This window comes from Homo sapiens, chromosome 12 (assembly GCF_000001405.40).
Source record: "Homo sapiens chromosome 12, GRCh38.p14 Primary Assembly".
Lineage (NCBI taxonomy): Eukaryota > Metazoa > Chordata > Mammalia > Primates > Hominidae > Homo > Homo sapiens.
Window position 1 is genome coordinate 58,151,340 of NC_000012.12, and position 72,089 is coordinate 58,223,428.

Sequence of the window (72,089 nt, forward strand, 5' to 3'; positions counted from 1 at the left end):
GATGGGAAAAGAAGCTGATTGCTATCCACAGAATGGGCCATTCTATCCACTTGATTATGAAAATTCTCCTCTGCTGAGGTCACACTTGGGTGAGCATTCACATGGGTCACAGATATCTTTATATTTTTTATGCATTCAGAAAGGTGTATCCACGTACCTCTTCCCTCAAATCTTTGTGACCAGTTTTCCAATCACATTTTTTCTAAGTCTCTGACCATCCAGCCAAATCACTGGCTACAGACCACTAATTGGTATACAATTGCATATTAGTCCATTTATTGTAAGTTCAAGCTTACAGCAATTCACTGTCATTTCAAGCAAAGTGCACAACAAGGTGTACTGCCCAGATTTCTGCCCACTGGGAGGATTTCCCTTCACTACCATTCTTCAGGGGTATCCCAGAAAGTGGCTGTAGTGCTGTGGCTGTCCGCTTTTGAGCGGTGCCTGCATATCGTGCAGAACAATCTGTAAGATAGGACTGTCTTCTCTTTCTCTGTTAACTGATTGTAGGGAACCCCTTATGACGCCATAAGTGCAGGTGGGAGAGAGAGAGACAGGAGTGGGGACCATAAGCATTTAGGCCACTTTTTCATGCAACATTTTTGTGCCATTAAGGCTTGCTTGAGGCTGATCACTTATGTGCCATTTCCATTTGATGACTGAGTGTTCCTATGCATGCCTATTTTTATGGCTTGGTAGGTCAGATAATACTCAATTCATGATGGGCAGCTCAGGTCACATGGTAACTTGATGGCTCATGTCAAGTGTTCAGTCTCTACTCAGGCCCAGTAGCAGACCAAGGGCTGTTCCTTAGAAGGACAGTTGTTATCTATGGATGATGGTAGGGTCTTGCTCTAAAATTCTAAAAGCATGATCTGTGATTCACCTATAGGGCCCTTCCAAAGTCTCAAAATAACATCCCTATCTGCCACTGATTCTGCAAGCACCACTGGATCTGTAGATCATATGGCCTAAGTAGCACAGCAGCCTGCATAGAAGCCTAGACCTATTACAGAGTCTTTTCTTGTTCTGGGCTCTGCTCAAAACTAGCAGTTCTTTGGGTAATTTGGTTAAATGGGCCAGAGTAACACACCCAAGTGAGGGATATGTTGCCTCCAAAATCCAAAGATACCTACTAGGTGTTTTTCCTCTTTCTTGGTTGTAGGAGGGACCACGTGCAACAATTTATCCTTTACCTTAGAAGGGATATCGTGACATGCCTGACACCTCTGGACTCCTATAGAAATGTGACTGAGAGAGAAGGCCCATAAATTTTAGTTGGATTTATTTCCCACCTTATGACACACAAATGTCTTACCAATAAGTCTGGAATATTTGCTACTTATTTCTCACTAGGTCCAATCAGCATCATGTGATCAATGTAATGAACCAGTGTGATATCTTGTGGAAGAGAAAGTGATCAATATCCCTGTGAAGTAAATTATGACATGGGGCTGAAGAACTATATGCCCTTGAGGCAGGACAGTGAAGGTGTATTGCTGGGCTTGTCAGCTGAAAGCAAACTGCTTCCGGTAGGCTTTATGGACAAGAATGGAGAAAGGGCGTTTGCAAGACCAGTAGCTACATATCAGGTACCGGGGGATATGTTAATTTGCTCAAGCAATTAAACATCTGGTACAGCAGCTACAATTAGTGTCACCACCTGGTTAAGCTTACAATAATCCACTGACATTTTCAAGCACCTGTCTTCTCTACAAGTCAAATAGGAAAGTTGAATGGGGATGTGGTGGGAAACAACACCCCTGCAATTTTCAAGTCCTTGTAGTGGCATTAACCTCTGAAATCCCTCTAGGAATGTAGTATAGTATAATTTACTTTCTAGGTAGATGCAGTTCTAATGGCTTCCACTTGGCTTTTCTCATCATAATAGCACTCACTCTACAGGTCAAGAAATCAACGTGGGGATTCTTCCAGTGGCTCTGGCTATTTCAATTATGCATTCTGGAACTGGGGAAATAACCACAGGATGGGTTCAAGGATCCACTGAACCCACTGTGAGATGGACCTGAGCTAGAACTCTATTGACCACCTGACCCTTCACAAGCCTCTACTCTGACTGGTGGGCTTTTGAGTAAAGTTTTGAGTTTCCTGGAATTAGTGTCAGTTCAGAGCCAGTGTCCAGTAGTCCCCAAAAGGTCTGATTATTTCTTTTCCCCAAATGCACAGTCACCCAGGTAAAGGGTCCTATGTTCTTTTGGGAAAGGCTTGGAGAAAGATTAACAGAATAAATTTTTTGTAGTATTCTAAGGTCTTTCTTCAAGGGGCCTGGTGTCCTCTACCTTCAAGAGGTTCTGGGTCTGTAAACTGGCTCAAGTCTGAGAATTGATTGAGGGGCCCTGACACTCAGTTTTTATTATTTGAATTAGACTTCTATTCACTTAGCCTAGAAATTTTCTGCTAATACAGATCAAACGAGAATTTAGTAGAGTTCCTATCTACTTCACTTCTGGGAACACGATGATCAACTAGACAATGTCACATTCTGTGTGAATCAGACTATTCTGATTGCTGCTTCAACTCTGCTGTCCATTATGGTAACAACACTCACCTTGACTTGGTGGTTAAGTCCTGCCACTTAGCTCCGGCCACCCCAGGATATAATTACTGTATGCATTTAGTTTTCCAGATTTAGTGATTCCAGTTCCCACTGTAAGTTCTGTCCTACAGAGAAGAGTAATCACAGAGATCTTCGAAGATGTTGGGCTCCTCTCATAAATTTATTTCTCACAGTAGTGGTGAAAGTCATGTCTTCTGAATCCTCTGAGTATGGCTGAGTATATCTTAAATGATAGTTCTGCTATAACATTCCAGTCTGCCTAAGCTTTGAATCCCTTCCTCTATGTTAAACCAAGGCATGTCCAGCATTTCTAGTTTGCTCACTGTGGGCCATCTTCTGATCCATATTTCAGCCAACCAACCAAAATGTTAGCGCCATTTCTAGCCCTCAGAGGTCCAACATTAAATGTAGACTCTTTGCTTAGTGGGACCATATCAATAACTTTGGCCTGATATAACTTATGAAAGTTGTCATATTCAGAATGGATTCACTTATGTTACAAGACAAAATAAAACAAAACAAAATGAAATAAAAACAACTCTGACAAATAGCATGGAGAAGCCCATGAAGAGAAGGGTTCTCATGTACAAATGCCCAATAGCAAAAACTATCAAAAAGGCTCTGCGAAAAGTGCAACCTTGCACAAAGGCTACCATGACATTACACAAAAAATACTTCTATAAGAACATCTGTCCAGCCACTGCCTGCCCAACCTTGGACTGATGTTACCCCTTGTTATTGATCCTGGTAACCAAGTATAATCATATCAAAACACTTATGTAATCCTTTTCATTTTTCCTTTAAAAACCTTTGTCTTCCTTTACCTCCCTGAACACACACATAGTTTATTATGGCTCATGTATTCACATTGCAATGTTCTATTCCTGAATAAATATCATTTTCTTTTAGAGAGCCTTTCTCTGTTTGTTATTTCAGGTTGACAGTCTATTATGTTACTTTCACCATTATCCTACCCCCCTAATATCCATTCCCACACAAGTTCCCCAGATTTCTGCTCATATGAATTGGAAAACTCAAGTAGTTCTTTTGTAGTGTGGCAAACCTCCTCATGGGTCATACTGGTACCTCACCTTTAGGGACCTGCTTGAGTCTAGTTATAGGTCTAGAAGCAAAGGTGGGGTGGTGGGGGTGGGTCCTGAGGAGAATCAACATTGTCTTGCATTCTTCCATGGCAACTGCCCTGGGGGAAGCCATTACCATTTCCTCAGGCAATGAAGGGTTAATCCCCTCACATTGAGGTGGAAAGACTGATACAGTGGGGGAAGAGAGGCCAATACCACTGGAGTGGAGAGACCCTGCCACTGGGTGGGGGTGTGTGCTGCCACTGAGTTTGAGAAGGCCACTTCTGCTGGGAGTGGTGAGGCCAATTTCACTGGTAAAGACTCATCAGCATTTAGGAGCTCAATGTCTTCAGCTTCATCAGGTTCTTCCCACACATCCCCATCACAACTATAGATCCAGTTCCTTCCAAACCAATGCCCCCACTTTAACAGTAGTCACCCTGCAAGGATAGGAGTTTAACTGGCATTGCAATTCAGCCTATCACAGGATCAGGTTCTGCATTTGATTTTCAGCAATTTCAATCCTGTGTCTATAGGAGATAAGGGACTCCCTCACGGCACATATAGAAGGTCTTAGGTCATTTATACAGAGATCGACCTAGGAATTCAAATCCCTGAGCTCATCCTTTTCACTCACCATTTTGTCCAGCAACATTAGGAGCAATCAACCAACATCACTGTATTCATTAATTTTAAAAAAATGTTTAAAAATATATACAGGGTCACCTAGTTACTTGCTTCTTAAAAGTGGTTGATTAGAGTTTCCAATTGCAGATACTTTGCATGTTTTTATAAGCAGTTCACACTATGGACTATCAGTGCTCTCTTTACTACTGGAAATAGCATCATTAGCATCTTTAAATCTAAGCAGATTAGACAGCCAATTACAGAAATCCTAGAACTAACTTAGAAAACTCATCCTTAAAATTCTGTTTTTCTTGAACTATTCTCAGTACCACACTCTATATTAATCAGGGTTCTCCAGAGAAAAAGAACCAAAGGTTCTATATAGATTTATCGAAAGAGAAGTATTATGAGAGACTGACTCAAGTGATTATCGGGGCTGAGAAGTTCTGCAATTTACCACCTGCAAGCTGGAGGCCTAGGAAAGCCCGTGGTATACTTCCAATTCAAATCCCAAAGCCTGAGAACCCAAGGAGCCAGTGGTGTAAGTCCCAGTCCAAGTCCAAAGGCTCAAGAACTGGGGGAGACAATGGTGTAAGTCCCAGTCTGGGTCTGAAGGCCTGAGAAACAAGAGCACTGCTCTCTGAGGGCAGGAGAAGATGGATGTCCCAGTGAAGGAGATAGCAAATTCATCTTTCTTTGCTTTTTGTTCTATTCAGGTCCTTAACAGATAGGATGATGCCCAGCCTCATTGGTGAGGGTGATCTTTACTTACTCTACTGATTCAAATGTTAACCTCTTTTGGAAACACCCTCACAGATACACCAAGAAATAGTGTTCTACCAGCTGTCTGGACAATCCTTATCCCACTCAATTTGACACCTAAAATTAATCACCGCAGTGGTCTGTAGTTTTTATCAGGTTTGAAAAAATTTTGTCTACTATTTCTTCAAATTTTTTTTCCTCTAGCTTCTCCACTGAGGGATTCCACTTGAAACTTTCCCACAGCTCACTGATGCTGTGTTCATATTTTAAAATTCACTTTTCTCTCTGTGTTTGATTCTGGATAGTTTCTATTTAGTTGTTTTCAAGCTCACTAAACCTTTTCTTCTGTGATGTCTAATTTGCCATTAATTTCATCCAGTGCATTTTTCATCTCAGACATTGCAATACACATCTATAGACATTCAGTTTGAATCTTTTCAGATCTTCACTTCTCTACTTAACGTTTTGAACATATGGAATACAGTTATAATAACTTTTAAATGCCTTGTCAGCTAATTCTAACATATATGTCAATTTTGGCTTGGTTTTGATGGATTGTTCTTTTTCTTCATTTTTGGTTGTATTTTCCTAGTTCTTTTCCTGTCTGGTAATTTTTTTTCACGGGAAAGAAAATATTGTGACTTTTTCCTTGTTGGGTGCTGGATATCTTTTTATTCTTATTAATATTCTTGAGTTTTGTTTATTGGCAAAGTTAAGTTACTTGAAAACATTTGGTATTTTTTGGTCTTGCTTTTAAGGCTTGTTTTCAGGTATGGAGAAGTATTTAGTCTAGGGCTAACTATTCCACACTGTTGATGAAAGTCCCTTCTGTGTTACCCAGTGCCCTGAGAATCATAAGGTTTTTCTGTCTGGCTGGTAAAAATAGGCACCAATCCCACCATGTGTAAGTTCCAGACACAGTTACCTTTAATCCTTTCAGGTGATCTTTCCCTGGCAACCCAGGCAGTTTCTTCACACACATACAATGATCAGTACTCAGCTGAGTACTAGGGGGGGACCAATTGCAGATATCTGGAATTATGTCTCTCTGCATCACTCTCCCTTCCAATGCTCTGTCCCTCAAACTCCAGCTGCCTCAGTCTTCCCACATGTCTAGCTCTGTCTGCTTATTTAAGGGAGTCTGCTAGGCTCTGTTCAGATTCCCCATCCCAGTGCTGGGGCCTGGAAACTCTTTCAGGCAGTGAGTTGGAGCAATCATATGTTTCATCTCAATGTCTTCTTTCAGTGACCAGTGTCCTTTGTTGCCTTATGTCCCATGTCTTAAAAAATTTAATTCCACATTCTTGTCAATTTTTGGAGTTATTTTAAGTGGGAAGGTAAATCTGGTCTCTGCTATCTAATCTTGGCCAGCAGTTGGAGTCTCTGAGGAGTGTTTTAAAACATGGACTTTCTTCATTAGCCTTGTCACCAAACCTGAAGACTAAGTTACATGTAGCTCCTAAGTAGACCTTTTCTTCTCTCAACATAGTAATCCATTAATTTTTTACTTTTATCACTTGACATCTATGATTATTCTGATATTTTCCTGTCTTTATTAAATCAATTTGCTCTTTAGCAGGGGGCCAGTTGAGTGGATTCTACCTTTAATTGAAAAGATATTATTGTGGCCATTTTGAGAAGAAAAAAATTACTCTCTTTTTTGGAAGAACATCAATGTTTCACTTCCATTTAATATGTGGGATTGAAAATCTATTCAGTGTACTGTCCTGAGTTGAAAGAGTTCACCTGTCACTAGAGAGTGGGAAATTATCCACTGGTTTAACTGAGCTCCCAGTTTTTCTCACTTTGTCTTTCTTGAATATTTCCCTCCATTTCTGAGAAGATAAAATATTATTTTATCATACATTTGTTGTGACAGAATGACATAAAAGAAAAAGCATCAGAGTGGGACTCAGGAGAGCTGATTCCTATACCCAGTTTTGCCCATAATTAACCATTTAACCTTGGGCAAGCTAACAAACTTCTCTAAGTCTCACATTCTTAATCTGTAAAATAAGGTTGACCACTAATTTCTAACATTCTAGGACATATCAATGACTTTTGGGACCTATGGTTCAGAGTACAGATTTTTAAGAACACATACAAAAGAATAAGTCTTTTGACACACCATGAAGGTGAACTAATTCCTTGGATGAAGATGAATTAATTCCTTGGACGATGTGAAGATACCCACATGGTCAGCACCCTACTCAAGAGGCAAACAGGAAATTTGCCTCTTTCCAGGCAGTTTTTACTCCATTTCTCTTGAACTTTATACAAATGTAATCATACAGTGCATTTGCTTTTGGGCCTGGCTTTGTTCACTGAATGCAATCCTGCTGTTGTATGTATTAATAGTGCTTTCTTTTAAAAATTGCTGTTAGTGTTCCTTTGTGTGAACATACAATGATCTATTTACCTATTTACCAGTCTATCAGCTTTTGGGTTGTTTCTAGCTTTTGGCTATCATGGTTATGAACATTCTTTTGTGTATCTTTTGGTGGACATATGTACTCATTTCTCTTGGGTAAATACTCAGGGATGCAATTGCCAGGTCATAGGGAAGGTTCACGTTTGGCTTTAGTAAATGCTGGCCTGGGCCTGATTTGAGGTTTTAAGTAGCTTTGGCATTCTCATTTTCCAAGAAAAGAATCACTTTGAAGGAATCACAGAAGCAGAGGGTTAGAAAGTAAGACCTAAAGAAGAGAAGGACAGAGTGATTCTGTTTAGGCTTAATGTATGCTTGCTTGTTAGATGATGACAGGTGAGAGGTCTAGGTCAGATGGGTAGGAGGGATCGAACTTGTGGAAAGCATAGGCTTGGATCCCCAGAGAGAGCCCGGGACATAAGCAGGGGCTGTGGCAGTGCTGAGTGCATCTGAGAAGTCCTTGTATAAGTTGAGGGGTGTGACTGTGCGAGGACAGAGATGTGGGTGGATGCAGGGGATAGCCACACAGGCCCTGTTTAGTCTCCCAGGAGGAGAGTGATATGGTTTGGTTGTGTCCCCACCCAAATCTCATCTTGAATTGTAGCTCCCATAATTCCCACATGTTGTGGGAGGGACCCAGTGGAAGATAATTGAATCATGGGGCAGTTTTCCCCATACTATTCTCATGGTAGTGAATAAGTCTCACAAGATCTGATGGTTTTATAAGGGGTTTCCTCTTTCACTTGGCTCTCATTTTCTCTTGCCTGCCGCCACATAAGATGTGCTTTTGCCTTCTGCCATGATTGTGAGGCCTCCCATGCCATGTGCAATTGGCCACATGCGTCCATTAAACCTCTTTTTCTTTATAAATTACCCAGTCTCAAGTATGTCTTTATAAGCAGTGTGAAAATGGACTAACACAGAAAGATATGGGGAATGGAGTTCAAGTCAGAAACTGGAGCCACATTTCAGGGTCCACAGCCGGGAGGCTGCCTCACACAGAACAGCTGGCTGCTCTGAGTTCTGCCTTGGTTTTCTATGGGGTATAGAAGTTAGGCAGCTTTAATATGCAAAGGTGCAGGGTCTGTCCATCAGTATTTTTTGAAAGCCAAGGATGCTTAAAAGAAGAGGAAGAGAGATCACAGCACTCTCCACTAGCTGAGAACAGTGTGAAGGCAGCCATGTGCAAGCCAGGAAGAGAGCTCTCACCAAAACCTGACCATACTGGCAACCTCATTTCGGACTTGTAGCCTCCAGAGCTGTGAGATAACTTCTGTGGTTTAAGCCACGTAGTCTGTGGTACTTTGTTACAGCACTGCCAATGAACATAGTCAGGGCTGAGAACTGCTGAGATGAGTGTCAGTTGCATACTCTGAGAGACACAGGGTTTGGCATAGAACCTCCAAACTGGTTTGCCAAAGCTCTCCAATTTGTCCCAGGGATTTAAAAATATGCCCTGAGTTGGTTCTAGGTGTGCCAAGGTATTGAGTTTCCTCTTAACCCTGGAGGTGGCTGAATTGCCAGAGTAGTTATTAATAACGTCATAAATAATGTTCTCTGTTTATTTTCAGTGTATCAGACAAATGTTATCATTTTCTTTAGGTCCTATGAAAGTGAAAAAGGGTGGAAGAAGTGAGAGCACTCACCCCTGCTGCTGCTTAATGCGGAGCTTAGCCCTGTCACACAGGATTTCTAGCTGAGCACCAGGCCTGGTTATGTGTGTGTTGGCTGAGGTGGGGGAGTGAAGATCCCATTTCTATAATAAGAAGCCAGAAGAATAATTGTATTTAGACTTTGTACATTGGGTTGCTAAATGATGAGAGATGGGAAGTAGATGAAATTAGAAGTATCAGTCAGCTAAAAATGGTCAGCTTAGGTTAAGAAATGAGTTAGTCTTTCCAAACCATTTCTCCTTGATACTTGTATCAGACAAGTAGGCTTACAGATGATTGTAAATACAATTCATTAAGAAATTAGGTCTACAACTTATTATCTCTAAAAGAGATGCCAAGGAGTAAAATGACTAAAAAAATTGCTTGCATAATTCTCTCTGTTCTATGAATATCATTAAAATGGAGAGGAGGAATTCCCTAGGGAAAAATCCATCAGTTTTCAACCGTTACCAATAATGACAGTGCAGATTTCGTGACCTCTTCCTATCCATTCTCTTCCACCTGCCACTCTCAAAGAGAAAGCTCCAAGCAAGGATGGATTCCTGGGTGGTCTGGAGTTTGCACCTGGTGCGTCCAGGAGGCAGGTTACTCATCATGAAGGGAAGGATAGGAGCTCAGTGTGGAGAGGTTTTACGAAGAGAAAAATACCGTAGGTTCTTTCCCTCTCAGATTCGTGGCACGCAGTGGGAGAAATGCATGGGCAAACATGAGAAATGCATGGGCAAACATGAAAAATTGTTTTGGGAAATATTCTTAGGTAGAATATGCCTGGGACTAGAAAGAATTTTTTCTAAAGTGAGTCCTGAGAAACACTTGTTTCATTCTTCTCAGAATGTTAATAGGTGTTCTATGAAAAATATGTGTTTAAGATGGGTGCACAGTATTAGCCCTTTCCAAACTTGTTTAATACAGAACCATGTTCAGTGCTTCATGGAGTGCATGTTAAGAAACCATGTGTTAGAGACACATGAAAGTGGTGTAGACTTTAGATTGTTTTCTAGAACACTCCACTTAAAGCCTCTCAAACGCTAGCGGTGGAAAAGATCCGAGTTATTCCGAGTTACTCCAAGTTACCAGCCGCGAATTCTTATAGGTCTGCAGCAACTTCAGCTCTTCGCCCCCTCAGAAGAAAGAATTCAACTGAGGGGTATAAGGCAGGAGAGACCGAGGCAGGCTTCAGAGCAGGAGTGAAAGTTTATTGAAAAGCTTTAGAACAGTAACAAAAGGAAGGAAAGAAAAGAAGGAAAGTACAACTTGGAAGAGGGTCAAGCAGACGACTTGAGGAACCAAGTGCACAGTTTGACCTCTTGACTTGGGGTTTTATATATATTGGCATACTTCCGGGATCTTGCCTTACTTCTCACCTACTCCTGAGATCTTATTGGAAAGCTGCTGGTCAGTTTCAGGTGTTTTCTATCTAGTAGGAGCCTGCCTTTCCCTGGTGCCGGCTGTGAGCAATTATTATTTTAGAGAAACAGTTAACCACAGCCTGACCATCACCTGATTGTCATCCAACATTCCTGGCATGTGTGTGTGGGGAGCCCTCTCCTTTTCTGCAGATACCTGACTAGCTACCTACTGTAACAAAATCAGGACACAGGAAACTTCCTTTTCTTCCCAGTTTTCTTTTCTAATTTCTTTCTTCAAGTCCTTACCAAACAGAAGTTCTTTTTTTTTTTTTTTCTTATAGAGAAAAGGTTTTTCTCTGTCACCCAGGCTGGAGTGCAGTGGCAGGATCCTAGCTCAACTGCAATCTAGAACTCTTGGGCTAAAGTGATCCTCCTGCCTTAGCCTTCCAACTCTCTGGGACTATAGGCACATGCCACCATGCCTGGCTAAATTTTATTTTTTTTTCTTTTTGATAGAGACAGGGTCTTGCTCTGTTGCTTAGGCTGGTCTTGAACTCCTGCTTTGAAGCGATCCTCGAGTTTCGGCCTTCCAAAATGCTGGGATTACAGACTGAACCACCACACCTGCCCGTGAACACTTCTGAGCCAAGTCATTGTAATGTACCATGGCACTTAAAGATAAATAAGACAAGTTATTTGTTTGGTCTGGATCTCAGTTTATTCATTTGTGAAACAGGAAGATTGAATTATGATTACTATTGTCTCTCCCACATCTTTAATTCTACGCTTTTTTAATTTAAAAAGCATGATCCCTGATCCCAAGGTGATAACTGCCTTGGGGTACAAGCCTATTGCAAACGACATAACTAGCCAGCAATTGAAATGGCACATATCTGTGTGTCAAATTGTGTGGTGCAGATTAGAGGGGCTATACAAGTGCAGAGAGGGGAAACCAATGAGGCTGGTGCACTTCTAGCTCTCTGTTTTTTCTTGCTACATTAGGCACTCAATAGAGCCCCTAAAATAATGATTTAATGAGAATGCATTTGGCTATAGAGATTTAAAATGCATTTACTACATGGAAGGACTTGTTCTGTCTACTTAAGCTCCCTTAATAACATTGCAGAGGTTAGCTACAACGTGAGATTAATGAAAACATCTCTGTCGATGTAAGCATTTAATACTTATTGAAATAATCATTAGATTACTAATGCCTTTGCAGAACTTGAAGACTTGAACTAAAAAATGTTTCAGGCTGAAGGCACGAATAGGATCCTAGCATGTTAGAGCTAGAAGAGTCCTAAGGGATCATTTAAGTCTAGGGTCAGCAAACTTTTTCTGTAAAGGGCCAGATAGTAAATATTTTAGGCTTTGGGGGCCATTAGATCATGCTGCAACTATTCAACTCTGCTGTTGTAGCACAAAAGCAGCGTAGACAATATGTAAATAACTGGATGCGGCTGTGTTCCAATACAACTTTATGTACAAAAACAGGAGGCAGGCTGGATTTGGCTGGTGGGCTGCAGTTGTTGAACCTCGATGTGAATGCAATCCAGGTTAGTGAAGGGGGTTGATCAAGGTCACACAGAGCTATGGACTGAATTGTGTCTCCCAAAAAACCACGTTGAAGCCCTACCCCACAATGTGGCAGTATTTAGAGATAGGGCCTACCAAGAGGTAATTTAAGTTAAATGAAGGTGTAAGAGCAGAGCCCTGATATGATAGAATTGTGTAGTTAGAAGAAGAGACACCAGAGCACTCTTTGTCTCTTTCTGCCATGTGAGCACACGGTGAGAAGGTGGCCATCAACAATCCAGGAAGAGAGCCCTCCCCAGACTATGCTGGCACGCTGACCTCAGACTTCCAGCCTCCAGTACTGTGAAAAAATAAATTTCCGTTGTTTAAGCCACCCAGTCTATGGCATTTTGTTATGGCCACCTGAGCTAACACCCACAGCAAGTTAGGGGCAAAGTGAGCTCTGGCATCCAGATCTTCTGAAGGCATTTCAAACAGCATTGGGTGGGAAAAGAATGAGAATATTGGCTTACATTTAAAAAGGAAAGCATTTAATTTTTCCCATTTCACTTCTTAATACTTTGGCCCAATATATAGGTTAATAGATAATAGATCAAATAATTAGATCTTCATTTTGGAAAGCTGAAATGTTGAGTTGGATATAAAATAAAACCCTTTAGGAGATTAAGCAAGGGATAGATAAAAGTTGGGGACTTAGACCACATTTCTAACTTTGCCTCCATCTCCTTTGGGGACTTAATCTCTCTTTGGCTACTTCTGTTATCCATGTGCTTCTCATTTCCTGCCCTTTGCTACATGTCCGTCTTCATCTTTAAAGCTTCATGAGAGTAGAGTCACATTTTGTTTACATAAACTACAGTAAATGATATAAAGAAAAGGTACTGATATAATGAAGGTGTAAAATAGGGAAACCAAAGAAGGTTTTCCTAAGCAAGTGATGTTTGTGGCAAGATATATATAAAAAAGTGTTAATCAGGTGAAAGAAAGATGGGGAGTGGAGGGAAGAACATGGCCAGAGTCATGAGATGAAAGAAAGCAGATGCACTTGAGGAATTGGTAGGGGCCAGGAGGGCTGGAACACAGTTACACAAATGAGTCTGGAGAGAATGACAAGGGCCTGGCTACTTGGAACCTTGTAGACCAGATTTGGGGTTGTTCTAAGCATAATGAGAAGCCATTGCAGAGCTTTAAGCATCTTTAATGTAACTCAGGTTGCATGCAACATATTGTGGAGAACAAAAGTGATTGGAAGAAGGCCAGTTCAGAGATTCTTGCTGTATGATGGTGGTTTGAATCAGGGATCTCAGCGTTAGTTGAGATTGAGAGAAGAAAATGGAGTTGAGACACTTTGAGGAGAACTTGGTGAGGATTGGATACAGGGGTGAAAGAGTGCAAGGTGTAGATAATTCCCCAATACTTGGCTTGTGAAACTAGAGATGTAGGGTGTTTTTTCCGCAGGTTGGCAACACTAGAGGAGAACTGGGTTTCAGATAGGAGCAGGTGGGAGTGGGTTGTGGTTGAGTCTGAGGTACCCACAGAGATGCTGAGTAGGTAGTTGGGCAAATGGGCCTTTGTTAGGCTCTCCCTTAACCATAATTAAAATTTGTAGTATCTTCAAAGGGTAAAGAGAAAGCAGAAACATTTTCGGTGAAAAATGAGTACAGAAAAACTAATCCATGTGCCTCTGATTCATGATCCTGGGGAGCTGTGTCTGATAGAAAACCCCAGTGCTGGGGTTGGCTTGAAGTAAAATAATAGAGACCATGACTCTTCAATGCCCTCCTACTGAAGGAGAGATCATCCTTCTAAAATCTTATAAAATCTTATAGATCTAATGGTAGCTTCTTCAGGCTGTAATACTGCATCCTTTAGTATTTTCCTATTCACATTTAAAAGATCCAAACTTCCTTCTCACAAGATCTTGCATGATTTGGCCTCAGCCAACCTCCCTAATGTCATCTGGCACTCTTCTTCCTAGATTCCAGCTAGGCTGGCTTCCTCCTGGTTCCTCTCACAATCCGGACTTGCTTCTGCCTCAGGCCTTTTTAACTTGAAGCCCTCTTCCTGATGTGCTCCTCCCTTGCACTCTTTTTGGCAGCTTTGTGTGAGGTTTGTGCTTAAATCTCACTTCGTCAGTGGGACCTTCCCTGTTCACCCACTTTAAGTATTCAGCCCCATTCCATTCCATTCCATTACTTTCCTTTATTTTTACCAAAGGCCGTGGGAGCCCACCTTTTCCATCAGTGCACCCTGGATGTGAGACATGGAGTCAAAGGAGATTATTTTGGAGCTTTAAGATTTAATGACTGCCCTGTTGGATTTCAGACTTGCATGAGGCCTTTAGCGCCTTTGTTTTGGCCAGTTTCTCCCATGTGGAATGGGAGCATTTATCCAATGCCTGTACCCCCATTTGTATCTTGGAAGTAACTAACTTACTTTTGATTTTACGGGCTTCTAGGTGGAAGGGGCTTGCTCTGTCTCAGATGAGACTTTGGACTTGGACTTTTGGGTTAATGCTGGAAAGAGTTAAGACTTTGGGGGACTGTTGAAAAGGCATGAGATTTGGGAGGGGGCAGGGATGAAATGATATGGTTTGGCTCTGGGTCCCCACCCAAATCTTATCTTAAATTGTAATCCCCACATGTGGAGGGAGGTAGGTAACTGAATCATGGGGGTGGCTTCCCCCATGCTGTTCTCATGATAGTGAGTTCGTTCTCATGAGAGCTGATGGTTTTATAGGCATCTGGCATTTCCCCTGCTTTCAATTCTATCTCCTGCCACCATGTGAAGAAGGTCCTTGCTTCCCTTTCCTCCATGATTGTAAGTTTCCTGAGGCCTCAGCAGCCATGTGGAACTGTGAGTCAATTATACCTCTTTCCTTTATAAATTACCCAGTTTTGGGTATTGCTTTATAGCAGTGTGAGAATGAACTAATACAATTTTTTTATTGATCTTTTACCAGGTGAAATTGAGTTTGTATGTTTATTCATCTATTTCTCCCTATTGAATGAAAGTTTCATGAGAATGGGAACCGAGTCTGTCTTGTTCAGTGCCTTATCACCAGCACCTGTTCCAGTACCTGTTCAGTTGGAGGTGCTCATAAAGCTTTTGTTTAATGAATGAGGTTTCTATTAGGCACTGGGAAAACACAGATAAATATTGAGAGGAATGCTAAGCCTCGCAGGCTGCAAATGTCAGACAATGGGGAAATGTCGGTGCTTTGGAGAGGAGTAGGGTGTCGGGGACAATTTCTGGGCAGAGATGTTACCGGTGGAAGGCATGCTTAGTTATCAGTGGCAAATCCATACGGGTCTATAGCAACCTCAATTCTTGTCTCCTCAGAAGAAAGAATTCAACTGAGGGACATAAAGCAGAAAAAGAGACTGAAGCAAGTTTCAGAGCAGGAGTGAAAGTTTATTTAAAAAGGCCAAGTGGTCACCTTGAATAAAAGCATGATGTTTAACCATGATTCAGCACTTTACAGGCTGGCCTTTTTCCCGTGATTCTTCCCTTAGCATGGGCTGCTTGCATGCACAGTGCCCTCCTTACCCTTGGCAAGTGAACATGTACAATGTGTTTAGGAAGTTGTACACTTGCCCATCTGAGGCGTTCTTCCCTTTTCCGGTGAACTGCCCCTGGAAGGTCTAGTCTGCCATTTTGTCTCTTAATGCACATGCCCAGGAAGTTGCTTCTCACTGGCATCTGCATTCAATTAACATTTTAGTGCAACAGGTGTAGACCATCAGGAAATGGCCTCTTCCTGATGCTGGCTGCCAATTTATCACTTTTAGAGAGGCAATGTGATAATTGCAGAACCATCAGTCATTCCTAGTGGGTGGGAGAGCCCTCCTGCCCCACTTATACCTATCTGTGACAAAGATGCTGAGGACAAATAGTTCAAATAATCCCACGATTCAATACTCAGCATGTCATAGTCCTGGCCACTAGTTGACAAAAGCTTTCAACTCTATTAGGAAGTTTAGAGAAAACTCTCAATTTTATCATGGCATTCAAGAGGAAAATGGGATGGATTTTTTAAATATTTAAAGTAAACTTTGGGGAGAAAACCTGTAAGTGAAGGATTTTGAATTCAAAATGGACAATCTTACAAGGTTTCAGAAGATGACTTCATTTAAATAAGGATTCTGACTACATTACCAGGAGTTTTCTGCCCTTCGAAGAGGTCTGGAAATCTGTGTAAAGAATCCCACTTCCTTGGAAATCAGTGGTTTTACTGTCTGAATGACCACTATGTAGTTCTACGGTCCACATTCAAGCCTCACTCCAGTGAAGCTCACTGTCATGTGTTGTAAAGTGTAACCTGTTGTTCATGAACCCCAAACAATGCAGGGGCTATTTATTAGTGATTTGAAGGAAGTGCATACAGCTCATTCCTCAGTGTGTGAAGCTGCTGCTGTTGCATATTGAAACTTGCTTTTGGGGGCAGGTGGATTTTAAATATGAAAGCTGACCTCTATGCAGGTGGCTAACTGTAGTGAAGCCCTTGCCACACAGCTGTGCTGGAACTGCATTTAAACAAGCCAGACTTAGGGGCCTGAATTACTAATTGCCCCCCACTAATTGTGGCAAAAGAAATGAGGAATTTTGAAGAGCATTACATTCAAAATGGTAGGTAAGAGTTTAGTCCATTTCTGGTTTTCCACCTAAGTAGCCACACAGTGTTGAATGAGATCAAGTCCCTGCCATTATGGAGGAAACATCACCACCACCAACAGTAATTATAACAATAATAAATATTTATTGAAGAATTCCTACACACTAGGAACCCCTCCAACTGATACAAATGAACTATCTCACTTAATTCTCCTAATAACTTCGAGGTAGATTCTGTTATTATGATTATTTTCCAGATGAAGAAACTGAGACACAGAGCTGTTATATAACTTGTCTAAAGTTATGTGACTTGGAAGTAGCAAAGCCAGGTTTTGAACTCAGATGTCAGAGTGCACTCTCTTAGCCACATACCCTAATGGGTAATTACAGTATGTAAGTGCTACAGGATAAGTACAGTGGAAGCATTCTTAAACCTCCCTACCTAATTGACCTACTGCATTAGCCAACACTCTCCTTCCTCGTGTAAAACATACTTAACAGTTGTCTCTAGCACCTTGAAAACTACAACTGGAAGGCTACTGTATAGCACACTTGAACACTGTTATTGCCAACAGGTAAGCTGTTTGTAGAGACAATATAAGCTCCCTCTTGGAGAAATAAAACATACAATTAAAAACATGAATCTCTTCTAAGAAGGACATCATCTTAAATTAAAGGGAAACTAGCAAACCATCTATTGGACCTATATTACTTAGTTTCTGTGTGCTATTAAATTTGATTTGTGACTTGGTAAACCAAAGAGTTTTGGGTAGTGCAATAATTAAGTGAGATGAAGATTTTTGAGGAAGATTGAAATTTGATTATAATTACTGTCCTCTACCATAGGGTCAATTTTCTTCACTGGGTTTTTCTTCCATGTAATATAAAGAGATAAGGACTGTCCTGCTATCAAATTGTCTTGTTACAAGACTAAACTTCTATGCTTGTAAAGCCTATTTTAATCATTGCAGAAATCATAAAACATGGCTGGGGTAGAAGATAATTAATTATAGGTTATAAATTTACCCATTTTAATCAAGTCAGATACAACTGAACCTACAATGAACTTTCTAGCAATGAAGTAAAGAATGAACCAAAAAATGGAGAGTTTGTTATAATCTGAATCCTTAATAACCTCAGGTCGTGATAGTCTGCTGTGGTGTTCCCTAGTACCAGACAGGCAAGCTCTTAAGCTGAGGCCATTTCACCCCAGATGGCACCTGGAAGGTCACTTTCAATGTTTGTCTCTTTGATCTGTTTATATGCTTCAATCCTTGACCAACTCTCTATGATTGTACTCTTTTAAAAATACCATCTTTTGTTTTGAATATAAAAGTTACATGTATGCATTGTAGAAAATACAGACAAATATAAAGATGTTAAACATTTCCGTAACATATGTTCAAGAAAAAAAGTTAACATTGGGGATATTTTAACCCAGGCTAAGTTGTTTTCTTTTTAGAAAATTTGTATTATAATGTTTTTGTTTCACTTAATATATCATGAACATTTCCCCTGACATCTTTGGGGTCTTTCTTGTGAAAATGATTTATAATGGCCCTACAACATTCCATTATTTAGATGACCTAATTCCCCTACTTTTGTGCAAGTGAATTGCTTCCATTCTCTTTCCTTTCCTTCTTTCTTTGAATTTTGTAAACCTCAATTCAGTTATTCCTTATTTTCAAGATGGCAGATTGGGTTACAAATTTAAATTATAACTTGAAAATCTTTAATAACAAGAAATTTAGTTAAAATCAATTTATTCATAAGTAATCATGGAAAAAACAAAAAATATAGAGTGAGGAGGGGTAGGAGAGACACTTGAGTAAGTATTGTCAAGGTCTACATTTTCATTTTTAGGAAAGTTAAAGTTTAGTTTCAGTCCCAACATTATACAACATTATACAGAGAAAGATTTTATTGTCATACAGTCTAGTTTCTAATTAGTCCACAAACTACTTCCTGCTGTCTTGGGTAGGCTGAGATGCATTTACAGAACCTTCTTTGTTTGCAGCTTTAAATCTGAATTGCTCTTGTCATTTGTCTTCTTTCCTGCCAAGCTGAGACAATGCATTTTTGCTCTACCCATTGGCCATGTGATTCTGTTCCTTTTGGTACGTCATATTCTGCACCGAGTTCTGGTAGCTCAGGCAATTCTGTGCTTTCTTGTATTCTTTATTATGCAGCCATTTTTGGCAAGAATCCTTCAAGAACAGGAGAAATATTTTTCTTATGGACATCAAACAGTGAGCATCTGAAGCAAGGCCTGCTGTCTTTTCCAAAATGACTAAATCCTGGATGTGTTTGATTGAAGCTTGTGTCACTCTGCTAGCTAGGTGAATTGTTGCTGACTGATTTTATCAGTGAATTCTAGATAGGATCCCTATTTTTTCAGCTACATCGATGAGCAACAAAATGTTACTGCGGTAGAGAAAGTCATCAAAATAACCACAGAAATTTCTTCGATTAGAAAATACATGATAAACCCAGTACAAAGCACGTAAGGTGCTGGACTTCAGTTTTAGGATGAAGCTGGAAGAAATCCTCAGGGATCTCCTTTCTTGTTATTATTCATCTACTTTTCCTTCATGTTCAGGAAGAGGTGATAACAGGTGAGATATGACAGCCTGGTGTAGCAGAGCCTTAGTCTTTGATATAGTTTGGCTGTATTCCCACCCAAATCTCATCTTGAATTGTAGCTCCCATAATTCCCACATCATGGGAGGGACCTGGTGGGAGGTAATTGAATCATGGGGGCGGGTTTTCCCTGTGCTGTTCTTGTGATAGTGAGATCTGATGGTTTGTAAAGGGGGGTTCCCCTGCAAACGCTCTCTTGCCTGCTGCCATATAAGATATGACATTGCTTCTTATTTGCCTTCCACTATGTTTGTGAGGCCTCCTCAGCCATGTGGAACTGAGAGTCCATTAAACCTCTTTCCTTCAGAAATTACCCAGTCTCTGGTATGTCTTTATTAGCAGTGTGAGAACAGACTAATACAGTCTTCTTTACTCCCCTTTCAGGGAGAGCTGTGCTTTTCAGGGAGGAAGCTGCAATGATGGTAGCAGACATCAGACACGTGGGACAAAGTGTTGAGAGGCCAGGCAGTGGCTGCAGTACCCCTGTGGCCCAGATGGCACAACTAGTCAGCTGTGGTGCTAAGATGGCAGCTTCTCACGTTTTTAATCAATAATTTTTATGAATTTACGTGATAGGTTAGAGTTCTAGAAGTATTTAGCAAGACATAAGTGTTCAATCTATTTTTCATATGAAAACTTAGCTTATTCTGTGTTGGTGGAAGCCCCGTGGTCAGTCCTTGGGAAGAGCCCTGTAGAAGTCAGGTGAGAGGCCTGAGCTCACAGCACCTGTAACCAACGGTGCAATACTAGGCCGAGGGCAGGGCTCTGCCTGTAGCCAAAATTTCCCTGTAGAAAACATTTTTCCTTGCTCAGGCCTCATTTTTTAACATTGCTGCAAGTTCAAGATGCAATCAGGATGGAAACGGGTCCTTTGGGCCTGCATCAGGAGTGAAGAGGAGTGGAGGGTGTGTATGATTACTGGTGGTGGCATCCTCACAGGATTGACTTTGTATATTGATGGAAGTCCTTCCTGACCATGTTATTATTCATTGCAACAATTTTAGTTAGTTAATTATTTATTACATTGTTCCCCCTAGTAGATGTAATGGAACAAGAATCTTTATACAAGGACTATACAAATGCTGTCCTTCTACCTTATATAATGGAAGGCACTTTTGCCAGTTCAAGATAATTGCTATCATTAAATATTGATAGAGCATAGCTGTTTTTTTTTTAAATTTCTAGAAGTAGAAATAGAGGAAAGAACTCTGGGAAATATAATCAATGTGTCCTGGACTTATCATCCAACGGGCACCAGGTCTCAAGGAGGAAGAAAATTATTTGGGAGAAGAATGCTTTTCTTTTTGATTTTTAATAAGAGACCTCCCAGGTGCTGACTATTGTCTGAGCTGTGAGAGAAAGGAGACATTTTACAAGGCAGAAGGGAAGAAAGAACAAGCACTTTTAAAGATCAAGCCAGAGTACAACTGTGTGTGTTCTTTAACCTTGGGCATGCTGCCCAGAAAAGAATGCAGAAGGAAAATATAAGTTGGCTTCTGCAATTGGAGTAAGACTAATTAGAAGAAGGAGGCAGAGGTCTTTGAGATCACTATACGGAATGGAGTCTCAGGCTGAACGATTAAATCTGAAACAACAGCAGGCCTTGGACAGATGAAAGCAAATCAAATTGTGAGTGGGAGTCAACTTTGCCTCAAGCAGGCTAAAGAACAGAGAAGGCAAGTCATAGGGTCCTCTCCAGCAGGGCCCTAGCCCGCCTGGAAAAGGCAGAGTTATGCCCTCTTCCTCCTTTCCCAGAGCAATTGGAGTGGTTTTATTCTCATAAAAATAAAATAAATGTATTCATTCACTTTCTCTTTCCAAAAACGGTTTGAAGAGTTAATAGAACATTAAGGGCAAGCTTAAACGAAGGCAAATAACTCACAAAGGGACAATGTGGGGGTCTCAAGTAGGAGTTTCTGCCCTAGGACCGGTGGAGGGGATGGATTTGCCTCGTTGCTTTGGTGATAGCGTGCGATGGCGGCGGTGGGAACAGGAGCTGTTTAACACGTGATCGCTGTGTGTGTGCGTGTTTGTGTGTAGGAGTGGTTTGCCTTAACCACCTATCACTAGGCTTCACAGATTTGGAAGGGAGTATGTGTTTCACTTAGGACCCAGAGAATGGGGATATATGGGGTACTTCCCTAACATTTAGACGCCCTGCTGTCTCCTAGTCTGGTCATGAATGCTTCTGAGGAGGTCTCAGGACGCTTGACGTCATCAGGTGGAACCGCGCACGCACTTCCTCCCTCTGCCAGTTCTCAAGTCAGCACAGCCCCGGGACCCCACGGTGTGGAAACACCACCCCACTGGTTCTCCTAGGGCAGTGTGGACATTGTTTGGCCATCTTTTTCCAGCTCTCAATTTTTTTTCTCAGGTGCATCTCGATGAGATGAGACCCAGCAAAAGAAAAGAAACCTTAACCTGGGATCGAAAAAAAGCATTTGAAATAAAATCAATCATCTTAGAATCAGGGCGTGGCAAAGGAACACTCAGGACTGTGGGTAGTGGTAGGACACACTCACATGTCTCACACAGATGTGCAAAGGAAATAGAGTTTGTTTCTTAAAACTTACGCGATCTTCCTTACCGACCGCACTCTCCTGGATGGTAGTAGTTAGGGAAAGACGCGGAAACCAACTTTAAACTTGCCAATTAACGCTATTCCAGAACCTTGGGATTTAAATAGTCGCTCTCGGATGACTTAGTTTCTTTTGGGTAAGTGTTTAGTCGTTTATATTTCCACCTCATGCCCCTCCCCCTCTAGGATGGCCCCTGGATAGATCAGGGTGTGGGGCATGTGTGACCTCACGTTAGCAGGGTAGACACGGGAGTTTCCGATGCATGCGGGGCCCTTTGCATCCTCACTGGTCTTTACTGCGTGATAGCTGAACTAGTCTGTTCCCTGAGCTGCTGTTGGAGATGGGCCTATCTGGCTACTTGGAGATCAGGTACCTAGCACCGAGTTCATGCTTTTGCCTCTGGCCATGCAGTTCTTGGATGCTGTAACCGTTTTATCCTGATTGCAATCCTCCACAGGCCCTCCTGTCCTGGAACACCTGATCCAGGGCGGACAGGAGGTCCCAGATCTCTTGTGAACCTTCCTGGGCCTTGGGAAGCCAGGAGCGCTGCCAGGGCCCTTCTGTTTAGCCTCCTCTCTCTACCAGTCTGAACTTTTGTTCCCATGCTATTTGGGATGAGGCCCTGGGTATGTTTACTCTTGTGCCTTGCAGGCTCCCCAAACTATGCCGAGGGGAGCTTGCCAGTACAAATCCCACTAACTCATGTGCTCGCCCATATCTACCTGGATGCTTCTACCGTGTCTTTTCCTCCCAGGGTTTCGCTTCAGAGGCGATAAGTGAAATCATGAGTATTTTATCTGTTATTGCTTCTCTCTCCTCCCCATATTCCACTGGGGTTTGAAACACGAAGGGCTTCCATTTTCTCTTCCTGTCTGGTCGGAACTTTCTTGACCCTATACTCTCCTTCTTCTTGCGGTGGCATGTACTTTCCCTCCCACCACAGCGTAATGATGAAATGACTGCCAGGGAACCCTCACCATACATCAGTAATGGTTTCACAAATATTTTTCCCATTATGTGTATCAGGAGACAGTGGTGAGCCCCTTTGTCCTTACAATTGTTATGGAAGTTTTCTTTTGTAACAGTTGTCCAGAAATGGAATAGGACTGGTGATTGCTCAAATACTATTTATGGTTTACTATTTAAACATTAAAACTATGAATGTGGAAACAGAAACCTTTGCCTCTGTAAATTGAGCATCTGCAATTTTTGTGTTACAAACTACCATTAACCCTCTTTGTTTTCAGAGCTTGGGATGTTGCAAAGGTCCTGAAAAAAATTTTTGCAGTTTGGCTGGAAATGTTCATGCTTGATTTCAACACATTTACAGAGCATTCACAGGAAATAATTGCAAGTTCACACAATATGCTCTGTGGGTGTGATTCGGATCAGCTCTCAAGAGCACGGAATGAAGGCTTTCAGCCATTTAGGCAAAGAAACATTAAAATAATGATAAAAGGATCCCACTGCAATTGAAGGGAGTGAAAAAGAATTAGATAGTAAGGCACACATTTTATCTTCCTTGGGATCAAAAGCTGCTGGGCACACCAGTGGATCTGAATTCTATTATATTGAGAAGTATTCTTAGGGTTTTAAGGATTTGAGCCATGTTAGTTTTGTTTGTTGAATCCTGGTCATAGTAACATTTCACTTCATGGGGGAATAATAGGAGGTAGCAGGGAAGGCTCACAGAATGGAGCTTACTCTTTATGAGAAAAAAATGTGCTAAAGATTTGAGACTTTATTGTTACCAAATGTGGAAGAAAGTATTTTTATGATGCCAGTCTTGTCTCCTGAGACCTCTGAGTTGCTAAACATTGATCTAAACACTGTGAGGGCTGAACAGGAAAATGCGAGATGGGACCCTTACCTTAACATTCATATGAGCTGTTTTGGGGGGTAAAACATGCTTCTGTGGAAGGACTAAATGCAAGTTAACACAAATTAAAGTGTGCCCAGCCTAAGAAACAGAAATCTGAAAACCTGAACACAGAAGACCAAAATCTTAGAGTATATAAAACAGTGATTTGCATAGCCAATGATCAAATATAGGATATACTAAAAATGTAAATATATGCTTCAATTTATTAATAATGATAGCTTGCATCTGTGTTGCCCTTGACTGTTTTCACAGCATTTTCACATACTTATTTTCACACTTCTCACTACTGTTGACCTATTGACCCATTTTTCTGGGACGCAGATATAAGGCAATTGTTAAAGTGTCATACAATTATTATGCCATAGAATCATCACTACTATTTCCTTTTCAGTTGGTTTTTAAAACAATTTTTTCTTTTGGTAGAGACATCTCACTCTGTTACCCTGGCTGGTCTTGAACTCTTGGCCTCAAGCAATCCTTCTGCCTTGGCCTCCCAAAGTGCTGAAATTATAAGCTTGAGCTACCATGTCTGGTCTGATTTAACTTAGTAAGAATATTGCTTTTACCATAGCACTGTACTCCAAAAATCCTATGTCTACTACAAAAGTTTTTAGTTTCACTGTTGAATTTTTTCATGAGATAGACAGAAATACTGGAAATACTGGAGCTATTTTTGGAATTAACTGATATTGTATTTGAAACTTCAGTAATGACAATGACATAAAACTGACAGTTTCAACTTTTGAAGTTTTTTTCTGCTTATGGAGTCACTCCACACAGCTTTCACTTTACCTTTTGTATATGCACAGAAATATTTGGAATAAAAAGTAAGTGAAATTTATTTAGAAGAACAGTCATTTGATATAAATAAAAAGTCATGCCTCACAGAATAATACATAAACACATGTTCTGCAGCTGAAAGTGCTAAATCTTCATCTCTGGGCATAGTCGTCTTAAAATAATTAACTTTTGAAGTAGATGAGGATGCTTCTTAGGTTTGTCTTCAGGTTTTCATGTGGTCAGTGATATCACGATGGCCCTCATGGTGGATGGTAAGTAAGTCTTAACAAATGTTCTTGAGACGTAGAAATTCAATACTTAATTTTTTATTAATAGGCACTTTTAAAAAGATCATTGCAGCTGAAGAGTTTATTACAAAATAAAAAAATTACTGAACACCATATTATAAATGACAAAATCACTTTGGTAAGAGCTTTCAGACTACTTTCTATGATACATTCTATGGTGAAACTGTTCAGACTGTACTCTGATATGTAATGTAATTTCCCACATTTCCCTCTCAATGGTTAGCTGGGAGCCTGGCGTCTCTATGCATTTAGGCATTTCACACAGGCTGGTCCACCTGGCTTATTCATGAAATCGCCAGCAGAGGGAGGAATGATGAGTAGTCTCCTACCACCCGACACTGGAAGTTCGCGAGTGCTTGGATCTGAGTATCTTTTGTCATGTGGGCTTGTATCTGAGTATCTTTTGTCATGTGGGCAAGCATGCACCCTGCATGCTGTTCTTGAAAGTGAGCTATTAATCACGTTGCTCTGAAAAGGGCTGGGAAAAGAGAGATGGATTGTTGATCATCTTTTCGTTTTAAACCATGTGTTAAAGTTAGATCTCTGTTCACTGCCCTGTGTGCCTTACACAAAGCCAAGTAAGAATTATGGCAGAAGCTGGAAGTACAAAGTGGAAGTCTACCAAACCTATCCTGACTTATTTTAATGCAGCTTTAATAAAAATTCCTCAAATGGGACAAATGCTAAACTAGTCCTGGGTCAACAGGCATAAGCCAGTGCTGGCCCAGGGATGAGGAGAATGATATTCACTCTAGTTAAGGACAAGCAACCTCTTTTCTTTACCACATCTTATCCCTTCACATTTGAAACTTTCTTCTCTGCCCCAGATGGATCTCTTCTCTAAGTCAAGCATCCTTATTTCTTTCCTCTGTTCATCATATGAGGTGGATCCCTGCATTGTCCCCTTTTTGGGTGAAGGGTAGGACTACTCAGTGTCCAGACTTTGACTTCATGTTTGATGAACTGTTCAACTAGTTGTTTCTACCTGTGTGGATTAGCTTCTCTGGCTCTGCCCTTTGACATGATGGGCTTAAGAGGGGTTTATAGGAAAAGAAACTGAGGGACCAAATAGGCAACCATTTCGTGTTCCCAGTTCTACCTGAAGAACAAGTGTGATCCCATCCTGTTCATTTTACCTCTGTCCTGTACTGTCTTCTTCATCTGCTTCCTTCATGACATTTCAGAGCTCTCTGTGCATCTGGGTCTGTCTCACGTTATGCAAAAGCAGGTGTAGAGGCCACTGAGTCTGCTTTCTTTATCTAATCACAGTGGTCTAGCTCACCTTCATGCTTCCTTTAACCTGGGGGATAGATATGCTTACCACATCCTGTATTTTTTTTTCCCAAGACTTGACCTCCCAGGCTCAAGTGAGTTTACCGCCTCAGCTTTCCAAGCAGCTGGCACAACAGGTGTGCACCATGATGTCTGGCTAATTTTTTGTATTTTTGTAGAGATAGAGTTTTGCCATGTTGCCCAGGCTGGTCTCAAATGCCTAGGCTCAAGCCATCCATCTGCCTCAGCCTCCCAAAGTGCTGGGACTACAGGCATGAGCCACCATGCCTGACCCTTTGTTGTTCTTATAGAACTCATGTATTACTGTAAATGAGCACCCTTCTAATGATAAAGATATACTTTGTTCTAGAAACAGAATTAAAATAATTTCTTAGATTTCTTCTGTGGCTTATTTCCACAAAATGTGATCCATGCCCTTATGGAACTACTGGTTGCTCTTTAACTTAGATACCTGTTGTGTGAACCATCAGGCATGAGGAACACACTAGTTCTCTAATCTCCTGCTAGAGATGCTTCCCTAGATCTCCTTTCCCTACTTCATCTGTGTTCATTACATTCTCCCCACATTGCTCCAGGCAGAAGGTGAAAACATCGGGGCAGGAGATAGCAAGGAGGTGAGCGCAAGACTGGACAACTTCACAAAGTGATTAGACAGAGCAGAGGACTGTAGAAGGTGGTGAAAGTGATTCCTGTCTCACTCTTCACCCATAAAAATGGTGCAGAACTTAGATTTGTCAGTAGGATCATAGAATGCTGCTATTACTGATCAGAATCTTTGCAATCATATGGTTCCAATCCCTTCATTTCATAAAAGAGAAATAAGAAGTTGAAGGAGGCATCAGTCTGGGAGTAGAATATGGGTCTCTTAATTCTGTTCATCACCATATCTTCTTATTCATGGGTGCCTGGCATAGCAAAAGCTGGGGGGCAGAGGAGAAAAGACTAGGAGTATTGGAAAGAGTATTGTTTTGGGAGTCAGAAAATTTATGTTCTAGTACCAGCTCTGCCATCAAATATCTGTGTAATTTTAGGGAGTCAATTTGCCTTTCTAAACATTAGTGTTCTCATTTATAAATTGATAATATCTAAAGTCTCTTTCATTTCTAAATCTCCACTGAATTGCTGCTTTCCTTCTAGCATTCACTAAGATTTACTTTTAGCTAGATTCTATTCTAAATACATAATCATATTTAACCTTTAAGGAATTCTGAGGTATATTCTGTTATTATTCTATTTTACAGATGAGGAAACTGGAAAGCAGAGAGGTTAAGTAACTTGCTCAAAGTCATGGGACTAATAAATGGAAGATGAAACATGACTCCAAAACCCACTCAGTGGGTGAAAGATAAATGTGTGTGTGTGTGTGTGTGTGTGCGCACGCACAAATGAAGGAGCTTCGGAATCTGCAATATTCACTGAGAGGGGTGTCCAGTAATAAAGAGCTGAGAAACATTGGCTTGAGTCCTACAAGCCTATGTAAGATATATATTTTGAATACATTTATGGACTGCTGTTGCCAGTCGAAGTCTTTTTGCAAATTGTCAAAAATGAAAGCATTTTCTTATTGAGCAACCAGGCACAAGTGGCATAGCTCTTAATTCTTAGATCTCAGAACACTTACCAATCACTCTGGCTTCATAAAATGCCTTTGTTCACCTTGGCTTGCAATCACATTTCCCTGATTCCTTCTTTGAGTTAAAATATTTTTCTCTACTCTTCTGAAACAGAGGCTAAAATTAATAGACAATATTACAACAGGCAATTCGTAATCAGAGAATTGATTTAAGACCTATTATGACAGGTAAGCAAAAGTGAAATTTTAATGAGGGCTTGGAACAACACTTTTTCCTCTTTGATTCCTCAAATGACTGATGGTTTGTCATTTTTAAAAGGGCTTATATTTTGCACTGTCATTATGCTAGGTATAATGCCATATATTCTCTCCTATGAGGTGGTTTCTCAAATAGAACATACCTGAAGTTTTCCATCTCCCAAGGAAAAATGCTCATAGCATTACTTCTTGAAGTGCATAGTTCTTATAAAACAGTAATCTTCAAAATCTTTTGCTTTATTGAGAAATAATTTACATGCACAGACCTTAAGTTCAATGACTTCTGACAAATATATGCACCCATATATCATTATTGAAATTGAGATACAAAACATTTTTATCATCCTCAAAATTTTCTGTGTGGTCTTTTTAGTCAAATTCTCTCACTAAAGACAACCACTATAGATACGGTGTTTTTTTTTTTTTTTTTTTTTTTTTTTTTTGCGTTGTCTTCAACTTCACTTAAATGAAAGAATACAATATTTACTTTTTTACTGACTATTTTTTCCCATTCAACATACTGTTTTGAGCTTCACACAGGTAACACATAAGGTGGTGAGTTATCACAGTCATGGACATGGTGCCAGAGAAGCAGCAGACGGTGCACAAAAAAACCTGTGTGGGTTAGGCAAGGTCTCCTAGAGGAAGTGATGCTGAGTTGATCCCTGAAGACAGGTAGTACTTCAGGAGGTGGGCCTTTGGGAAAAATCCTTTATCTGTCTTCTGACCTACACATATATGTCAGCACTGTGGCCTAGGGCAGAAAAGGTGCCATTAAAGGTGGGTAAAATGGGAGAGAGAGCAGATAGGTTTTCCCATCATACACCTGTGCCTGATATTAGCCCAGGTGAAAACGAAGCAGGCTGTCTGAGGTGGGCAGATAATGGCAGATTGTTTTTGAAAGTAAAGATCACAAAGATGCAGAATCCACAGGGTGCCAACTTCCGGTGAGAGGAATTTCAGGGTCCTTGAGGCCTGGGAGGCCCTGACACCACTGAGTGCCATTGCTCTGCACTAGGGCTGCTCTCTGAATTCAGTGCATCTTTGAACATGGCTGCACAGGATCACTGATTATGCCGTTGAAAGGTGTGTTAAGCAATTTTCTAGTTCTCTAATTTTAGAGCGGAAGAAAACGAGTGACTCGCCCAATGCTACACCATTGAGTGGGGACTGGTGTGCATGCTTTCTTGGCTAGCAGTCTGGACTGAGAGTGACAGTGATAAAGGCAAATGACTAGCCATTTGGTCTGTGGCACTTCTGGAGAATGAAGGAGGGTGGGAAAGGGGCTGGATTTTGTCAATACTTAGGTGTTGAGGAGGGTGAATCTGGCAGGGACCACACATCAGCATCAGCAATACATTGCCATTATCTTTCATTTTCACAATTGTGCTTAGTGTGGGCAGAGATAGATCTTTGGGATCTTGACTACCCTTTTCATCTGGCTTAAAGCCTCTACCTCCAAATGGTAAACACATCTCTGGAGCCCTATATCAGCCTAGTTCCAGGCTGCTGCAGGTTTCTCCTCCTAGGTATTCCAGGGAGCTAATGCTACATTGAGGAGGCAGTGCTTCTGTGAGCCTTACACCTCCCTGGTAAGGTTTATTGTTTAGACTCTTCCTCTGAGCTGACATTCCATGGGAGTAACAACATTGGGAAGATAGAATCCTAGCATTTTAGAGCTGGAATCCAGGCCATGTGAAGGTGATATAAATAAAAAGAGAAGAGGCTATATACATTTACAAACTGGGATACTCAAGGTACATTTGGGAAGGACCTGGTTTGCTTTTTGTTTGTTGGGCTATAAATCCCTCTTCTCCCTCCCTTCATTCTTCACCACCCCAATGAGATATATGCTTGGATGGTATTTTATAAACAACAACAACAAATGACAAGAATAGAGTTGTATAGAAAGCCAAAATATAACAGTAAAGTACAGAAGATATAAGCTTATTTCACTTTCTGATCAAGTCTGGGTAGCTGGTTCAGAGGTATGCCACTCCACGGTGTCAGAGACGAAGGCTTCTGCTGTCTTGTTGTTTGACCATGTGTGACTGCAACCTTGAGATCCAAGATGCCAGGCTTGTATTCTAAGTTGCAGGAGAAAGAGGCAAAGAACAAGCAAAGGGCACCCTCAGACGCTTTCTCTTAAGGATGGTGAATGACAACTACTGCCTGACTGCTATCTGCTTTCCATGGCCATGATAGTCACCGGCCAAGACTCCACTGAAAGGGAGCCTGGGAAATGCAGCATTTATTTCAGGTAGCCCAGTGCCTAGCTAAAAATTGGGAGCCCTTACAGCAATCATCAGCCACATGTACCTGATGTCACATGATCCTCACATTAGCTCAGTCAGATGGACATTGTTGACCCCTTTTGACAAATAAGGAAAGCAAACATCAAGGAGGCCATGCAGGAGGTGCCTGAAGCTGAGCCCAGGTTTTCTGATTGTTAATACTGCATCCATCCCAAATGGGATACATGGCCCCTAATGCTTAGCAGGTGCTTCACACGTAGTAACTATTCAGTAAATGATAGTTACTTTTATTTCTGTAACCATACATGGTATAAAGCAGACCTCTTCTCTTGGTTTGGATTATCTTAGAACTCTTTTTAGTTCCTGGGGTCCCAGTCTTCTGTAGTATGTACCTCTCTCATATCGCAGGGTAATTTCAGCCCTATGACAAGAGCATGTCTCTCCCAGACAGAAGAGTCTACTTAAATATTTGAATTCCTTGGATCTGCATTGCTTTCCAAAGTGAATCAAGCCAATAGTGTATGAAGGGCAACGGATACACCCAAATCTTAATAATTAGATGGGTTTTCTCATTTTGGTCTCGTTAGTCAATTCAGTGCAGTACAATTAAATCAGGAGAGAGGAGACATTCAGGCAAACCGCTTCTCTTCCAGCCTCCAGCCTCTCTCTCCTGCGCTGGAACATTGTGGGATGAGAGATTTTCTTTCTGCCTGAGGTAGCCAATGTGCAGAAGCTTAATAGAGTTGAATGAGTTTTGTTTTCATGGGACCAAAGGTTATGAGATTGTATTAGGAAAAGGATTAATACAGGTGGTGAAATTATTGAACTAATTGACTGATTAAGTCATGTAAATCTGGTCTTAGAGGTGGCTCATAGCAATTGAGTGTTATGTGAACTATACTATCTCTTTATTTTGCTTTTTAAAATAACCTTTTCCTATGCCTGAGAATGGACCATGGACACCAAATTTAATATTAATTCTCTACAATTCAAATGTATTGTCTTCTACTTGTTAATCTTATGGCCACTTAGATATTATCTGACTAAAAGAAAGGTCTTGCAGTTTGTATATATTTAAAAAGCCATTTTATATGGTTATAAGATTTTTCTCATCATAAGATTTTCTTTCCTCTTTATTGCCCCTTTATGGCTTAGCAAAGACAATGCAAGTCTAAGAGTGTTTTGAACAAAAAAGAACATGAGTATATGAATGGAATATCTATTTATTGAATTGAATCATTCACCTCTACCTCCCAAAATACTTTGCCAAGAAGTGTGTTATTCCAAACCTCAGTTAGTAAAGCTACTTCTGAAAGCCTCAGCCATTGCTTTACACAGACAGTGGGAATATGCAGATGAGAGCGCAGTCTCTGTGAGAGCTGGTGTAGAATGGTGGTGAAGACTCTGGCCCTGGCCCCAGCCTGGCTGCATTTGAATCTCAGCTCCTCCATTTGAATCGCAGCTCCTCCACTTGCCAGCCATGTCACCTTTACTTAATTTCCCCATGTCTCAAATTACTATCTGTAAATTAGGGTTGACAATAATAATAGTTAACTTGCAGGGTTTTGAGAATTAAAAATAAACCTGTATTATATTTTACAGTGCCTGACACAAAATAAATGCAAACATCAAGAGCTGGCTATAATTATTTGGCATTCTTCTCTAAGGCATGGTTTTTACGTGATGTGAACATTAGTGAAAGACATACAGCACCCCTAAGATGGCCTGAGAGATATACAGCATCCCGCCAAATGGCCTGAAGTAGTCGCTAGTTGTGCCATTTATCTCTCAGGATGGCTCACGTGAATGGAGACTGGGGTGGTGTTGCCACCGATGAGGGCTTTGGAGTCCAACGGCTCAGGAATTAAATCTCAGCTCTGCCACTTGTAAGCTGCGTGGCCTTGAGCAGATCACTTACCCCTTCTGAGCCATGGAAAGGATCACCTGGGGGATTGAAGAGGGATAGGATAGCACTTTGCACTTTACCTGGTCCATGGTAAGTGCTCAATAAAAGTTAGGTTTTTATTATTGTGGCTAAGTCCTAGAAGGAGACAATCCAAAAGATTTGAGTAAAAATGAGTAAAATATTTTTTCCCTGTTATTTCTGTATTTTCTCTGAGTGTAAGGTTAAAAAATACCCAAACAAATCCTTTGCTGAAATAATGTCTTAAAAAGTTACTAATGTTAATTGCATGTTGGCTAGTTAAATTCAATCATTCAGAGTATGTGGGAAACCTTTTGACAAATTAGACCAAATTACAGCTGAAGTATAAGAACATGAACATTCCAGTTCACAGCATGTGCAAAAATATCATTATAGGGCTGTGTCTATGCACATACGATTAAAAAATCTACATTTTCTTAATCACCAGTTTGATGAAATTATTTTGCTTTTCAAACAGTTGATTTGTTACCATGTTACTCAAACTAAGGTATAAATTAAGCTATATACATATTTAAATACAAAAATCACTATTGTGGATAATTTGTCCACAATTTTGTGTGTCACACTGGTAAACTGTTGTGAGGTGAGAACATAATTACATGTACAGTATTGTATACAGCTGTCTTGTAGCTGTAACAACCACTATATTTTGCATATTGTATTACATTAACAAATACTGATTGCATTTAACATGCAAAGTAGCTTGATAAACTCAGAAGGAAGCTTAAGGCAATTCTCCCAAAACTTGCCTTAAATAAATGGCTTTTTATTTTAACCCAGTTCAAACAATTACTCAATAGTGAAATAAACTCTCTCTGATAGTTTTTCACATGATGTGAAAAGGGATGGAGAAAGCAATTGAGCTCCAACAGCCTGAGAACAAAGCTCTGGCCCTCTCCTCTGCCCTTGGCTCCCCTGGGTACCCACAGGCTCTGGGGCTCCATTATTCCTGCTCCAGAAAGTACATTAGCTTCATGGAGAAACCACTTGGTCCCTCTCAGTGGCTCCCTGTGGGTTGCTGGTCATTTGGGACAGACATTAGTGGCAAGATTTTGCCAGTCCATCTAGGCTGTTCAATGAATGCTAACTATCATCAGAAGACTTTATTAGAGAGTTCCTGGTTTTTGTTTCATTGTAAGTCTTTCTACATGAAAATTATAAAAAGAAAACAGATTTAAGAGATTTACTGTAAAAAAATATTAAAAAATGAATGTAAATAGAACCCACAATCACACCTTTAATTCATAAATACTACATCATAGTATATATCTTATTATGAGGACTTTAAAAAAACATATGGTCTTGGAACTAAGAGAAAACCTGGAATGGTACCATATTGCTTTAAATGAAAAATGCTGGCCAGGCACAGTGGCTCATGATTGTCCTCCCAATAATTTGCAGCAATTTGGGAGGCTGAGGTGGAGGATCTCTTGAACCCAGGAGTTCAAGACAAGCCTAGGCAACATAGTGAGACCCTGTCTCCACAAAAAATAAAAAAATTAGCCAGGCATGGTGGCACACGTGTCTGTGGTCTCAGCTATTCAGGAGGCTGAGGTAGGAGGATGGCTTGAGCCCAGGAAGTCAAGGCTGCAATGAACTGTGATTGCACCACTGCACTCTAGCCTGGACAGCAGAGACAGACCCTATCTCAGTTAAAAAAAAAAAAAGCTGGAATGAGTTCTTAGGATTAACTAGTCTTCAGTTCCAGCCTTTTCTGTCCAGCCAAGTAGTCCCATGCACTACTTGGCACATATTGCATTCCCCACCTCCCTGTTTCCCAGTCAGCATTTTAAGTTTAAATCTAACTTGCTATCATAACACAATAATAGTTACCATTTATTGTTAGCTAACTATATACTAAGCACTACGTTAGGCTTTCTGACATTTCATTCTTACAACTACTCTACAAGGCAGATACCCTCATTTCACAAATTAACAAAAGATGAGGTGTAGTGAAGCGATGAACTTGTCCAAAGTCACATGTTAAGTGGCAGAGTGAGAAAATCAAACTCATGCCTGATATTTAAAGCCTTTTTCCATATGGATCCTGTTAGGAAACTCCTCACTCTGACCCTATAAGTCTATTTACTGTTCTCCAACCTCTCCATCAGGATTTTGTGTATATACTACCACTCTGTAAGATCCAGTTAAGTCCATCTTCACTCATTTACCCATTCATCCATTCATTTAACATTGCTTGCATATTGCAGGCACTGTGCTAGATGCCACTAGGAATCATTTCCCAGTCTATGCTGTTTCCTGATGGCCATATCATCTATTGTATATTTATCTTCCTCTAGATTATAAACCAATTGTTCTGAACCAGTGGTGGTGCTGTCACTTTAGAGAACACTGGAAAATGTATGGCAATCTTTGTCATTATAATGACTGTCATGTATATTATAATGAGGTGCCACTGGCATTTATTATCCAGAGGCCTGGAGTATTAAATATTGCCCAACGTGTGGGATAGGCCTGCACAATGGAAAATTGTTTCACCCAAAATGGTTATAGTACCCTCCTCTAGAAACATGGTTGCAAACAGATCTAGGGCAAAATCTTTTTATAAACTTTCTGTATCTTTATCAAGCCTGGTATCCTGCTTATAGAGAGTGTTGGTTAGCTGAAATGATGACGTTCTTTTCATTAACTAAAAATTTTAAGCAGCATTTTCAGAGAGAGATTCTTTAATTGGAGATGTGGAATGTGATGTGTTTTCTAAGATTTATTTAGATAAAAGAAAATCATGTTTTCTAAAACAAATGGAAACCCCTCTCTGCATATGTGAAATCTTGACATTATAGGAGTACAAAAACTCCTTCCTTGACTCATGAATCATTCCCCCATAATATTCCCATAAATTTCTTAAATAACCTGGTAGAGTTCCCTGCTGTTACTAGAGTTACATCTACTTGTTTTCTAGGCCATGAACCAGAACTACGACCCCTTTAAGATCCATTAACTTTAAGCAGATTAATGAGATGATAAAAGATAGTTAAGAGAAACTATATATTCATCTGTAGTGGACATTTGTTCTTTTTATTTGGTCGTCTAGTATCTAATCTCCTTTCTTATTTTTGGAGAATCCCTCATTAGATGTAGTCTTGGTGGGAGACAGGATCTCCATTACACCATTCTTGGATGCCAGGACATGAGCACATGAATTAGGCATGGGCAATCAGATACTGTGGCCCAGGACTCTGGCTCTCAAGTAAGTGACTAAAAGGATAAATAGATAGCTAGAATTTATTCACGGCAGTAGGAAGCAATGTATTATGTTAATGACGGTAGTGCTCTTAGGTACCCCAGCTGACTGTTCTTCCTTAAAGATATTGTTTCTTCTTCTTTGTCATCCAGAGCTTCCTGGGTTACTGTGGCAGAGACTGCCAATTCTCCCACATCCATTCCCCTTTTTTTCCTTTTTGAAGTAGACTTCGTACACCCCAAATATTAGCTGGGTATTTAGCTACCTAGCTAGTGGCTAGATTTTTCTGGCTCCCTTGCAGCTAGAGGTGACCATGTGACTATTTTTGGCCAGTTGGCTGTAAGTGGAAGTAATGTGAATAACTTTTAGGTCCCATCTTTAAAAGGAAGTGGTTTACTCTTTACTTCCTCTTCTTCTTTCCGTGGGCTGGAGCCTGGATGTGATGCTGGTGACGCAGCCAGGCAAATGAAAACAACATCTTAGACAATGAAAAGACAGGTGGAAGGGACCCAGGGAAGAACAGCCCACACCCCTTGCACCCTTTCTCCTAACATGATCCAGAAGTGAATCTTCTATCTTGTTTAAGTCACTGTTATTTGGCCTCTGCTGAAGAAGCAGAATTCATATCCTAATTAGTACAGTACCTATTTATTTTCTAAGCCTCGTACTCTAACCTCCTTTTGTTCCATGAGCCCTCAATAACTTTCCAACAATTTCCCTTTTTATTTAGGATTGTCAAAAACTACTTTTGTTGTTTGCAACTGTTAATGTATTTGAAGTGAAGACACCTAAAAATGTGGAATTGTCTGAACCCAGGAAGTTGAGTGAACTGCAGGTCTCACTATTCAAGTCTGGAAAATTATCTATTCTTATTTCTAGTAGTAGAATAGCTGATTGGCCTAAGGCTTGCTGTAGTTTGGTGCTTAGATCTTTTGCCTATAAAGGCAGTAGTATGCTTAGCCTGAAATCGAAAAGAAAGGGAAAAAATCCCACAGCTTTGTGAAGAGAGGCCTTTTATGTGGTAGTCTATAATCCAAAGTGGCTTAAGGTCTAGCAGTCTGAAAAGCTTCCTTTCCAAGCTAAAGTTAGTGCAAGCAAAAGCAAAGAAAGTAAAACACTCAGCTGAAGATAAGGTCAGAGCTGAGAGAGGCCTGATTCCTCCAACTCCTCTCAGGAACCTCTGCTGTGTTCTCCCTGCTGAGAGCAGAAACGGTGATTTCTTTCATGAAGCTGCAGTAGGATGCAACCTTCGGGGATGTCTTTTAGTGGTGCCTTCCCTGCACAGTCTATTTGAAATTGGCCCAAGGTAAAGACCATTAAATAAAGGACTATAGAAGATTGTTAGAAGAGAAAAATTCCCAGTCTTAGACTCAAAGTCTATGACTTGACAAGATCTCTGCCTCGGTTACTAGTCACATTGGTTGGTTCTGGGTTAGGCACAGGATTCACACCAACGAGAATTAAAAAAGAAGTTTCTGGAATCTTCTGGAAGGGGAATTTACCTGATGTTCTGTGGGTGGTACCTAGAAAGCTGCTGTTTGTCCCTGGGCTTAACTAAGCTAGCATGTAGCCCTAGAAGCTACCTGTGACAATGAGGGAAGCAGGCTTAGGATAAAGTGGACTCTGTGAGAGACAGAGAAGAGAGATGGCAAGAAATTGGATGTTTCGTGATATAGTTGAGCTGCTATATATCAAGCCCAATCTAAGCCCCTGTTTATCTCTGAACTTTCTAGTTAGGTGAGCTAATAAATCTTTGCTATTTAATCCAGGTCCAATTAAATTTTCTGTTAGTTGCAACATAAAGTATCATAAGTGACATATCTTTTTGTCAATCACCTAATTTAGAAGGTGGGCCTTTTAACATTTGAGATTCTGCAAGGTCTGTACCAATATTACCCAAACTGATTATGACAAGTCTTGTCAATGAGAGATTTTAAGTGCTGAATATCTGACACTAAGTCCAACCTTCTCCCCAAAATTCAATATCCTCTTAGTTAAGATCTGAGTGGTTCTTGTAGATATCTCTAAAACCCCAGGTACCTTCTCTTTCACCTTTATAGTTATCCCAGTCAACCCTGTTACTAACAGTCTAATTTCAGGTGCTTCCTGGGGCAATGTCCTCCCCAAAGGTTTGCCTTCAAACATTCCATCTTCCGTGAGAACTTCTGCTACCACTTGTTCCAGGAGCCCTTAGTGAAGTCACCATAAAAATCACCATATTTAATATTTCCCACCTCTTGGGAAAGATTTGGAGCTAACAAACTGTTGTCATATAAGTATCACCAAAATTGGTTTGTTCCTTTTTCAGGAGATATACGTCATTGCATCAAATGGCATATATAATACTTGCAAAATTACTGTGAAAAATCTTGTTCCAAAAATGGTGCCAGATTTCTCTTTAACATGGTTAGCAAAGATCAGCGAGGAACATGATTCATTCAATAATTCTTGAATGGGGTGACTGAGTTATGAATGGAGTTCATCACAGCCAGTCATTTCTGTCTAAACAGATTACAAGAGGCATTGGATCAATTTCTTTTTCAAGCAGGCACTTGTCTAAGGGCTAAATCTTCTACATCTACTTACCAGGGTGACAGGTTGAAATCTGCTTGTTCATGTGAGATAAAGAATCACCTCACAGAGGGCTTAGACAAGGGTGGTAATACCTGAAAGCTGTGTAAGATTATTTTGAGGAAAGAAGTAAGGATAGAATAACTCTTGACTCACCTCCAGGTCTTTTGGTCAGTCCTGAAATTTCTACCTCATTGCTTATTTATTTATTTATTTTTTGAGACAGAGTCTTGCTCTGTTGCCCAGGCTGGAGTGCAGTGGCACTATCTCGGCTTATTGCAACCTCTGCCTCCCAGTTTCAGGTGATTCTCAGGCTTTAGCCAACCGAGTAGCTGGGATTACAGGTGTGTGCCACTACATCTGGCTAAATTTTTTATTTTTCATAGAGAAGGGGTTTTGGCATGTTGGCCAGGCTGGTCTTGAACTCGTGGCCTCAAGCGATCTGCCTGCCTCGGCCTCCCAAAGTGCTGGGATTACAGGTGTGAACCACCACATCTGACCCTCATTGCTTATTTTTAAAGAACCTAAAATTAGGTCTAACCTTAGAAGAGAATCACCAAGTTGTAGCAGGCATCTATTGCATCAGTGAAAATCCTCTGGCAGTGGAGGTGATGTGCCTTCCTAATCTCTAAGAAATAAAGGATACACCACGGGTGTTGTTTACTCTGTTTCGGATCTCAACAAAGTTAGTATTTATCCAGTGATTTTAAAATGACTTGATGAGAATACACTTTGGAGTAAGTCATCCTGTATGCAGAAAGGAAATGCATTTTGCTTTGACACCTCTTCTTCTGCTCAGAAATTATGATCTGTGCCCTAGGCTATCAGACATCAGTACACAAAATTATTCACAAAGGGTTTATGGTTCAAGTGGTAAATCTAGGCATTTGCAAAATGTTGACCCAAGTAAGTCAGCACAGAAAGCTTGATCTTTCAGTTTGATGAAAATGTAATTTTATGGATGTCAAGTTGAAGTTCAAAAGTGACATATCGTGTCACACAGATAAATAGTTTTGCCAAAAGCAATGCCATAATTCATAAGCTCTTGTCTGGCCAATGGTAACTATCAGGCTGATTAAGCGAAGTGCTTGCTAATAAATGCAGTTTTTATCCTCTATTATACATTAGTCTTTTCTGAATAATAAAGATTGCCCTATTTAAGAACTGAAATTAGTACTGCAAGCCAATATCCCACACAAAAATACTTATATATGTGCTTCTTTTTCCCTCACAAGATTAATTTTAGAACAATGCTAAGTAACAAAATGTAAGTATCTGATATTATTTCCCTCCTTGGCTCCCCACAGACCAACTGGATAATCATGCTGGAGGTAAAAAAAAAAAAAAAAGAGTAAATACAATCATAATAATAAATTATAAAAAATAAAATAGCTGCTGTTCTTGAAATGCTTTTAGTGCTGAGGAGGAAACAGACTTGAAAAATAAATAATTCTTACATTCTGGCCCAGACCAGCTTTCCTGTAGATCTTCTGTTACCACCCCGCCTCCCCGATAGCTCACAGACATTTCTCCCGGCTCTCCGGCCCAGCCAGCCACACAGAGCTCCCTGCTGCACTCTGGATGCCCCACGCTTTGCAAATTTTGATGGTTGTATGCATGGAATGGCCTTTTCTCCCACTCTTCTGGTGGGACTTTTGTTCCTCTCTCAACACTAAACTTAGTTTCTGCCTTTTGAAAACATCTCTAATTTGCAGGGGAGAACCATTTTTCTCTTTTAATTTGATTACACTGTTACCACCATCATCCCTTTGTTTTTGCATTTTTTTAATGAAAAGAAAATTTCTTTAAAAATTTTTATTTTTTAATTGCAAGTTGATAAATTATGGTTGTATATATTTATGGCGCACAAAGTGATGATATGATTCATGAATACAATGTGGAATAATTAAAGTAATTAACATATCCATCACTCCAAATACTTAACATGTTTTGTGATGAGAACATTTGAAATTTATTTTCTTGGGATTTGGAGACATACAATATATTATTATTTGCAATATTCACTACCCTGTGCAATATATCTCAAAATTAAAAAAACCCATACTCCCTCTGGGTAATTGAGGCTTTGGACTATTTGACCACCATCTGCCTCCTCTGCCTCCCATCCCCACCCCACCCAGTCTCTTGTAACCACCATTCTACTCTCTGCTTCTTTGAGTTTGATTGTTTTAGATTCCACATGTAAGTGAGATGTTATAGTATTTGTCCTTCTGTGCCTGGCTTATTTCACTTAACATAATGTTCTCCAATTCCATCCATGTTGTCATAAATGATAACATTTTTTTCTTTTTAAAGGCTGACTAGTATTCCATTGTGTATATATACCACGTTTTCTTTACCCATTCATCAGTTCATGGACACTTAGGTTTATTCCATAACTTGGCTATAGTGAATAGCATTGCAATACATACAGAAGGGCAGATAGCTCTTTGACATACTGATTTCAAACCTTTTGGGTAAATATCCAAAAGCGAGATTGCTGGATCATATGGTAATCCTATTTTTAGGTTTTTGAGGAACCTCCATACCGTTTTTTACAATGGCTATCCTAATTAACATTCCTGCCATCAGTGTATGATGGCTTCCTTTTCTCCACATCCTCGCCAACTTTTGTTACCTTTTGTTTTTTTCGTGATAGCCATTATGACAGATGTGAGGTGATATCTCATCGTGGTTTTAATTTGCATTTCTCTAACTATTAGTGATGTTGAGCATTTTTCATATGTCTGTTGACCTTTTGTATGTATTCTTTTGAGAAATGTAAATATCTAATCAGATCTCTAGCCCATTCCTAAATTAAATTATTTGTTTTCTTTCTATAGAGTTGAGTTCCTACTACTTTTGATATTAACCTCTTATTAGATGTGTGGCTTGCAGATATTTTCTCCCAATCTGTAGGTTGTCTCTTTATCCCATGAATTATTTCCTTTATTGTGCAGAAGCTTTTAATTTTGATTGTCTATTTTTGCTTTTGTTGCCTGTGCTTTTGGGGTTAAATCTAAAATCCAGACCAATGCCATGTAGTTTCCCCCCTTGTTTTCTTCCAGCAGTTTTACAGATTCCAGTCTTGTATTTAAGTTTTTAATCCATTTTGAGTTGTTTTTGTATGTGATGTGAAATGTGTCCAATTTTGTTTTTCTGTATATGAATATCTAGTTTTCCCAACACCATTTATTGAAGAGACTGTCTTTTCCCCAATATGTATACTTGTCACCTCTGTTGAAAATCAAATGACCATACATATGTGGGTTCACTACTGGGCTCTTTATTCTGTTCCATTGGTCGATGAGTCTATTTTTATATTAGTAACATGCTGTTTTAATGATTATCACTTGTGGTATAGTTTGAAATCAGGTAGTGTGGTGCCTGCAGTCTTGTTCTTTTTTGCTCACAATTTCCTTGGCTAGTCAGGTTTTTTTGTGGTTCCATATGAATTTGAGGATTAGTTTTTCTATTTCTATAAAAATGATTTTGGAGTTTTGATAGGGATTGCATTGAATCTGTAGATTGTGTTGGGTAGTATGGAGATGTTAGCAATATTAATTCTTCTGATCCATGAACATGGGATATCTTTTCATTTATTTGTGTTTTCTTCAATTTCTTTCATCATCATTTTATAGTTTTCAGTGTACAAGTCTTTCGTTCTTTGGTTAAATTTATTTCTAAGGTTTTTTTGTAGCTATTATAAATAAGATTGTTCTCTTGGTTTCTTTTTAAGATAGTTCATTTTTAGTGTATAGAAATGTTACTTATTTTGTGTGTTCACTTTGTATCCTGTGACTTAATTTTGTTTATTAGTTCTAATAATGAAATCTCTAGGATTTTCTATATGTGAGGTCATGTCAGCAAACAATAATAATTTCACTTCTTTATTTCTTTTTTTGGATGCCTTTTATTTCCTTCTCTTGCCTGATTGCTCTGGCAAGAACTTCTAGTACTATATTGAATAGAAAAGGTGAGGGTGGGCATTTTTGTCTTGTTCTGGATCTTGGAGGAAAAAGTTTCAAATTTTAACTGTTGAGTATAATGTTAGCTGTGGGCTTCTTATATATAGACTTTATTGTGTTGAGATGCATTCTCTCTGTATCTGATCTATTGAGTGTTTTGTCAAATGCTTTTTTCTGCAGCTGATGAGATGATCATATGGTTTTTGTACTTTATTCTGTTAATGTGATCTATCATGTTTATTGATTTGTGTATGTTGAATCATCCTCATATCCCAGGGATAAACCACATTTGATCATGGTGTATGATCTTTTTAATGTTTTGTAGAATTCAGGTTGCTTGTATTTTGTTGAGGACTTTTTCATCTATATTCATTGTGAATAATGGCCTGTAGTTTTATTTTCTTGTGATGTTCTTGTTTGGCCTTGGTTACAGGGCTTTGTAAAAATAGTTTGAAAGTATTTCCTTCTCTTCAATTTTTTGGAGGAGTTTGTGAAAGATTGATATTTGTTCTTTAAATGTTTGGTAGAATTAAGCTGTAAGACCATTAGGTCCTGGACTTTATGGGAGACTTTTTATTACTGTTTAAATAACCTTACTTGTTATTAGCCTGTTCATATTTTCTGTTTCTTCATCATTCAGTCTTGGTAGGTTATATGTGTCTTATTTATTTATTTCCAGGCTATCCATTTTTTTGGTATATAATTGTCCATAATAGTCTCTTATGACCCTTTGAATTCTGTGGTATCAGTTGTAATATTTCCTTTTTCATTTCTGGTTTTATTTACTTGAGTCTTCTTTTTTTCTTAGTCTAGCTAATTTTTTTCTATTTTGTTTATTTTTTCAAGAAGCTAACTCTTCATTGGCCTTTTCCCCCCCATATGTAATTTTATTTATATAAAATGTCCAGTACAGAGAAATGCAGACAAAGTAGGTTATTTGTTGCTTAGGTCTGGGGGAGTTGATGGGAGGGAATAGAAGTGTGATACTTAAATAATACAGGCTTCTTTTGAGGTAATAAAAATATTCTAAAATTGACTGTGGTGTTACTTGCACATACAAGTGAGTATGTAAAAAACACTGTATTGTATACTTTATTTTTTTAACTTTTATTTTAGGTTCAGGGGTCCATGTAAGGGTTTGTTACATAGGTAAACTCCTGTCATGGGGGTATGTTGTGCAGATTATTTTATCACCCAGGTGTTAAGCCTAGTATCCAACAGTTACCTTTTCTGCTCCTCTCCCTCCTCCCACCCTCCACCCTCAAATAGACCCCAGTGTCTGTTGTTTCCTTCTTTGTGTTCATAAGTTCTCATCATTTAGCTCCCACTTATAAGTGAGAACATGTGGCATTTGATTTTCTGTTCCTATGTTAGTTTGCTAAGGATAATGGCCTCCAGCTCCATCCACGTTTCTGTAAATGACATGATCTCATTTTTATGGCTGCATACTATTCCGTGGTGTAAATGTACCACGTTTTCTTTATCCAATCTGTCATTGGTGGCATTTAGGTTGATTCCATGTCTTTGTTATTGTGAACAGTGCTGCAATGAACATTGGTGTGCATGTGTCTTTATGGTAGAATGATTTCTATTCATCTGGGATGAATGGGATTGTATGGGTCAAATGATAATTCTGCTTTTAGCTCTTTGAGGAATTGCCATATTGCTTTCCTAGGTGGTTGAACTAATTTACACTCTCACCAACAGTATATAAGATTCCCTTTTCTCCACAACCTTGTGATATTGAGCTTTTTTTCACATGCTTATTGGCTGCATGTATATCTTCTTTAGAGAAGTGTCTGTTCATGTCCTTTGCCCACTTTTTAATGGGGTTGTTTGTTTCTTTTCTTGTAAATTTGTTTAAGCTCCTTATACATGCTGGATATTAGACCTTTGTCAGATGCATAGTTTGCAAAAAGTTTCTCCTATTCTGTAGGTTGTTTGTTTACTCTGTTGATAGTTTATTTTGCTGTGCAGAAGCTCTTAAGTTTAATTAGATCCCACTTGTCAATTTTTGTTTTTGTTGCAATTACTTTTGGTGTTTTTGCCGTGAAGGCTTTGTCCATTCCTGCGTCCAGGATAGTATTGCCTGGTTGTCTTTCAAAGTTTTTATACTTTTGGGTTTTACATTCAAATCTTTAAGGTATCTTGAGTTGGTTTTTACATATAGTATAAGAAAGGGGTCCAGCTTCAATCTTCTGCATATGGCTAGCCAGTTATCCCGGCACCATTTATTGAATATAGATTCTTTTCTCTATTGCTTGTTTTTGTCTCCTTTATTGAAGTTCAGGTGGTCATAGATGTGTGGCCTTTTTTTCTGGGCTCTCATTTCTGTTCCATTGGTCTATGTGCCTGTTTTTGTACCAGTACCACGCTGTTTTGGTTATTCTAGTCCTGTAGTATAGTTTGAAGTTGAGTAACATGATTCCTCCAGCTTTGTTCCTTTTGCTTAGGACTGCCATAGCTATTTGGGCTCTTTTTGTTGGTTACGTATAAATTTTAAAATAGGTTTTTCTCATTCTTTGAATAATGTGGTTGGTAGTTTGATAGGAATAGCATTGAATATGTAAATTGTTTTGGGTAGTATGGCCATTTTAATGATATTGATTCTTCCTATTCATGAACATGGGATGTTTTTCCATTTGTTGGTGTCTTTTCTGATTTCTTTGAGCAATGTTTTGTAGTTCTCATTGTAGAGACCTTTCACCTCTGTGGTTAGCTGTATTCCTAGGTATTTTGTTATTTCTGTGGCAATTGTGAAAGGAATTGCCTTTCTGATTTGGTTCTTGGTTTGGCTGTTGTTGGTGCACAGGAGTGCTAGTGGTTTCTATAAATTGATTTTGTACTCTGAAACTTTGTGAAGCTGTTTATCAGCTGGAGGAGCTTTTTGGCCAAGACTATGGAAGGGCCCCAAACTTAGGTGAAGTTACCGATTGGGATGCACAGGACCAGTTGCCTTCTCTGTGGAAATATATTATTGAGGTTTGCCTCCTTGCCTATTTGAAGTCTTAGGGTGGGCTTTGAGGCTAGCTGAAGACTGTTTAAACTCCTGTGTCTGGCAGACCTATCTCTGCCCTTTGCCAAAATTCTCTGTGATAGTTGTCTCCCTCCCTGGGTGGAGTCTGGGGGTGGACTCTGAGGTTGCATGGGGTGCTATGAAACTCCTGAGTATGGCACAACTAGCTCTTGTTCTTTTCTATAATTTGTTGCAGCAGTCATTTTCTTCCCTGGGCAAGATCCTGAGGTAAGATCTAAGGCTGGTCTTGGAGGCTACTTGTCTAGGGATTCAAGCAAGGTAGCACTTCCCTCTGCTTCTGGGAGCAACCAGATCAGCTTTGTGGGTGGGCTGTGTTCTTAGCTAGAACTTCTGATTGGGCAGTGTTGATGTCAGGTACATAGAGCTATCACCAAGATCTGCATGGTACTGTGAGCTCTGCCTCCTTGGTTTGTTTCTACCTGAACCCAGGTGGTCTAGCCATGCTATTTTTTCTTGTGTTTTCTTTGAGGTACAATGGGAGTGGGTTTCCTAGGAAGTATCTTGGAATGCTAGGGAAGCTGGGTGTCCACCTCTGGTTCTCTTTTTTCTTTGTAGAAACCATGGGCCCTAGGGAATTCTTTGTGTGTGTGTGTGTGTGTGTGTGTGTGTGTGTGTGTGGCACTGTGCTGACTTGGGGGTTGAGATGAGAGAGGTGACATAGTCAAAGTGAGACCATTTCTCCTACACTTTCTCTGTAGTTTTTATTCCATTTTGTGGATCATGCAGGTGATTCAGGGTTATTTCTATTTTTTTTTAAATTGTTTTCACCAAGGTGTTCTTGTCTTTGGATAGTTACTAGTTGAACTTTCTTTGGGGGTAGTGAAGCCTGGCACTTCCTATTCAACCATCTTGCAGATGTCACTCCCCCACTATCATTACTTTAAATTTAGGAGATTCACTCCTACTTCCCTCTTTGAGGTTAGGATTCAGGTATTTTACTTTCTGTATTTGTATAACCCAGCACAGTAACTGGCACATATTAAGTAGTGAATGAACAAATGAGAGTTAATTCAAAGAGACAATTTAGAAAGGTGAGCAGAAGGTCATAGAAAAGCAAGATTTTGATGAGCTACTCCCCTCTAGACTCAATTTAAAATCTGACTTGTTCAAAAACCTTTCCCAGAATAACAGCCTGCCTGCTCTCTAATTCTACAGAAATCATTCCGTTATTTGTCATTCTCCCAGCTGTTAGAGACACTCTTTGTATCAAATGGTTTTGCCCTTGTAGATATACTACTTTGCACTTTTAACATCACGTTATTAATAATTTTGCCTTCAGAGGCAAGTTCCTAGTACTTCTTAATAAAAATTGTGCTTCCTCAAAGTGAAGTTTTCATTGTATTTTATTTTTCTTAATTCTCCTCCTTCATGTTATATACAGCACAGTGTGCTGCTTTTAGGAGAAACTGCATACACACTTGTTGAAGAGATGAAATTAAAGAGATAATGAGGTATATTGAAATTTATTTCTTTTGTTCTTCTCTCATAGGATTATTTACAAGAAATCAAAATGGTAGTAGGCACACTTTTAATTTTAAAAAGTTGATTTATATTCAAAAAGTTAGTATGGTTATTATCTTGAATTTATAAGGAAAGGTGCTCTTTGAATTTCTGTGAAAAGTAAAGGTCAAACCATAAATAATTAGGTGTATTAATGCTGGCTATTCCTGTCAGACATGAAACAGAGAGGGAATGTATGTATTTTCTATGAAAGACCTTTTGGTCACAAATCACTCTTTTTAGACATTCTTGACAAATTGATAGCAAGGACTTTTTTTTTAAATAGACTTGCTGAACGTTTTTAAAAAAAGAATTATATTTGTTGCATTTCTTGAAATAATACCGGTGAATTTCTTAATTCCTAATTGATTTGATCTTTGAAGGTGTGAAGTAGCTCGTGAAAAAAGGAGGGAGCCATTGTAATATCACCACAGAGAAATGATTTATTTACTTGAATGTAGGCAATTCAATATTATCATATTTCCTTGGCACACTGAAAATACACATCTTATGCATTAATAGCAGATTTGGTGCAATTCTGAGACTTTCTTACAAATAACAGTAAAGACGCTTCTGAAGTACCAAACTCACATTGTGGGAGAGGCTGCCCATTGACAACACAGACTTTGTACTTGACATTTAGTGTCTGCTAGGTAGGTACTGACAGCAGGAAAGATTTCATCTCATTATCCTAATATATATATGTCTTTTTTTTTTTTTCAGAGACATGATCTCACTGTCAGATAGGCTGGAGTGCAGTGGTATGATCATAGCTCACTGCAGCCTCCAACTCCTGCGCTCAAGCAATCCTCTTGCTTTAGCCTCTTGAGTAGCTAGGATTACAGGTATGAGCACTATGCTTAGCTGTCCTAATATACCTCTTATGTAGTTCTTTTCCTTTGACCTTTTTCAACCTTTGGAAGCTCATAAAAATGCTCTTTTCTTATTGTCCAAATAGATTACACAGAAGCATTCCCACTTTAAGAGAATATTTTCATTATGCTATACTGTCTGTACTAATTAACTCAACAACTTGTGCTACAAATGTTCCACTGGATCAGTAAGCTCCGGGCTTGGTGAGGGCTATGACATGTCTATAACTCTGGAACCAATCTAGCTTCTCACTAGTTTCATTCATCGCTGACAGAAATATTACTTATTATAAATATGGACATGCTTAAGAGGATCCTTTAGTTTCAGGTGTTTTATCTTATTCACAACCTGCTTTTTGCTTTCAGTTAAACACATGTTATTATATATTGGTTGAAGTTCAACATGTTGACCTTGCCTCATTCTTATTTCCAGAAGTATTGTGTGGGAGATTTCATGTTTTTTTCTTTGCAAAATTTTTCTTGAAACAATTTTCTCCTATTTGAAAAGCCTGATGTGTAGATTTTGCCCTACAAAGCACTTAATAATTTAAGGTATATGTAGGTAGTTCAAGAAGTGGAATTGAAATAGCTAGATTTGTGATGTTTTGTTTTGGGGATTTTAAAAAGTGGTTTTAATTCTATCTGTATCCAGAACCATTTTTTCCCTGACATGTCCTTTCCTTTGTGTGTTTTGGTAAGTTATTTCCTACAAAATACAGAACCACTGTGTTTCATTTCAGCATTCTATTTTATATTATTTACCTCATCACAATGATTGGAGCATGACATCAAGGCTCTCTGGGTTGATCCAAGGAGCAAGCCCTTTTGATCAGGTGGGAAACAGTGTGCTGCTGTGAGATAATTGCCTCTCCTCCTATGTAGGTCTCTCCCAGTCTCACCTCTAAATGAAGCTGCCTCATGTCTTCAATGACCTACTGAAGACCCAGTCAGCAATAAAATAGCCAAGAGGCAGATTACACCTAGTTGGGGAATGCAGCGATCTTACAGATCACCAAAATCAGGGGGAAACTATCTTCCCACTATCCCTCCCCATTCAAAAGAGAAGCAAAATAAAGTAAATGCCAAGGAAATGCATAACAGGCCAAAAAAATAGAAAAGCCAAATAAAGCTGACAGAGAAAGAAAAGGTACTTGTTTATTTACCTTAGTCCTCATCATTAAAAGTGTTCACTCGCATTGGGCACCTTAGAGAGTAGGTTCAGAGAGCATGGTTTTTGTCATTTGAGGTTTTAAACATGTAAACAGACAAATAAGAGATTTGCCAACAATTAAACAATAAACATTGAACAAATAAAAGAATAAATATTCATATTTGACGGAATGGTTAACATGCTTATGTAATGTCTCTCATGTGCCTGTCACTATTCTCACCATTATAAATTGTAATTCATTTAATCCTCATAACAACTCTAGAGGTAAGTATAATTATTCTTCTTTCCCTGCATGGGGAAACTGAGACACAAAGCAGTTAAGCAACTTGCTCAGATCACTCACCTTGTAAGGGGCAGAGCCAAGATTGAACCTAGACACTCTGGGACTCAAGAGGCCAACGCTTAATGACTGTGCTGTGCTCCCTCCAGATGTTTCAGAGGCATCGAAATGAGGAGTTCCAAAGCTGATGTGGGCAATGTCTATGACATTGTCTGTGACTTCTTAATGACACCACTCTGATTGTGCTTTATTCCTATCATGGAAAACTTATTTATTCCTATCGGGATATAGCTCATATTGAAATTCGATTTATTATATAAGCTATTTGAGATATTGACAACCTTGCTAAGACAAGAGAGGGGACTGGAGAAGTGAGCAAAACTAGATCATGGTGGACCTTGTGTGCCAAGGCAAGAAATGTTGGCTTTATCCTGAAAATAATCAGAAGTCATTAGAATTCTCTCTCTCTCTCTCTCTCTCTCTCTGTGTGTGTGTGTGTGTGTGTATTTATAAATTATAAATACATGTGGAGAGGGAGTCTAAGTATATATAGCAGCTAAAGACTACGTATTAGGGTTGATAGTAAGAAAAACTAATTTTCAAATAAATATTTGTACATAGAATTATAAATGTATGCCTTACAAACCACTTAATGTTCCACCAAAATGCATGTTTTGACACAGGTCTCTGCCTTTGAACATTACTCTGTCTCCCTGGAAAAATTTTCCTATTTTTTCCCACCCAGTTAACATATCTCTCAAGATTCAGTTGTAATAGTTTCTTTGGGAAGAATTCTTTGACTTTACCCTCCCTCTGCCACCTATAGAATAACTCAGGAGCAGCCCATCCTCTGTGTCCCTACAAGACCCTGTGAAGCCCTTTCATTCTACCTGCCACATTCTTTGGCAATCCCTGGATTTCTTGCTTGCTTTATTCCCCACTGGACTGTGATTGGAAGACAGAGATGGAATATTTTAGCTGTGTTTATCTGGGGGCTCCAAGTGTCTGGCAAAGTGGCAATCCTCAATGCATGTTAGTTGAATAGATGGACAAATGGAATACGGAGCTCCTATTTATTCTACAAATTGTGATTAGATATGGGAATCAATCCTCTTCAGCATTAGTTCAGGAACTATTGAGGAGGAAGAATTTCTAGAATGGAGTCAATGGAGGGGGAGAGAAAGAAAGAGAGGAGAGAGAGGAGTGGAGGTGGCGGGGCTGAGACCTGACCTGTCTTATAGAATGAATATCATGTAAAAGAAAACTGAAGAGTTTGAGGAACAATCAATAACCTCTGTTGACTGAAAATTCTTGTTCAGTTGTTACAGCCCAGGCATTATGGAGGATACCGACTAAAAGGAATAAGTTCCAGTTCTCCAAAGCTCTCAAACGTAAGACAAACAACAATTTTAGGTTGAAGCACCTGAATTTTGGCAGTTTCATTTACTTCAACCTGTTCAAGGCAGGGTAAGAGAGTAAACACAAGAAAGTTTGGGAGTTCAAGGGAGAATGAAATCTTATTCAGGTGGAGAAACCAGAAAGGTCTTCATGGGGTAGACAGCCTTTCAAATGAGGGTGAAAAGAGGGCAGGATATCAGCTGCAGAGACAGCATCAAGAGGGCAGCTTAAGCCAGTTCTGCAGAAGTAAGAACCCCTAGGGCATGTTCTGGAAGAAACAATAAACCATTCTGGCTGGATCTTAGTGGCGACAGGGGTTGCTGATGAGGACTTTGAAAGTGAGGCCAATGGTGGGCAATGTGGAGCCCTTGATAATTTCTGAGCAGAGGAAAGATTTGACTGGAATTTCTTTTGTTTTTCATTTATTAATTTATTTTTTTAAATGGAGATGAAGTCTCACTGTGTTGCCCAGGCTGATCTTGTACTTCTGGGCTCAAGCGATGCTTCTGCCTCAGCCTCCCAAAGTGCTGGGATTACAGGTGCGAGCCACTCTGCCTGGCCTGATTGGAACTTGTTATAGGAAGAATCTGATGTCAGTTTGAGAATGGATCAGTACGCTGTACCTCCCTTTGCCTCTGCTTTTCCCTTTCCTCTCAACTGGGCTCATGAATATGACACATGTTTATTAAGCCTCTGCTGCATGGATGCTGTGCTAGGATGTAGGATATCAGGAAGAGAGACATATAATCCTTGTGTTCAAGGAGCTTATTCTGATGCTCACCAGTCACTTCCCAAATTGGTGCCTTCCTCTGGTTTGCCTTCAATACTGTTAGGCAGTATTTATGTGGCATTCTGTGGAGTATATGTATTGGTATCTTTATGCATCCAGAAAGAGATTTATTATAAGGTATTGGCTCACATGATTATGGAGATTGAGAAGTCCCACAACCTGCTGTCTGCAAGCTGGAGACTCCGGAGAGTGGATGGTATAGTTTGAAGGCCTGAGAGCTAGAGAGTCGATGGTGTGAACTCCAGTCTGGATTTGCAGGCCTGAGAACCAGGCACACTGAGAGCAGGAGAAGATAGATGTCCCAGCTGAAGCAGTCAGGCAGAGAACAAATTCAGCCTTCCTCCATCTTTTTGTTCAATTCAGGCCCTCAATGAATTGGATGATACCCGACCACACTGGAGAGGACCGTCTGCTTTAACTTAGTCTACCAATTCAAATGCTCATCTCTTCCAGAAATACTCAGAGACATGCCCCCAAATAATGTTTAACCAGAGATCTGTGCATCCCATAACCCAGTCAAATTGACATATAAGATTAAACATCGGAGGCAGCTATTGACATGGTGCCCCTCAGTGATGTACAATGCACTGGCAGTGTTCCTAAACCTTGAGAGAGGCAGTTATCTCTGGCTCTGAACCCATTACTGCTGATTTGCTCTTGATGTTGACCTAGAAGTAAATGTGGTATCATCTGAACTAAGAGTTAGATGGTCTGTGTTCTCAGCCTAACTCCACCACTAATTAAAACTCTGACCTCATGTCAATGCCTTAATCTCTCTGAGACTCAGTTTTATCATTCTTAAATGGGCATAATGCCACCAGCTCTGTCTACCTGGCAGAGCTATAGTGAGCTCAAATGAGACGTGTGTTTGTGTTTTGACTGTTAAAAAGTCCTATGTACTTTTATTGTCACTTTTATATTTACCATCAGAGAAGATTGTCCTGGAACTTATCTGCTGTGTTATTGCATAAAGAATATTGCTTAATTTTAAGGCTTAAAAAATATCTAGTAAACCACCCAGGAAATCTTGAATTCACCTCTAGTGTCAGAGATACAGACTCAAAAAAAAAAAAAAATTAAAGATTTAAATCAAAACTAGGCCAAAGCTTAGCCCTGTAACTGGTGATAGAGCTTGCGCGATAAGGCCACTATAGTCAGTTTTCCTGCATTGAATCTGCTGAAAGCAATTTCCTGTTTTTAACCCAAGTAGACAGCCCTGGTCCCCAAGGGGTTCATTAGCTTGGTGTTCCATGGGCAGTCTCTTTCCTGTTATTTGTTAGCAGCATGAAGGCACAATAGCAGATGGGGGAGGTTCAGCCTCACCTTTGTTGTTAATACTTACAATCTTATTAAAGGTTAAAGAAATACATGATCAGCTAACTCCTGGTATTACTAAAACTGATTTACCAGCATCACATCAAATATTTACCTTGCCCTAAGCTACCAGTAATTACAAGCTGATATTGTTCAGGCTCAAACAAACACAGAGTAATGAATTTCTGCTAATTATTAGGCACTGATGAAAAATGTGATTTGTGCACTCCCAGACTTATTCTGGGCATCTCATCTTTCTGCACAAGGGAACATTTCAATTGATATGATATATTCTATGCTGCCGGAAAGCACTTCAGTGGTGTCAACCAGAAGTAATTACCAGTGTATCTGGAAAAGTGATTAAAATGGCTTAAAATTAAGATTTTGGTTTTCCATAGTTATTTCTATGCAAATGTGTCATATTTTTCAACTGACATGGGTGTCTTAATTAAAAACAGGCTAAAGTTTTAAAATAACAAGAGATTTTAAAAATCCACTAAACCTTACACTATAAAAATAATGATTCCAGCCTTAGCTGCAAATGAAAGTAATCTTTCTTCTTGTTGTAGATCTTGCTGGGCTTTTAAAAAAGTTACATTGCACCCTGTTATTGAATCATGCATTTCCTGATGAAGTACTCAAATATTTCAGATGCTTTCCTTCACTTTGCAGGAAGAGGAGTGAGTCTGCTCTCTGTCTGTTCTCTCTGTGAGAGCCACGTGATGGCTTCTTATTTTTCCCTATGGTTGGCACCATCAAGGGGCATGCAGAGATGACTGATTTTTTTCCCCTCCTAACTTGAAGGGAGGGTGAAAAGAGTACAGAAACCTACTGTGGGCCCAGACCCCAAAGCTTGAGGCCTTCCTTCTTTCTTTGCAGTGAATATTTCTTGCTTCTGTTTCCCTTAACTCTTCAAGGTGATCATATATAGAGTGTCCGAAAGATACATCAGGGAGTCTTTAATTCTCTGTAATTCCTTTAGGCCCAACCTAGGGAATTAACTATAAACCAAGGGTTTTTAGGGTGGTCACATACTCAATAGGTAGTACCTGTTACCTCATTCCATTTCCCCTCTGTCCTTTTTGGAAGTTATGTGCTCTAAATCCATTCAGTCAGTGGTTATCCTAGCCATTTTAACATGTATATGCAAAATTTAAAATTACATATGTAACATCTGTATTACTTTAAAAAGCCTTTGGTATCTTAACCCAAGGCAGGAGTAAGGTGAAAATTCTAGGAGTTGTTGCAAGATCAGTAGGGAAGAATTTACACTAGAGAGAACTCCACGTGAAAACAGCTCCATTCTCCGTCTTCTTCTCTCCTCCTTCTGTACCTGCTTCTTGGACAAATGCAGTAATTCCTAGGGCTTCCGTTATCCCATATCTGTGTACCTTTCAAAACCATTTCTCCAGCCCACACCTCTCTTGCAAGGTTCAGATCCTGTTATCTGCTGGATACTGCCACCTCGGTGTCAAAACATGTCCAGAACTGTATCTGTTTCCCACCCTTGCCTTCCTTGGGACAATCATCAAACTGCTCATATTCTTGATCTTGGTTATTGGTACTACCATTCAGCCAGCTGCTAGAGCCAGAAGTCAGAGCACTGTCCCTAACTACCCAACATTTCTCATTCCCAATTTCTCCAAGTTATGCTTCTAACCATAATGTGGTGTCCATCAAATTGTGCCCTCCCACCCCCAGCATCCATTTGCTCTTCTAGTATCAGTAGCACCGTTACTGACTCTCTATGTAAAATTAGAGCCACAGTGAAGCCAGGTGCAAAAGGAGAGATCAGTAAGATGGATCCTGTCTTTATTTAAAATCTTGATATTTTGTTCATCACAGATTTCCTTGCATTAATTTAGATTTAAAAAAATATTGCACTAAAATAATATTTATTTTGATTACAGAGTTTTTGGGTGCCCCTTCAAATTTTGTGTATGATGTGGCCAGTGCCTCACTTGCCTTACCCTAGTCCAGGTCCTGGGTGTGATTCTGGAAATTTCTATGTGGAATCTGAAAATGAAGGCAACCCAGACGAAGACTGGGGAGAACTTAAGCCCTGATGTCATCATTTGAACCGTGACTTGAACTGTGCCTGAAGCCTACACTTGGATCTTTCAGTTTCATAAAATGACGAATATCCTCCTTTTAGTTATTTATTTGTATTTTTTGCTTAAACCAGTCTTTTTTACTCACAGCAGAAAAGTTCTTGAATGATAAATTGGGCATTGAAGGTTCCTTATGACATGGCCATTCCTTGTACTTCTCTGGCCTCATCCCTTACTAGTTCATGGGAGCATCCCATGCCTCTGTCACATTGCAAGTCATGCTGGTCACTGAACACACTGTGCTGTCTTGTGCTATCTTCCTCTGTGCACAGCGTGCCCTCTCCTGTGGACATTCTGGAATGTTCTTCTTCATCTGGTCTATCTGATGAAAACCTACTTATTTTTAAATACACAGTTTAAATGTCACCTCACAAGTGACTGAATTACATCCATGGTTATTTTCTTTTGTTCCAGGGCTTAATTTTTTTTCCCCAAACATATAACAAGTCATCCAGTTGTAACGCTGTTAAATTCCCTACTCAATCTCTTCTCCTTTGCAGAGTTAGACTTTTTCTCCCCAAATGAAATATAATGCAACTCAATTGTGGAAATTAAAAACATGGAGCACTCTGATAAGTAGTGCCAAATTCTAGATGTCTCTTCAGAGAGGCCCTAAGTGCCTTCTCACTCTCTCTTTCTCTTAATACACACTGGCTCAATAATGGAATTTTTCTTCTTATAAAATAAATATGGTATTTAATAACATAAATGGGAAGTGCTGGGTTTTCTATATTTTAGCCCATCCTAAGAGCCTCATTATTAGGAAAAGAAAATGAACAAAAGAAATAGTTTAGTAGACTCCAAACTTCCAAGACTTAAGCACCCTCTTCCATGGTATTTTTTTGTTTAAGAATCACAATTAACACAGGTTGTCTTCTCCTTGGAAAAGCATTTTTTCCCTTCTAGCTTCGATTTTACACTGCATGCTTGACAGCTTCAGAACATATGCTACCTCATCTGCTATACGGGGAAAAGAGTCATCGCTTTACAAGGTTAGAGCCCAAAGTGCCATTCCAGATATAACGAATCCACCTTCTTTCCTACAGTTCTGAATTTTGCACTTGGATTTCCTAAGCTATGGAAGGGTAATGAGAACAAAAAAGACAAAAGCAAGCCTGGCACTTGAAGATCTTTCCAGAGTTCTTAGCGACTGAAGTTTGAGCATCCAAGTTTCTGCTATATGGTGCACGTGCTCAGTCCTTCAAGTCTCCTGTCCCTAGGTGTGAGCCTGTTAGGATCCTGGGCCCCCTTGGGAAAACTTTCCAGGCATGAGTCTCTTTGACCCTTTCCAAGAGCCTCCTGTCATCACAGCTAATGGAATGTGAGGGAAGGCAGGTGATATGGTTTGGCTTTTTGTCCCCACCCGATTCTAATCTTGAATTGTAATCCCCATAATCCCCATGTTTTCAAAGGAGAGACCAGGTGCCAGTAATTGGATCAAGGAGGTGGTTTCCCCCATGCTGTTCTCATAATAGTAAGTGAGTTCTCAGGAGATCTGATGGTTTTATGAGGGGTCTTTCCGCCTTCTCTGGGCAATTCCTCCTGCTGCCTTGTGAAGAAGGTGCCTTTCTTCCCTTTCACCTTCCCCAGGATTGTAAGTTTCCTGAGGCCTCTCTGCTGCACTGAGTCAATTAAACCTCTTTCCTTTATAAATTACCCAGTCTCAGGTATGTCTTTATTAGCAGTGTGAGAACAGACTAATACACGGAGCTGGGGAGAAAGGACAGAACTCACCTTAGGGAATATTTTGAAGAAGGCTCCTTCTCAGATCTGTCTCTGTGCCCCCGTCTCCTTGCCACTTAGAGAGCCCCTTTGCCCCATCCTCTCATGCTGTCTCCTGCATATATAAAGCTCCCAATTCCGAGGCTCCCTCAAATCTGCTTTCCTCAAAGAGGCCCATGCTCCAAAATCACCTCCCCCGCTTTCTGGAGCAGCCTTACATATTAGTGCCAAAGGAGATCTAAGGGATCATGTTGTCGATCCACAAACATTTCCCCATTAAGATAGTATTTGCTGTAGGCTTTTCATCTCTTTATCAGGCCAAGAATGTGGTCTTTGATTACAAATATGTTAGGTGTTTTTTAAAAATCATGGATTGATGTTAAATTTTATCAAATCATTTTCTGCATTTATTAAGAGAGTTATGTGGTATTTCTCCTTTAATGTTGTAAACTCTATGGATTTTCTAAGATGAAAATTGGGAAAACCCTAACTTGATAATGGCATATTGGGGGATATCTTGAAAATATTGCTCTATTGTCTTATATCCAATGTAACTGTTGAAAAATCAGATATCAATCTTTCTTGATCTTTTCTTATACTGGTTGCTCATTCTTTCTGTAAGATTTAGAGTTTTTTTTTTTTTTTGTGTCGACATCCTCAAATTACACGAAAAGAGACTTTTTTTTCTCTCTCTCTCTCCCCATTGACACCCTACCCTATGGCACTTTCAATCTAAGGTCTTTCATTTTTTTTTTTTTAATTTCAGAAAATTTATTTTCATTATTTCTTCAAATACTTCTAATCACCTTTGAAAAACATTTTATCTTTGAAACTTCAAACCCACACAAAAATTGAAATATCTTCTTCATTTTCATGTTTTTCTCTGTCGGAGATTCCTATTATTTGGATATTAGCACTTCTACTTGTACCTTCCATTTTTCTTAGCTCTATTTGCCATTGCTTTGTCTTTTCTTTTTTGCAGGAGGTTGCCACAATCAATTCTTCCAGCTCTCCAATTGGTCCCCTGGCTGTTTCCATCCTGCCACTTATTTTCCTATTGCATTCTTTATTTCACTATTATGTATTTTATATCTCATATTTCTTCTTGGTTTTATGTTTTCCCCTTACCCACAAAACAACTCGCCAGGTCAGAACTTCACCCTTTTCCCCTCCCGGTATAATAAGATACCTTGGGAAGACACTCTCCCTCCAGGGTTATTCATAGCCCTGGGGCTGTGTTGGCAAGGATGGGGAAACAACTGCCAGGAGCAGTCAGTCTTCGCCCATTTTCCTTCGCTCCTCTTGTAAGCCTAGGGGTTCCATTCGGCGTTGATTTTACTCCATTAGACACCTGGGCCAGGTGTGGGGCAGGCACTGCGTCCTAGGGCAGTGGCGAGGAGGGTGTGGGGTAGTCCAGAGCAGGGCTTCTTCCTCTTACCCCAGGGTCTCTCAGGGCTTCTTCCTCTTACCCCAGGGTCTCTCAGGGCTTCTCCATTTTCTCACGGTAGTTGCCGCTCTTCGAGGGCAGGACTAGCAGATGGGCTGGCTCAGCACTTTGGTCCATTAGCTGTTCCTTTGCTCTGCTTCACTGTCTAACTCCAAATGGGCTTGTTCAGAGGTTAAGAAAAGCCCCAGGCCAATTTTTAAAAGATCTTTCTATATGAAGAAGTGAAGAAGTAGCCAAATATGATTAAGAAAATTGGACTAAGAAAACACTTAAAAGTTTTACTTTTAATACATTAACACTTTTCATGTAACAGATACACTGATTATGCTTTAAGCTTAATTTGGAGACTGCATACCAAATTAAATTGGGGCCCTTAGAGATGAAACAGCTCTCTTTTTCTCACCTGTGTTAGCCCTGCCCCTATCTGGCTGGAGTCTGGCATTGGGCCATACAATTAAGTCATTTGGCTCTCCCTTTTTACTGAATCTCAGTTGTTAGCACTTAAAAAAAAATCTGAGCCCCTCCTAATTGATTACAGCCAATTTCTCATTAGGGAGCCTGCAGATTTTCCTTGGGGGTATGAGATGGCTATTTGAAACTGCATGTGCTTTCCTACTGTTACACTTCTTCAGTTGCTGGCAAACAATAGCTACAGACCAAGACTGTTCACTGAACTTTCTCTTCCCTCTGGTTGAGTTCCTTCTGTCCCAGGTACAGCAATCAGGGGACTGCTTCCTGATGGCTTGGGAACCAGAACTTGGGGAATAGCCTTAGTCCAATCTGACTGGTCATTGTCTCTCCCAGGAGGCTAAAGAGGCTGCATGTTAATACCTAACGTGGCCTGACTCAACTTCCCTGGATTTTCAGTGGGTACTGAATCTAGGCTGGGGATCAAACTCAGATGCCCTAAGGTGCAAAGTTTGAGAAAAGTTGGTAGGTGAAAAAATAGCAATTGTGAAGACGAGATTTGCCCATGCACTGTCAATTTATAATTTCTGAATCTTGTGTTCTACATTAATAAAAAAATGAAAGCTCAGAGAGGTTGCAACAGAAGTAGTAAAACTGTGCTAGGTCTTAAAAGCTGTGAATGAGAAGAAATCACTCAAAATAATTATTTCAGAAGGCCCATCTAATTTTCTCAAATAGATGGAAAAAAGTACAAACAACTCTATATTCCTAAAACTGCTGACCACTAAAATTGTGTCTTGTTTATTTGCTGGTAGAAAAACTCAGGGAATCTTCAGGGAGAAAAATATATTCTTCCTTAGCATCTTAACATTTCTAAATATTCAAGCATGAAAATTTAATGAGCAAGAAACTTGTACATAATTTGTTTTTATTTCTGCATTTAAACAGTGATTTTATGACTATCCTGGATATTTATAAGTCTTTATTCACAAATTTCTCTTAAAAACTCTCTCAATTTTCTTAAAAAATTTCTCAACCCACACACCAATGGTTCCAAGACTTGTTCTCCTTTATCAAAACCCCTCTTGAACTGACATTTTTTATATAAGAAAATAATCTGATAAAACAAATGGAAGCTTCCTTTTTGACTATTACACGTGGTGTTTCTGCTTAGCCTAATGAGTCTCTAATGGGTCAAATCTCTATCAAATGGTAAGAGAGGCTGTGTGTGAAAATAGGTAGCCATAGATGCTTGAATTATAGATGGAGGGTTTTAGGACAGGCATTGGAGCAGGATTTCTCAGTCTCGGCACTATTGACATTTTGGGCCAGACCATTCTTTATTGTGGTGGGCTGTCTTGTGCACTGTAGGATGTTTAGCAGCATCTCTGGCCTCTACTCAGTAGGCCAATAGATGCTAGGAGCAGTTTGCCCACGCTTCAGTTGGGACAATAAAAATATAGGCCAAATGTCCTTGCAGGTGTGTGTATATGTATGTGTGTGCAAAATCTCCATTGGTTGAGAATCACTACTGCTATTTGTTATAACAACAAAAGAAAACCACTGGTAGCTGCTTTATGGAATATTTTATTAAATATTTTATTGAATATATTCCATGAGACAGGTGCTATACTAAGAGCTCTCTGTGTGTGTGTGTGTGTGTGTGTGTACATAATCTCTGTGGTTCTCAAAGTGTGGTTCCTAATTTAACAGCATTAGTAAATTCTAGGCCCTACCCGCCAAAGCGGAAGCTGGAGGTTGGCAGGGAGGAGTGGGCCCAGAAATCTTTTTAGCAAGCCTTCCAGGTGATTCTGATGCTTGATTCAGGTTGAGAGTTTCAGAACCTTTGATATATATATATATATATATATGTATATATATATATGAAAATATGGTATATAAAATATATAATGTACAATATATAATATTAGTCTGTTCACACACTGATATAAAGAACTGCCCAAGACTGGGTAATTTATAAAGGAAGGAGGTTTAATTAACTCAGTTTAGTATGGTTGGGGAGGCCTCAGGAAACTTACAATCATGGCGGGAGGTGAAGCAAACACATCCCTCTCATGGCGGCAAGAAGGGGAAGTGCCGAGCAAAATGGGGAAGCCCCTTATAAAACCATTAGATCTCGTGATAACTCGCTCGCTCTCACGAGAACAGCACGAGAACCCCCATGATTAAATTCTCTCCCACCAGGTCCCTCCCATGACACATGGGGATTGTGGGAACTACAATTCGAGGTGAGATTTGGCTGGAGACAGAGCCACACCATAGCAAATATATAAATCTATTTAAAATCTTGTTTCATGCTTAGGCCTAACCTGAGTGATGTTTTGTATTCTTTATAGATGTTGACACTGAGGCCCAGAGAGATTAAGTAATTTGTCCCATGTTACCAGGTGGATAACCAACTTGTCCAAGGTGACGTTGCTAATATCAGAATTTATACTTAGGAGTGTTTAAGTTCAATAAATAATATTCCTTTTTCCTGCCTGAGTTCCAGATAAGACAAAGGAATGACAGGTGGAGGCCAGATGATCACCTTAATTACTAATAAGGGCAAGGTTAGGAAATATGGCTTATTGTGAGAGCCAAAGAGACCTGAAGACTGAATGCACAAATTGGATAGACTAGCCCTTGCAGTCATGGCAGCCATGGGCCTGGAAGACTCAGTGTTTGAGGAAAAGCGGTAGAGAATACTGCATCCTTCAAGCAGCTTGATTCCCATGAGGAAGCAGAGCAGAGCATGCCTTGATTTCCCCCAATTTACCAATCAGATGCATCCCTTCAGCTCTCCAGAGATGAAGTGAATACAGAGGCACAGAGAGTCCAAGAGTTACACCATTCAGCTCTCTTCCCATAGATAGAATAGCCAGAAATAAAGAAGTGTTTCCCCAGCAGCTGCCTTGACCTAACATACGCTCTTAATATTTGTAAGATATCGACTCAGTTTCTGTTTTCTTGCTTTGTTAAGAATCTGCTTCTCTTTCTTTCTTGCCAACTGATCTCTCCTGATAGATGTTTGTTTTGGCAACTTTAGATTCTTACCAGCCAGCTGGGGTGTGTGTGTGTGTGTGTGTGTGCGCGCGCACACACACACACACGTGCAGGTATGCATATTGTGGGTAGTGCTGTGATGTCAAAAGCACATGGGAAGCACCTGAGAACATCTGTTTCGCATCTGACTGATATTTGTAAGCTACTTAGCTTTTATGACTTTTTAAAAAAAAATCTAGAAATAAAGGGTCAATAATAAAGCGACAGCACAAGTTTCTGTGAGAATCAAAATAAGCAAATGCTAATAATATGGCTATCAGTCATTGTGTACATCCTTCCATTTCTAAATAATCACTGTGCTACAGTAACAATTGTTATATTATTAAAATTGTAGAAAAAGCTCTACAGATATGCTGTAGCTTCATTGTGCATGCACTGTAGTTGTTTTCTCAGGATTTAAAACAATTTAGCAGAACTAAGCAAACCTATTGTGAGTGAGACACTGAGGAGAAAAAGATGAATATGAGATCAGAGTCCATCAAAAGAGATACCATGTAAACATAATTCAGTGCATTTTTAGGCATTTGCAGATGACAGGTAAAAGTGAGTGTGTGTTGGGGTCTGGTCATAGGGATGTGTCTCCTGCTCTGAAAGCCCAGAGACTCCCTTAATGATGACAGCACTTCATGAACTTTAGCACTTTTAATCCATTAATCACCCTATATGGAAGAACTAGTGTATATATTTTATCAATGTGTAAAACAAGATGTAGGGAAGTTAAAACTTGCCCAGAATCGTAGGCATAGTGAAAGGCAGAACTGGCATTTGAATCTAGCTCTATATGATTTAAAATCTTGTAGTCTTCAGCACTAGGCTCTACCACCTCTCTCTCTAATCAGTACCGGAAGGTCATCAGGCCCTGAGTGGCTGGCATTTATTAATTAGAATGTACCTGGGGCTGATTGGGGCACCAGAATGTCAATTTACTAATTTACAGTGAGAAGGAGCTTCACAGGAGCCAGAGTGTATGATTAGGTCCATATGAGCAGATCATTCCCCTCCACCCCCCTGCCCCCCCATTTTTGGGTACCAAATCAGTAAGCAGGTCAAAATGAAAGAAATGTAGTTAATCACAGGGTAACATCCCTTAACGATATTGCTCCAGGGCCTCCCCACCTCTAGAGGCAGCTGTGATGTGGGCCAAGTTACTCCAGGTCAGCGTCTGCTCTTTTTTTTTTTTTTTCTATGGGGCAGTTCTGAATGTTTTCTATGGAGTTTTTCTCTATTTCTCTCTCTTTCTGGACTTTAGATATTCCACAGCTTTAACATAATAATAAACTTTTTTGAGTTACCCTCCAATTACTTAATTTGAGGAAGTTCTCCAGCTACTATGACAGATAATTTCTCCCAGCAAAAGTTGATTTCGTAGTTTAACCCTCAGAGGCAGATCTTATTTCTCTTATTTCAAATTCTTGGGAGATAGCTTTCTGCAGTCTTCCAGTATCAATGAGACTAGCAGATAAAATATAAATACATTTAAATATTGTATTACTTTTAATGGCCAAAACTGCAATTACTTTTGCACCAAACTGTAACTCAATTAAAAAGCATATTTATTATTATAATGTCTTATAAATATTAAATTTATTTTGGCAATCTGTGAATAAAGGCACACATAAAAATTCCAAACGTTTATTGAACTTTTATTAACAACAATTTAGGCAGTATGCTGTGGTATAATCCTAAAATTTTATTGCTGGTCTGTGTTCTGATTGGTAGGTGACTATGCCATATTGATGGTAAAATATTTTGAATGTCATCCCTGGCTTCTATCAGGTTCTGGGCACTGTTCTAAGTGCTTTCACAAAAGTTAATCATTTGGGTTTCAGTATTAAATTATATTTTCTCCTACAATCCTGATGGCTATAGCTCTGGCACTTTTGAAAGTTTAGGATCTACTCAAAATCTATAGTAGTGTTTTGTTGTTGTTTCCAACTTTTATTTTGGGTTCAAAGGGTACATGTGCAGGTTTGTTGCATGGGTAAATTGCGTGTTGTAGGGGTTTGAGGTACAGATACTTTTGTCACTCAGGTAATCAGCATAATACCTCATAGGGAGTTATTCAGTCCTCACCCTCCTCCTACCCTCCACCCTCAAATAGGCCCTAGTGTCTGTTGTTCCCTTCTTTGTGTCCATGTGTACTCAATATTTAGCTCCCACTTATAAGTGAAAACATGTGGTGTTTGGTTTTTTGTCCCTGTGTTGGTTTGCTAAGGATTATGGACTGTATCTCCATCCATGTTGCTGCAAAGGTCACGATCTCATTTTTTCTTATAGCTGCATAGTATTCCATATTGTATATGCACTACGTTTTCTTTATCCAGTCCACCATTGATGGCCATCTAGGTTGCCTCCATGTCTTCGCTATTGTGAATAGTGCTATGATGAACATATATGTGCAGGTGTCTTTATGGTAGAGTGATTTGTATTCCTTTGGGTATATCCCCAGTAATGGAATTGCTGGGTGAAATGGTAATTCTATTTTGAGTTCTTTGAGAAATCTCTGGACTGCTTTCCACAGTGGCTGAACTAATTTACATTCCGACCAGCAGTGTATAAGTCTTCCCTTTTCTCTGCAAGGTGGCCAGCGTCTGCAATTTTTTGACTCTTTAATTATAGCCATTCTGACTGGTATGAGATAGTATCTCATTGTGGTTTTGATTGGCATTTTCTTAATGATTAGTGATATTGAGCAGTTTTTCATATGCTTGTTGGTCATGTGTGTGTCTTCTTTTGAGAAGTGTCAGTTCATGTCCTTTGCCCATTTTTTTTTAGTGGGGTTGCTTTTTGCTTGATTTGAGTTTCTTATAGATTCTGGATATCAGACCTTTATCAGATGCATAGTTGGCAAGTATTTTCTCCCATTCTGTAGGTTGTCTGTTTACTATGTCAATAGTTTCTTTTGCTGTACAGAAGCTCTTTATTTTAATTAGGTCCCACCTGTCATTTTTTGTTTTTTGTTGCAGTTGCTTTTGGAGTCTTCATTATAGAATCTTTGCCTGGGCTGGTGACTGGAATGGTATTTCCTAGATTTTCTTCTATGGTCTTCATAGTTTTAGGTTTTAAAGTCTTTAATCCATCTTGACCCGATTTTTGTAAATGGTGAAAGATAGGGGTCCAGTTTTCACCTTCTGAAAGATAGGGATCCAGTTTTGACCAGCTGCATATGGCTAGCTAGTTATTCCAGCACCATTTATTGAATAGAGAATCCTTTCCCTGTTGCTTGTTTGTGTTGGATTTGTCAAAAATCAGATGGTTTTAGGTGTGTGGCTTTATTTCTGGATTCTCTAAAGTGTTCCATTGGTCTATGTGCCTGTTTTTGTATCAGTACCATGCTGTTTTAGTTACTGTAGACTTGTAGTACAGTTTGTATTTTAGTTACTGTTTGTGTTTTAGTTACTGTAGCCTTGTAGCATAGTTTGAAGTTAGGTAGTGTCATGCCTCCAGCTTTGTTCTTTTTCTTAGAATTGCTTTGGCTATTCAGGCTCTTTTTTGGTTCCAAATGAATTTTAGAATAGTTTTTTTCTAATTATGTGAAAAGGGTCATCGGTAGTTCAATAGAAATAGCACTGAATCTGTAAATTGTTTTGGGCAGTATGGCCATTTTAACAATATTGAGTCTTCCTATCCTGAGCATGGAATGATTTTCCATTTATATGTGTTGTCTCTGATTTCTTTCTGCAGTGTTTCCTAATTCTCATTGTAGAAATCTTTCACCTCCCTAGTTAGCCATATTCCTAGGTATTTTATTCTTTCTGTGGCTATTGTGAATGGGATTATATTCTTGATTTGGCTCTCAGCTTGGATGTTGTTGGTGTATAGAAATGTTACTAATTTTTACATTGATTTTGTATCTTGAAACTTTGAAGTTCTTTATTGGATCTAGGAGCCTTTGGGCAGAGACTATGGGGTTTTCTAGGAATAGCATCATATTGTCTATGAAAAGAGATAGTTTGAGTTCCTCTTTTCCTATTTGGATGCCTTTTATTTCTTTCTCTTGATTGATTGCTCTGGCTAGGACTTCTTACAGTAGTTGGAGGTTAAAAGTCAGGAATCGTGATGGTTAATCTTATGTGTCAACTTGATAGGGCTGAGGGATGTCCACATAGCCAATAAAACATTATTTCTGGGTGTATTTGTAAAGGTGTTTCTGGAAGAGATTAGCATTTGAGTTCATGGACTGCGTAACTCAGGCTGCCCTCCCCAATGTGGGTGGGCATCATCCAGTCTCTTTAGGGCCCGCATAGAGCAAAAAGGCAGAAAAAGAGCAACTTCTCACTCTGCTGGAGCTGGGATATCCGTCTTCTCCTGCCCTTGGACAGCAGTGTTCTGGGTTCTTGAGCCTTTGGACTCAGATCAGAACTTGCACATCGTTCCCCCTGATTCTCAGCCTGCAGACATGGGACCAAATTACACCACTGGCTTCATGGTTCTTCAGTTTGCACGTGGCATATCTTGGGACCTCTTGTCCTCCATCATCATGTGAGCCAATTCCTATAATAAATCTTCTCACATATATCTCTATATATGCCACTGGTTCTGTTTCTCTGGAGAACCCTGAGTAAGACAGAGGTAAATATGTGTATGTGTGTAAGTGTGTGTGTGTGTGTGTGTGTGTGTGTATGGGAGTACAAAATACATGATAGATTTAAAGAGAACCTAAAGTTTAAGGGGCCCTCCAGAGAGCATCCATGTCACCTCTCTGACTATAGAAAGGAAAAACTTGACTTACTTTATGTGGTGACCTGCCCTAGGTCAAAACACTTGACGGATTAACATCCCACCTGGAGACACATTAAGAAGCATTTCTTTACATCTGGACCAAATGCTTTTGCTAAACTTTTTTTATTCAAAGGGCATTCAAAATACATAGTGGAATTTACATTTTGGGCTCTAGCTCTGGAAATAAGATTGACATTTGGTTGCACAAGAATTTGTTCCCTCAATTTACAATGCAAAACCTGTCATCTAATTTAAATACAGTATTCAAAACAAGAAATCAGACTTTCAGAGATGGTAGAGATGGGTTGTACCATGTAGTGGAATTGCTTGACAGCCTCTCAATTTTCTCTGGAGACAAAACAGCTCTTCTACCAGCAAGAAAGTTTCAATGGAGATGGTAATATCCATAGCTATATTTCAAATTATGGTTGATAGAGTTATTTTTCTCAAACTGAATTTAAAATCATATATTTGTTGATTTAAATTGTCCTCATTCTCATATTATTTGAATTAAATGATGAGCTTTTCAAAACATGGGAGACAGATAAAGTCTAAGAAACCTTAACAAGAAATCACAATGTGAAGGAAACAATGTCATTTGAACTGATATGTGAGCCAGTCAGTCACAGACAAACACCTCTGCTTCAACACAGCTTACTGAGTTGAAGAGGGGTAGTCAGGGAGAATGAGTCAAGACATTCTTATTGACACTTTTTATTATTTTACAATAATTTATAAAGGTAATATATGAACACTATAGAAAATTAATGCCTTGAAGGGATATATGAAGTAAAATAAAAAGTGATCCCTGCTTCACTTTTATTCTTTCACTCATGAGGGTAAGCATTGTTAGTAATTTGGTATATATCATTTCTGTTTATTTTCAATGCACTTAGAAACATATGTGCACATTTATTAGTATGTATGTATTTATGCATGTATATTGTATATAAAAATGAAATTATACAATATATTTAGCACATTCTCATTTACATTAAGTGTGTTAGAAACATATGTGGGTCAGCTTTCAAGACTGGACATCAGACAGCAAAGTTCAGGGATCCTGGAAAAACAGGGAAAAGATGAAGTAAATTCTGTTTTGGTTTGTTTGTTTGAGGTAGGGTCTCACACTGTTGCCCAGGTTGGAGCACAGTGGTGTGATCATGGCTCATGGAAGCCTCAAACTCCTGAGCTCAAGTGATCTTCCTGCCTCAGCCTCTCGAGTAGCTAGGACTACAGGTGACCACTACCACATTGGATTATTATTATTATTTTTCGTAGAGATGATCTTGCTATGTTGCCCAGGCTAGTTTTGAACTCTTGGTCTCAAGCGATCCTCCTGCCTTGGCCTCCCAGTGTTGGCATTACAGGTCTGAGCCACTGCACCCACCCCAGATGGGGTGAATTCTATAATTGCTCCAACTTTTTGTCTTTGGTGTCTGTTCAGATCTTTGGCTCACTTACTGTGTCACAGATATACATATAAATATGGAAAGATGGGCCGGGCGCGGTGGCTCACGCCTGTAATCCCAGCACTTTGGGAGGCCGAGGCGGGTGGATCATGAGGTCAGGAGATCGAGACCATCCTGGCTAACAAGGTGAAACCCCGTCTCTACTAAAAATACAAAAAATTAGCCGGGCGCGGTGGCGGGCGCCTGTAGTCCCAGCTACTCGGGAGGCTGAGGCAGGAGAATGGCGTGAACCCGGGAAGCGGAGCTTGCAGTGAGCCGAGATTGCGCCACTGCAGTCCGCAGTCCGGCCTGGGCGACAGAGCGAGACTCCGTCTCAAAAAAAAAAAAAAAAAAAAAAAAAATATGGAAAGATGAAAGAGAAATACTTTTCTTATATTGAATGAAGAAGGCTTAGCATGGCATTAAAAGTAGAAGCATGAAAGAATGATTTAAAACTTTTGTAGAATGACATATTTCACCAGCAAAATTAACGTCCAAAAGAAGACTTTAAAACAATATTTGCAAAAGCTATTAGAAATATAAGAAGATTCATATTAGAACACTTTAATACATCTTGTTCAGAAACTAATGGATTAAATAAATTAAAAAGAAGTGGTCTATACATGCCTGGAATGATCGAATAATCAATTTTTATACAATTTATATATTTGTCCAATAAATTAAGAATAAATATTTTCAGATGCCTATGAAGCATTTTGCATTGTCCATGAGAAATGATACTGATGATAATGATTATTGTGATAGGCAATATTTATTGAGTGCTGACTATGGGCCAGCCACTGGGTTAAGCCTGTTACATGTACTTCTATTCCTCATGAACTGAGGTAAATATTGTTATTATTCCCATTTTATAGATGAGGAAATCAAGGATTAAAAAGATTAAATAATTTCCAAAGACAACATGGCATCACAGTTTTCCTTTCTGTATAATAAAATATCGAGTAAAGAATAATGTTCCATTTTCATTCTCTTTCACAGGAATTCTCTGTGAAAATCTAATGTTTAAATTCTCCCACATTCTTAAGCAAATGGCCATTTCGTTGCTGACTACGCCTTTACATCTCATCTCAGGCTCTTCTGTCCTCAAATTCCTTGAGTAGCTTTGAACAGCTATGAATGTATTCTGTTTAAGTGCTGGGTCTAATATGTCTTAGCCAATTCCATTCCATAAATAATTGCTTACTGTGAGCAAGTCTGTTATCCAGTGTCCGGTAAAAGGCCCTTGGTTCACCTCTTAATGCTTCCGGGCTTGGATCTTGGCTCTCTTCTCCTAGTTCCATGGCTTTCAACACCATCTATGTGCTTATGACTCCCAGATCTGTATCTCCATTCCAAACTTATATAAACAATTTTACTTGGTACTCATCTTGGACACTTGGATATCTTACAGGCGTATTGGACTTAACCCATCCAAAATGGAATACTTGATTCCTAATGCCTTACCCCCATCCCTAAAGCTTTCGTCCTCCACCGCACTGCATCTTCATCTGAGTAAATGGTACATCTTCCACTTAAGTGCTCCGCTAAAATATCTAATGGTCATTTTTGATTTGTCTCTCTCCTCATGCCCTACAGTCAATCATTCAGCAAGTCCCATTGGTTCTACTTTCAAGACATATCTCAAATCCAACTCCATTTTTTTGTCTTCACTGTCCAAGTAGCATCTTCACCTATTAGAATTATGGTAATAGCATTGAATTATTCTACCAGCTTCAACTCTCTTGCTCCATTTTCCATTCTCTGCAGAGCAGCCAGAGCAATTGTCTCAATGTTAATTCAATTCACTCCACTTGCTTGAAAACTTTTAGTGACTTCCCATCACATTTTTAATAAAATAGAAACTGCTCTCCTTGGCTACTGAGCTCCTCTATGCTATGGCTTCTGCCTACCTCTTCCTCTTCATTCCTCACCACTTGGCCCTCCTCTCTAAGCTCCAGCTGTGCTGGGCTCCTTTCTGTTCTCAAACACTCTGAGTGCATTCCAGTTTCAGCACCTTAGCACTGGCTATTGCAGCTTCCTGGAACTCTTTCCCCAGGCTTGTGTCATGGTTGAATCCTTTCATCTTTCTTGTCTCAGCTCAAACATTACCCCTTTGAGGGTTCTTCCCTGATCATCCTATTTAACATAGGATTATTCATTCCCACTTACTTACCTTCAAATCATCTTCATTATTTCCTTTTCAACACCCCAATTTGAAACTTTTGTCTTGTTTTTCATTTACTTGATTTTTAAACTTGATTTTTGTTTTTAGTAAATATGCACACATAGTTTAAAAAGCTAAACAGTAATACAAGATCTAGGTCAAAAAATGGTAATCCTCTCATTCTCTCCTCCATTCTTCCTCATGCCTTTTCCTTAGAGGCATATACTTAGATTTCTTGTATTTTCTTTCAAAATTCTAAATAATCTTACCTGATGATTTTGTAAATATTGTTTCATAACTGATCTTCAAAATGTAAAGACCAGATTTCCTTTCTTACAGAAGCATGAGCTTTGCTTTTTTTGTTTCATTTGATTTATCCCCTAATTTAGCCTCTAAATGTCTGGGGGAAAAAACAAAACAAAACAAAACAAAGCAAAACCTACAAATGTCCTCTCAGAATAGGCAAATACATCAGGCACTCTTTTAACTCATTTTTTTTCTCTCCCCAGCTTGGAACTCTCCATGATGGAGTCCTCTCTTTTCCTGCCCAGTCTGTGTTGTTGGTCAGTTGTGGTTCTGGGACTACCTTTCCTATCATTCTGGATATTTCCTTTACTTCTTTCCTAGGTTGGAATTTTTGTTTTCTAAATTCCATTGCCATCTTTATTGTTTATGTCTTCATTTCAGCGAAGTACATCTTTTAATATCTTAAGAACAGTGTATGAAAGGCACTATTATATCTGTGATGTTACATGTCTGTAATCTACCTTCATTCTTGATATTTTAGTTAGTTATAAAATTCTAGATTGGATGTACTGCCCCTCAGAACTCTGAAGTTACTGAGTTCCAGTATGGCTGTTGAAATTCTGTCATCTGGATTCCTGACCTTTTATAAATAACTCCCCTTCTTCCCTTGTGTTCTGAAACTTCATTGGATGTGCCTTAATGGAGGTCTTTTCTACTAATTGCACAACGCATTTGCTGGGCCTTTTCAATCTGGTGATTTATGTTCTTCAGTTCTTAGAATATCTTTTATGTAACTTATTTCTCAAATACTTTCCTTTCTGCCATTTTCTCTGCTTGCTCTGTCTACAACTTCTGTTAGTCCTGGATTGATTCACTAATTTCTTTATCTTTTATCAGCTATTTTCCATCTCTTCAGCTTTTGTTTTTCTTTCAGGGAGAGTTTCCTAATGTTGTCTTCAAATCTTTGATATTTTAACATTTTAGCTTTAATATATGTAATTTCTAAAGAACACTTTCTTATTCCCTGAATGTTTTTCTGTAGTGATTTGTTCTATTAATGGATGTGATATCTTCCCTTATTTCTTTGAAGCTATTCATTATGAATTTTTTTAAAAAGTTTTTTTCTGTCCCCTGAATTGTTTAAACTTCTTCCAGGTTTTCCCTGTTTCGTGTTTGATTTCTGTCTTCTATGATAGACAATTTACTTAAATATCCTATGATCTTTGGCTATCTATTTATGCCTAAGATTTCTGTATCATTACTTTAGGGGTGAGGCACTAAAACTCAAATTGGCAGTTATGCTTGTATGGGCAGAGTTTGCTAACTGATAGATTACCTATGGTTTTATTGGGACACCCACTAATGACAGTATCTGTAGTTCTTTTCTATTGGTGGGCTCATTTTCCCCAGAAAGGAATCATCCAGCCTTTGCCTGGGATGTTTGAGGCCAACTGCCAAGGTTCTGGGGGCTGATCAGGGGAAGGGAACTGGGACCTCGCTGTTCAGTATGCCTACTTTTACTCAACACCCATTTTCGATATAGTGTCTCTGCCCTGCTCCAGATTTTGTCCCTAAGTCCAGACTCTCTCTGCTTCAACCTCTGCAAAGCGTAAACTCCTGTTTCCTGGCCAGAGGAGGAGAAGTGGAAGCCTGGGGAATGAAATCTAGAGATGGCTGTCTCACTGCTCCTTCAACTTTCAACCCAGCTCCTGTTTTCAGTACCCCCCTGAAGCTCAACCTTAAGAGATGCCCTGTGCTTCCATCCCAAGACTTTCTGGGGCTTTGAAACTTGCTTCTTATTACTTTTCACACTGTAAGCAATTGGGTTTCATATTTCTCAGCTCTTCTAAATCAGATACTACTTATCAGTTTTCCGTAGTTAAAATTTTTGTTGTCATGGCTTTTCTGGGGTTATTTTCTGTTTTGTTCTGTTTGTCTCTTCTTTTTAGACCTTTTAAGTCCTTGGCAGTCACTTTACTGGAATTTGGGAGAGGGTGGCATACCAAAGGGCCTGTGTTAAATTCACTGTGTTTATCTAGTTCCTTGAGATTTTACTTATTGTCTGTTCCCCATCTCCTTAAAGTATAAATGCCTTGAGAGCAGGCAGGAATTTTGTTGTGTTTATCATTTTGTACAGGCCTCTAACATACTTGGCACAGAGTAGGGACTTAAAATATTTGTTGAATAAATGGGTAAAGGAATTTCATAGGTATAGTAACTTTGTGACTTTTTTAAAAAGTTCATTAAAATGTAATTTACATACCATATAGTTCACCATTTAAAGTGTAGAGTTGGATGGTTTATAGTATAGTCACAGAGTCATATAACCACCACCATGATTAACTTTAGAACATTTCATTATCCCCCAAAGAAACCCTGTACTCATTAGCAGTCATTTTCCATTTCCCCCAAACCCCCGGCCCTAGGCAAACACTAATCTACTTTCTGTCTCTAAAGATTTTCCTATTCTGGACATTTCATATA

At 39.5% G+C, this 72,089-nt stretch overlaps 1 long non-coding RNA gene across 1 annotated transcript, besides 1 other annotated feature; it reads right to left on the bottom strand.

The window, feature by feature from the left end:
• Positions 21,332-22,531: an enhancer, noted in NCBI's record as "BRD4-independent group 4 enhancer chr12:58566454-58567653 (GRCh37/hg19 assembly coordinates)". NCBI's record gives its function as "activates an origin of replication core promoter dependent on BRD2, P300/CBP, MED14 and CDK7 cofactors, and independent of BRD4, by STARR-seq in HCT116 cells {active_cell/tissue: HCT116}" and the evidence as "EXISTENCE:reporter gene assay evidence [ECO:0000049][PMID:35650434]".
• On the bottom strand, positions 25,197-26,655 carry LOC105369786 (uncharacterized). Its single transcript, XR_945004.3, has 3 exons — positions 26,583-26,655; positions 25,975-26,138; positions 25,197-25,316 (listed from the first exon to the last, which is right to left on the bottom strand). It is a non-coding gene; the product is annotated as an uncharacterized LOC105369786 (long non-coding RNA).
• Positions 26,656-72,089: the final 45,434 nt, after the last annotated feature.